Source organism: Myotis nattereri, assembly GCF_964212035.1.
Source record: "Myotis nattereri genome assembly, chromosome: 7".
NCBI lineage: Eukaryota > Metazoa > Chordata > Mammalia > Chiroptera > Vespertilionidae > Myotis > Myotis nattereri.
Genome location: NC_138082.1, coordinates 87421530 through 87493618, shown reverse-complemented (window position 1 = coordinate 87493618; position 72089 = coordinate 87421530).

Here is a 72089-nt window from a genome sequence, read left to right as displayed (position 1 = left end):
TTCTACAAAGAAAATAGAAATCTCAGATGGTTTTGTTCTGTCAATAGAAATCTCAGATGGTTTAGTTCTGTCAAGAGACAAATCCAGTCTTAAGTATTACAAAGAATAAAATTGCTGAAATAGTCTAAAACTTATAAGAAAACAAAATTATAGACCCATCTCACTCATGAACTTCAATGTAAAACTTCAAATTAATGTTAGCAAATTGAATCGAAAATGTATGGAAATGATAATACACTATGCCCTTAGGATGCAGAGTAATTTAACATTAAAAATCAGTTTACATACGTTTGTTATTAACAATCTAACAGAGAATAAGAATTATGTTTGATGAGAAGAAAATTGCACCTATGTTTAAAAAAATAATTCATAACAAACTAAAAAAATAGGTAAATTTATTTTAAATGGTAACATATATCTAAAAAACAGCGTATTTGCCAGACAGTGTACTGATACTTTACATATATTTAATCTCTTTCACCAACCAGGAAGCTACAGAGAATAGGGAGAATAGTTTCATAGAAAGAATATAGGTTTGGGGGAGAGAACCAAGATGGCGGCATAGGTTAACGCCGGAGTTTGCTGCTTTGAACAACTACTTCAAAAGTGAAACCAGAAAACGGAAGGGACATCACCCAGAACCACAGGAACGCTGGCTGAGTGGAAGTCCCACAACTAGGAGGAAAGAGAAACGCATACGGACACTCAGAGGAGGCGCAGTGCTGAAGTCAAATTCTGAGGTGCGGAGTGCACGGAGCAGGCTGGCGGCGGAGAGCCCGGTTGGCGTTTTCAATCGGGAGGGAGTCGCAGACTCTGAGCTCCAGATCCGGGCGAGTCTTTAGGGACCCAGACTCAAACGGGAGAAGCGGGACTGTCTGGCTTCGGTCAGAGCGAGTGCAGCTTTCTCTCCGAGGTTTGCAGCCGTTGCTGGGACTCAGAGAGGCAGAGCCCCTGGGGACAGGACTGAGAGCCGCCATAACTGCTCTCTCCGGCCCACCCTATTGATCCTGTGCGACCCGCCCCGCCCAAGCCCTGCACAGAGGCATTTGCCGGATAGCCTCAGGCAAAGGCTAGATTAGCACCTCCCTAGAGGACAGAAGTTCTCTCACTGCAGACACAGCTGATTCTCATAGCCACTTGGCCTGGAGGTCAAACCCTCCCTGGTATTAGCTACAGCAATCAAGGTTTATAAGACTGCGCACAAAGACCACTAGGGGGTGCACCAAGGAAGCATAACAAAATGTGGAGACAAAGAAACAGGACAAAATTGTCAATGGAAGATATAGAGTTCAGAACCACACTTTTAAGGTCTCTCAAGAACTGTTTAGAAGCCGCCGATAAACTTAATGAGATCTACAAGAAAACTAATGAGACCTTCGATCTTATATTGGGGAACCACCTAGAAATTAAGCATACATGGACTGAAATAACGAATATTATACAGACTCCCGACAGCGACCAGAGGAGCGCAAGAATCAAGTCAATGATTTGAAATGCGAGGAAGCAAAAAACACCCAACTGGAAAAGCAAAATGAAAAAAGAATCCAAAAATGCGAGGATAGTGTAAGGAGCCTCTGGGACAGCTTCAAGCGTACCAACATCAGAATTATAGGGGTGCCAGAAGATGAGAGAGAGCAAGATATTGAAAACCTATTTGAAGAAATAATGACAGAAAACTTCCCCCACCTGGTGAAAGAAATGGACTTACAGGTCCAAGAAGCACGGAGAACCCCAAACAAAAGGAATCCAAAGAGGACCACACCAAGACACATCATAATTAAAATGCCAAGAGCAAAAGATAAAGAGAGAATCTTAAAAACAGCAAGAGAAAGAAACTCAGTTACCTACAAGGGAATACCCATACGACTGTCAGCTGATTTCTCAACAGAAACTTTGCAGGCCAGAAGGGAGTGGCAAGAAATATTCAAAGTGATGAATACCAAGAACCTACAACCAAGATTACTTTATCCAGCAAAGCTATCATTCAGAATTGAAGGTCAGATAAAGTGCTTCACAGATAAGGAAAAGCTAAAGGAGTTCATCACCACCAAACCAGTATTATATGAAATGCTGAAAGGTATCCTTTAAGAAGAGGAAGAGGAAGAAAAAGGTAAAGATACAAATTATGAACAACAAATATGCATCTATCAACAAGTGAATCTAAGAATCAAGTGAATAAATAATCTGATGAACAGAATGAACTGTTGATTATAATAGAATCAGGGACATAGAAAGGGAATGGACTGACTATTCTTGGGGGGGGGGGGGGAAGGGGTGTGGGAGATGCGGGAAGAGACTGGACAAAAATCGTGCACCTATGGATGAGGACAGTGGGTGGGGAGTGAGGGCGGAGGGTGGGGTGGGAACTGGGAGGAGGGAAGTTATGGGGGGGAAAAAAGAGGAACAAATGTAATAATCTGAACAATAAAGATTTAATTAAAAGAACAAAAAAAAAAGAAAGAATATAGGTTTGGGAGTGAGACACCAAGTTTGAATCTCTGCTCTGTCATTTAAGATGACGTAAGCCAGTCATTTAAACACTCAGTACTTGAGAGGTTTTCTTAAATTAAAAAATGGGTAAAGCTGTGAAAGTTAAAGTGATTAATATATTAAAAGAGCCTAGTTGGAGGGGAAAGTAGGGGGTTCAAAGTCTAAAATACTTCACTTCAAACTCAACGCCACCACTTATTAGCTATAAACTTTTAACAAGTTATTTAGTCTGAGGTTTTTTTAAAAAATATATTTTATTGATTTTTTACAAAGAGGAGGGGAGAGGGATAGAGAGTCAGAAACATCAATGAGAGAGAAACATCAATCAGCTGCCTCCTGCACACTCCCTCCTGGGGATGTGCCCACAAAATAAATAAATAAATAAATAAATAAATAAATAAATAAATAAATAAATAACAGCGTAAAATACACATTATACTTAATGGAAAAATTCTAAAACATTTCCTTTATGAACAGGAGAAAGAAGAGTGCCTGTTACCACCATTTCCAATCAACATTTCCTAGTGACTTACCATGCAACAAAAAGAAATAAAAAGTATAAGAACAAGAAAAAAGGAAGAAAGGGAGGGGTGGGGGGAAGGTAAAGATTACTTATAATGTAATTATTAAAGTAGAGAAATTATGAGACTTTAAAAATATATTTAACAAAGTATTATGATTTAAAATATCATTTATATACAACAGCAGCCAATATTTTAAGCTCTAATTAAAGATACTATTTAAATACCCTGAAAACATAAAGTAGCTAGAAACAAATCTAGCACAAGATTTTAAACTTGTTGGGAAGAAAATTATAAAACTATACTAAAAGATATTAAGGAAGATCCAAATAAATGAAGGAATGAGCTTACTATCAGTTATTTCAAAAATGACATACAGTTCAGTGCAAATTTAACCCAAATCCTCAAAGCTATTTTGTGATACTTGAAAAGCAACTTCTGGAAAGCATATGGGAGACCTAAGGAGCGAGAACCACCCAGATATGCATGTTGCAGAAACCAAGTGAGCAGTTCTACTCATCAGACTTATTAGAAGCTACAGTAACTAAGAGCCCATGCCATTGGTGCAGACACTTTAGTAACCCCTCAGGGGAACACAGACCCCACGCACAGACCTTTGCATGTGAGAAACGTGCTGTGTAACAATGGGGAAAGCATGACTTTTGCAATAATCTGTTCTGAAACAATCCTTCACATAAAGAGGGGGAAAAATAAAGAAATTGGAGTACTACCTCACACCACACATAAAAATTAATTCCAAAGATGGCGGCGGTATAGGCAGACGCGTCCCAGGTCGTGTCCCGGAGCAAAAGGAGTGAGCAGCTGAAACTAGTAACATCCACCCCGAATTGGCGAAATTGCTCAGCTGGTGAGACGGTTTGCAGCTGGGAAGAGCAGAACTCCCCTGGAAAGGTAAAGAAAACCAGGGATTTGGGCAGGAAAGTTTGCCAGACCTCTGAACCCAGAGAGTCGGAGGGAGACCACATGGCAGACAGCCGCGTCCCTTGGGACAGGCACAGCCCCTGACAGGGGAAAGGAGAACCGCGGGATTCCTGGCGCCGCCGGGGGAATTGAGAGCTGGGTTCTGTGATCACAGAGGACTGAGCCTAAAGGGGGCAGCCTGAAGAGCTGACCAGACCATGCAGTCCTGGTAAGAGAAGAAACTTACAGAAACCAAGCCTTTCCCGTTTCCGCGTTTGTTTGTTTGTTTGTTTTTACTGAATCCTGTTCATGGGACATTTCGGATACAGACACTCACCTGTGCTGAAGAGAGGGAGAGTGTGCGGAGGAGTGGAATCTGGGGAGAGACTGAGGAGAGAAGGGGGGCCGGGAGAGGTGGCAGCGAATTGAGTGCTGAGACACCCCTGAGCCCAGGACTGGGGCAGCCATTCTCTCCGGAGAGTGAGACTCCTCCCCCCAGCCCCCAGGCAAGGAGCACAGCCAGATTCCACCCTGTAGGAGATCAAGGATTAAAATAACCTGATCAGTCCCTGGGAGTTAACAGGGTCTGGCCTATAGAGGGATTTTCAATCCCAGCAACAACACAGCGCCAGTAACTAACTATTACGCAGCCAGCTCTGGGCAGTGAACTTCCACTGGACAGAGAGGCCCTATAGCCTCAGAGGCCAACCCCAGAACACTGCCACCCAGAGGCTGACCCACAAACTGACTCTTTGCTAAACACAAAATAAGGCAGTCTGGGAAACAAATGCGGCTTGCTTTAAAATAAGGACTGTGGTTTACAACACAGAGGAACAGTGTATCACAGGGAAACTCAACACTCTCCTGAATACCTGGCAGGTCTAAGGCGAGCCACACTGAAGAATAGAAGAACCGAAGGACCTTCACTACTGCAATTTTTTTTTTCTTTTTTCACCTTTTAACTAAGAAACCAATTTTTTTTCTTTTTTTTTTTCTTTTCTTTTTTTTTTCTCTTTCTTCTTTTTTCCATCACCTGATTTTACCCTTTTAATTACTACCTTCTTATTTTTAACCAGTATTATTACTGCTACCATTTTACCATTTTTTTTAAAGTGCCATTTTATTTTCTCTTTATTTTATTTTGGGATTAGTGTTCTCCATTCTATTTTCATCGTTATATTATTGGTTGTTTCTAGTTTGCATTCATCTCCAGGGAGCTGTTGCTGGAATTTGTTGGGATTAATGGCTGTTCTATAGGAGTATTCTCCTCATATAAAATAAATCTCCTCCCCTCTTCCACTTCATTCTCTCTTTTCGCTCTTTTTATTTTCTTTTCTTTTCTCGCTTTTATTTTTCCCCCTCCTTTTTCCCAATTTCATTTTTGCACTCCTTTTTTTGGTCCCTACTTTTCTTTTCTTTTTTCTCTTTTATCTTTTTCTCTTCCTTCTTCCTTATCCCCTAATTCTCTTAATTCAGGTGGTCACCTTTATTTGGGGTTATTAATATCGTGAATATATTTGTGTATAGTGCCTGGTACATGGTGCCTTGTGGTGTTGTATTTTGTGCCTTTAAATCAACGCAGCAGATCCAAGCAACAGCAACCTCCTGAGCACCAACACCCTCTGCTGAGGAACAGCAGCTGTACGTGAAACCTTGCCCCACCAGCCAGAAGAGCCACCACAGCTGTGAACAGCACCCACCAGAGGAGCTGCTGCCAACAGAATAGCAGCTGCTACCGCAACCGCCCGAAGAGCAACCACAGACCAAGGAGTCACTGCCACCAAGGGAGCAACCACTGAACGACTCAACGTCTAGATATGTCAGTGAGATCAAACATGGGTAGACAAAGAAACCCCCAAAGGAAAGAGAAGGAGGACTCTCCAGAAAAGCAGCTAAGTAATACAGAGGCATGCAACATGACAGAAAAAGAATTCAGAATAAGGGTCCTAGAGTGCATAAACCGGATGGAGGAAAAAATCAACAACCTCTGCAAGAAGCTAGAAGAAACAGATGAAAAAATCAACAACTTAAGTAAGACCCAAGAAGAAATGAAGAGTGATATAGCTGCAATGAAAAACTCCATTGAAAGTATCAACAGTAGACTAGGAGAAGCGGAGGACCGAATTAGTGAATTAGAAGACAAGGAAGCAAAACACACCCAAACTGAACTGCAATTGGAGAAAAAAATTAAAAGACAGGAGGAGAGCCTAAGGGAGCTTTGGGACAACATGAAACGAAACAACATACGAATAATAGGGGTACCAGAACAACAGAAGGATGAACAAGGATTAGAAAACCTATTAGAAGAAATAATATCAGAAAACTTCCCTGAGGTGGGGAAGAAAAAAGTCACACAAGCCCAGAGAGTCCCAAACAAGGTGAACCTGAAAAGACCCACACCAAGACACATCATAATTACCATGGCAAACGTTCAGGACAAAGAGAGAATCTTACAGGCTGCAAGAGAGAGACGGAAAGTTACATACAAGGGATCTCCCATTAGATTGTCAAATGATTTCTCAACAGAAACACATCAGGCCAGAAAAGAATGGACAGAAATTTACAAAGTGATGCAAAGCAAAGGACTGAATCCAAGAATACTCTATCCAGCAAGGCTATCATTCAAACTTGAAGGGGAAATAAGAAGCTTCACAGACAAAAAAAAGGCTAAGGGAGTTTATCACCACCAAGCCAGCAATGCAAGGAATGCTAAAGGGACTAGTATAAAAATAAGAAATAAAAAGTTCAGAAAGAAAACAGCCACACAAAAACAGAAATGGCTACAAACAAGTACCTTTCAATAATAACCTTAAACGTAAACAGACTAAATGCTCCAAACAAAAGACATCGAGTGGCTGAATGGATAAAATAACATGACCCATACATCTGCTGTCTACAAGAAAACCACCTCATTAGAAGGGACTCACACAGACTGAAAGTGAAAGGATGGAAAAATATCTTTCAGGCAAATGGAAAGGAAAAGAAAGCTGGGGTAGCAATACTTATATCGGACAAAATAGACCTCAAAGTGAAGGCCATAACAAGAGATAAGGAAGGCCACTTCATAATACTAAAGGGATCAATACAACAAGAAGATATAACTCTGGTAAACATATATGCACCCAATGCAGGAGCACCCAAATTCATAAAAAAACTCCTGGAAGATATCAAAGGAGAGATCGACAACAATACAATCATAGTAGGGGACTTTAATACACCACTGACAACACTGGATAAGCCCTCTAGACAAACAATCAGCAAAGATACAGCAATCCTAAATGACTCACTAGATCAGATGGACTTAATAGACATCTTCAGAACACTTCACCCCAAAGCCAGGGAATATACATTCTACTCAAATGCTCATAAGACATATTCAAAAATAGACCATATATTGGGTCACAAGCAAAGTATCCACAAATTCAAGAAGATTGAAATCATAAAAAGCGTCTTCGCAGACCATGATGGCATAATATTAGAAATAAACTACAATAAAAACAACCCAAAATACTCAAACACCTGGAAGCTGAATAGCATGCTATTAAATATTGATTGGGTTACCAATGAAATCAAAGAAGAAATTCGAAACATCCTGGAAACTAATGACAATGAAAACACAACAATCCAAAACCTATGGGACACAATGAAAGCAGTCCTGAGAGGGAAGTTTATAGCTCTACAGGCCTATCTCAAAAAACGAGAAAAAATGGTAGTAAATCAGCTAACTCTACAACTCAAAGAATTAGAAAGAGAGCAACAAGAAAACCCCAGAGTGAGCAGAAGGAAGGAGATAATAAAGATTAGAGCAGAAATAAATGACATAGAGACCAAAAAAACAATACAGAAAATCAATGAAACCAAGAGCTGGTTCTTTGAAAGGATAAACAAGATTGACAAACCTCTAGCCAGACTCACCAAGAAGCAAAGAGAGTGGACCCAAATAAACAAAATCAGAAAGGATAGGGGCGAAATAACAACAGACCCCACAGAAATACAAATGATTGTTAAAAAATACTATGGACAGCTCTACTCCAACAAACTAGATAACCTGGAGGAAATGGACAAATTCCTAGAAAAATACAACATTCCAAAACTCAATCAGGAAGAATCTAAAAATCTCAACAGGCCAATAACTATGGAAGAAATTGAAGCAGTCATCAAAAAGCTTCCAGCAAACAAAAGCCCAGGACCAGACGGCTTCACAGGGGAGTTTTACCAAACATTCAAGGAAGAACTAAAACCTATCCTCCTCAGACTACTACAAAAAATTCAAGAGGAAGGAACACTTCCAAGCTCATTCTATGAAGCCAGCATCACCCTCATACCAAAACCAGGTAAAGACAACACAATGAAAGAGAATTACAGGCCAATATCCCTCATGAACATAGATGCCAAAATCCTCAACAAAATCTTAGCAAATCGGATCCAGCAGTCCATCAGAAAGATCATACACCATGACCAAGTAGGATTTATCCCAGGGATGCAAGGATGGTACAATATCCGCAAATCAATAAACGTGATACATCACATAAACAAATTGAAAGAAAAAAACCACATGGTCATATCAATTGATGCAGAAAAAGCATTTGACAAAATTCAACACCCATTTTTGATAAAAGCTCTCAGCAAGGTGGGAGTAGAAGGATCATAACTCAACATAATAAAAGCCATATATGACAGGCCCACAGCCAACATCATACTCAATGGACAAAAACTAACACCATTTTCCCTAAGAACAGGAACAAGACAGGGATGCCCCCTCTCACCACTCCTGTTCAACATAGTCCTGGAAGTGTTAGCCATTGCAATTCGGCAAGAAGAAGAAATAAAAGGCATCCAAATTGGAAAAGAGGAAGTAAAACTGTCCTTATTTGCAGACGACATGATATTATACATACAAAACCCTAGAGACTCCATCAAAAAGCTACTAGACTTAATACATGAATTTGGCAATGTAGCAGGATACAAAATTAACCCCAAGAAATCTGAGGCATTTCTATACACCAATAGTGAACTTTCAGAAGGAGAGATTATAAAAACAATCCCGTTTACCATCGCACCAAAAAAATTAAGCTACCTAGGAATAAACTTAGCTAAAGAGGTAAAAGACCTCTACTCAGAAAACTACAGGACGTTGAAAAAAGATATAGAGGAAGACATAAACAGATGGAAGAACATACCGTGTTCATGGATTGGTAGAATCAACATCATTAAAATGTCCATACTACCCAAAGCAATCTATAAATTCAACGCACTTCCCATTAAAATACCAACGGCATACTTCAGAGATCTAGAACGAACTCTCCAAAAATTCATCTGGAATAAAAAAAGACCCCGAATAGCTGCAGCAATCCTGAAAAAGACCAAAGTAGGTGGGATCTCAATACCAGATATCAAGTTGTATTACAAAGCCACTGTTCTCAAAACTGCCTGGTACTGGCACAAGAATAGGCATATAGATCAATGGAATAGAATAGAGAGCCCAGAAATCGGCCCGAACCAATATGCTCAATTAATATTTGACAAAGGAGGCAAGAACATACAATGGAGCCAAGATAGTCTCTTCAATAAATGGTGTTGGGAAAATTGGACAGATATATGCAAGAAAATGAAACTAGACCACCAACTTACACCATACACAAAAATAAACTCAAAATGGATAAAGGACTTAAATGTACGACAGGAAACCATAAAAATTCTAGAAGAATCCAAAGGCAACAAAATTTCAGACATATGCCGAAGCAATTTCTTCACTGATACAGCTCCTAGGGCACTTGAAACTAAAGAGAAAATGAACAAATGGGACTACATCAAAATAAAATCTTCTGCACAGCAAAAGAAACCATCAACAAAACAATGAGAAAACCCACTGTGTGGGAAAACATATTTGCCAATGTCATATCTGATAAGGGCCTAATCTCCAAAATTTATAGGGAACTCATACAACTCAACAAAAGGAAGATAAACAATCCAATCAAAAAATGGGCAAAGGACCTAAATAGACACCTTTCAAAAGAGGACATTCAGAAAGCCAAGAGACATATGAAAACATGCTCAAAGTCACTAATCATCCGAGAGATGCAAATCAAAACAACAATGAGGTACCATCTCACACCTGTCAGACTGGCTTTCATCAACAAATCAACAAACGACAAGTGCTGGAGAGGATGTGGAGAAAAAGGAACACTTGTGCACTGCTGGTGGGAATGCAGACTGGTGCAGCCACTATGGAAGACAGTATGGAGTTTCCTTAAAAAACTGAAAATGGAACTCCCATTTGACCCTGTGATCCCATTTCTAGGAATATATCCCAAGAAACCAGAAACACCAATCAGAAAGGATATATGCACCCCTATGTTCATAGCAGCACAATTCACCATAGCTAAGATCTGGAAACAGCCTAAGTGCCCATCAGTAGATGAATGGATTAGAAAACTGTGGTACACCTACACGATGGAATACTATGCTGCTCTAAAAAGGAAGGAACTCTTACCATTTGCAACGTCATGGATGGAACTGGAGAGCATTATGCTAAGTGAAATAAGCCAGTCAATGAAGGAAAAATACCACATGATCTCACTCATTCATGGATAATAGAGACCATTATAAACTTTTGAACAATAATAGATACAGAGGCAGAGCTGCCTCAAACAGATTGTCAAACTGCAGCGGGAAGGCCGGGGAGGGTTCGGGGGCAGGAGGGAGGGGGGTAAGAAATCAACCAAAGGACTTGTATGCATGCATATAAGCATAACCAGTGGACATAAGACATTGGGGGATAGGGGAGGCTAGGGGACTGTCTAGGGCGGGGGGATAAAATGGACACATATGTAATACCCTTTGTAATACTTTAAGCAATAAATTTTTAAAAAAATTAATTCCAGATGCTTTACATATTTAAATGTGTAACATAAAGTATAAACTCTTTAGAATACCATATGGAAGAATATTTCCATGACTGCAGAATAAGAATGAATTTCTTAAGATTCAAAAAAGGCAAATCAAAAAGGAAAAGTAAATGTAAACATATTAAAACTAAAAACTTCTCGCTGTTATAAGACCCCATTGTGAAAATGAACATAAATCACAAATTGGGAAATCATATTTGCACTGTATATAACTGGCAGAGAATTAGAATATGAAACGCTTAAAGAACTATTATAAATCAATAGGAAAAAATAATTCAAAAGAAAAATGTGCTGGCAAAAACTGAAACCATTTCCCCTGAGAACAGGAACAAGACAGAGATGTCTGCTTTCACCACTCGTATTCAACATAGTACTGGAAGTCCTAGACAAAGTTATCAGACAATAAGAAACATAAAAGGCATCCAAATTGCAAAGGAGGAAGTAAAGTTGTCATTATTCGCAGGTGTCATGATATTGTACATGGAATACCCCAAAGATCCCACCCACCAAAGAACTAATAGGTTTAATAAATGAATTCAGCAATGTAGCAGGATACAAAATTAACACCCAGAAATCATTGGCATTTTTATACACCAATAATGAATTCTCAGAAATAGAAACTAAGAAAACAATCCTATTTACCATTGCAACAAAAAAAATTTAAATACTTAGGAATAAACTTAACCAAGGAGGAAAAAGACCTGTACTTGGAAAACTACAGGACGCTGAAAAAAGAAATAGAGAAAGATACAAACAAGTGGAAGAATATAGAGTGCTCATGGATTGGTAGAATTAACATTATTAAAATGTCCACTCTACCCCAAGCAATCTATAGATTCAATGCAATCCCTATTAAAATACCAATGGCATATTTCACAGATCTAGAGGCATCAATTTCTGGTTGTTAATTTTGGATCTTGTTTCAATACCAAATTCATTTATTACATCCAGCAGTTTTTTGGTGTAGTCCTTAGGATTTTCTATGTCAATATTATGTCATTTGTGAATAATGACAGTTTTACTTCTTCTTTTTCAATTTGGATGCCTTTTATTTCTTCTTCTTGCCTGATCTAAAGAAAACAAACAAAAATTTACTTGGAACCACAATGACCCTGAATAGCCACAGCAATCTTGACAAAGAATAAAGTTGGAGGAATCACAATACCAGATATCAAATTACAAAGCCACCGTAATCAAAACAGCCTGAAAACAGGCATATAGATCAATGGAAAAGATATACTAACTTTTAAAATACTGATGGCATATTTTACAAATCTAGAACAAACACTCCAAAAATGTATATGGAACCAAAAAAGACCCCAAATAGTCACAGCAATCTTGAGCAAGAAGAACAAAGTTGGAGGACTCAAATACCAAATATCAAGTTATACTACAAAGCCACTACACAGCCTGGTACTGGCACAAGAAGAGGCATATAGATCAATGGAACAAAACAGAGACCCCAGAAATTGAAGAATGGCATAGCACTAATAAAGAATATAGTGGAAAGAATACACAGCAGATTAGGGGAAGCCAAGGATTTGGATCAGTGAATTAGAAAATAGGGTAGAAAAATCACAATATCAGAGAACCAAAAAGAAAAAAAAAAAACAAACAGAAGGTCAGCTTAAAGGAGCTGTGGGACAACATGAAACATAACAACATTTCCATCATAGGAGTGTCAGAAAGAGGGAGAACTTGAGCAAGGGCTAGAGAACATGTTTAAAGAAATGACAGGCAACTTCCCTAACATGGAGAAGGAAAAAGGCACATAAGTCCAAGAGGCACAAAGAATACCAAGCAAAAAGAACACAAATAAGCCCACACCCAGATACATCATAATTAAAATGCCAAAAATTAAGGACAAAGAGAGAATTTTAAAGACAGCAAGAGAAGAGCAATTAGGTACCTACAAAGAAGCTCCCATAAGGCTGTCAACTGATTTCTCATCAGAAACTCTACAGGCCAGAATAAATGGTTTTAAGTATTCAAAGTAATGAAAAGCAAGGATCTAAAACCAATATTACTATATCCAGCAAGACTATCTTTCAATGTATATGGTGAAATAAAGAGCTTCCCAGACAAAAATAAGGGAGGGACTGAAAGAGTTTATCACCACCAAACCAGCACTGCAAGAAATGGTAAAAAGACTGCTCTATAAGAGAGAAAGAGAGAAAGAGAAACATAGGCATACATAATTAAAATGGCAATAATTAGGCACCTATCAATAGGTAAATGAATTTAAAATCTCCAATCAAAAGACATAGGGTAGCTGAGTGGATACAAAAACATGACTCAAATATTTGCTGTCTATAATAGACCCACCTCAGAACAAAGTACTCATACAGAATGAGAGAGAAGGGATGGAAAAATATTTTCCATGAAAATGGAAATGAAAAAAAAAAAAAGCTGGGGTGGCAATACTCCTATCTGACAAAATAGACATCAAACCTGCTGATTTCACTAGATAGACCTTCCAGACAAAAACGATTAACAAAGAAATAGTGACTCAAAATGGCACACTGAATCAGATGGATTTAATTGAAATTTAAAGAACATTTTACCCCAAAGCTACAGAATATACATTCTTCAAAGTGCACATGGGACATTCCAAAAAATAGACCACATGTTAGGATATAAAACAAGTCTCTACAAGTTCAAGAAGATTGAAATCGTATGAAGCATCTTTTCAGATCACAGTGGAATGAAATTAGAAATCAACTATAGTTAAAACATTCAAAAACATTCAAACACATAAAGGCTAAATAGCATGCTATTAAAAAATGAATGGGTTACCAATGAGATCAATAAAGAAATCAAAAATTTTCTGGAAACAAATAAAAATGAACACACAACAACACCAAATCTCTGGGACACAGCAAAAGCAGTCCTGAGAGGGAAGTTCATTGCATTCAGAAAACAATAAAAATTAACCCTACAACTTAAAGTATTAGAAAGAGAACAAGAAGAAAAGCCCAGAGTAAGTAGAAGGAAGAAAATAATAAAGATTAGAGCAGAAATAAATGACATAGAGACTAAATAAATAAATAAATAAATAAATAAATAAATAAATCCAAGAGCTGGTCTTTGAAATGATAAACAAGATTGATGAACCTTTGGCCACACTCATCAAGAAACAAAGAGAGAGGGCCCAAATAAATAAAATCAGAAATGAACGCGGAGAAGTAACTCCTGACACCACAGAAATACAAAGAATTGTAAAATAAATAAATAAATAAATAAATAAATAAATAAATAAATACTATGAACAACTATATGCCAACAAGCATGTGGATAAAATGGACACATTCCCAGAAAAATACAATCTCCCAAAACTGAATCAGGAAGAATCAGAAAACCTGAATAGATCAATAACAACTGAGGAAATAGAAGCCATAACCAAAAGTTTGAGAAAACAAAAGCCCTGGTCCGGATGACTTCACAGGGGAGTTTTACCAAACATTCAATGAAGAACGCCTATACTCCACAAACTATTCCAAAACGTCCAAGAGGAAGGGACACTTCCAAACTCTTTTCATGAGGCCAGCATTACCCTAATTCCAAAACCAGATAAGGATACTACAACGAAAGGTAATTACAGGCCAATATTCCTGATGAACATAGATGCTAAAATCCTCAACAAAATATTAGCAAATCAGATCCAGTAATATATTAGAAAGATCAAACACCATAACCAAGTGGGATTTATTCCAGGGAGGCAAAGTTGGTACAATATTTACAAATCAATAAACGTGATACATCACATAAAAACTGAAAGACAAAAAATCACATGATCATGTCAACAGACACAGGAAAAGCATTCAACAAAATCCGACACCCATTTTTGATAAAAACTCCCAGCAAAGTGGGAATAGAAGAATCATAACTCAACATAATAAATGCCACATATGGCAAACCTACAGCCAAAGTCATACTCAATGGGAAAAAATATTAAAACCATTTCCTCTATGAATACAAACATGACAGAGATGTCCACTTTCACCACTCTTATTCATTACAGTACTGGAAGTCCTAGCCACAGTGATAAGACAAGAAGAAAAAACAAAAGGCATCCAAATTGGAAAGAAGGAAGTAAATCTCTCTTTATTTGCAGATGACATGATAGTGTACATAGAAAATGCTAAAGACTCCATCAAAAAAAACCTACTAGATTTAATAAAGGATTTTGGCAATATAGCAGGATACAAAATCAATACCAAAAAAACTATGTCTTTTCTATACAATAATAATGAATTCCCAGAAAGAGAAACTAAACAAACAATCCCATTTACCATTGCAACAAAAAAATTAAGACACAAGGGCAGACATATAGATCAATGGAACAGAACAGAGATCCCAGAAATTGACCTAAGCCATTAGGCTCAATTAATATATGACAAATAAGGCAAGAGTATACAATGGAGTCAAAACAGTCTCTTCAATAAATGTTTTTGTGAAAATTGGACAGATACCTGCAAAAAACTGAAACTAGACATCAATTTATACCATACACAAAAGTAAACTCAAAATGGATAAAAGACTTAAATGTAAGATGTGAAACTATAAAAATCTTAGAAAAAACCATAGGCAGCAAAATCTCAGACATCTTTCATGGCAATATGGTTGCGGATACATCTCCTAGGGCAAAGGAAACTAAGGAGAAAATAAACTACATTAAAAAAAAAAAAGCTTCTGCACAGCAAAATAAACCATCAACAAAATGAAAAAGGAGAGAACATATTTGGCAGTGATACATCTGATAACGTGTTAATATCCAAAATATATAAGGAATATAAGGAACTCATACAACTTAACAAAAGGAAGCAAACAATCAAATTAAATGATGGGCAAAGGACCTAAATAGACACTTCTCCAAAGCAGACATACATATGGCCAAGAGACATAAAACGATGCTCAAAGTCACTGATCATCTGAGAGATGCAAATTAAAATGACAATGCGGTATCACCTCACACCTGTCAGAATGGCTAACATCAACAAATCAACAAATGACAAGTGCTGGCGAGGATGTGGAGAAAAGGGAACCCTAGTACACTGCTGGTGGGAATGCAGACTGGTGCAGCCACTATGGAAGATAGTATGGAGTTTCCTCAAAAAATTAAACTTGGAATTGCCATTTGTCCCAGTGATCCCACTTCTAGGAATATATCCTAAGAAATCCAAAACACCAATCAGAAAGAATGTATGCACCCCTATGTTCATAACAGCACAATTTACAGTAGCTATGATTTGGAAACAGCCTAAGTGCCCATCAGTATATGAGTGCATAAAAAAAAGCCGTGGTACATTTACACCATGGAATACTATGCAGCAGTAAAAAAAAGAAGGATCTCTTATCCTTTGAGACAGCATGGATGGACCTGGAAAGTATCATTCTAAGGGAAATAATCCAGTCAGAGAAAGACAAGTATCACATGATCTCACTCATATGTGGAATCTAATGAACAAAATAAACTGATGAACAAAATAGATCCAGAAGCATAGAACAGACTGAGGTATCTCAGAGGGAAGGCAAGGAGAGTGGGTAGGTGGGAAGTGATCAAACAAAGAACTTGTAGGCATATATGCATAACCCATGGACACAGTTAATAGGGTGGTAGAGGCCTGGGTTGGGGGTTGGGGGCAGGCTAGAAGGGGTCTATGGGGGACAAAGCGGGACATACAAATACTTTCAACAATAATGATTTTTAAAAATATATGATGAAGGAAGCAAGAGCATATAATTGAGTAGATGGTCTCTGCAATAAATGGTGTTGGGGAAACTGGACAGGTACATGCAAAAAAATGAAACTGGACCACGAACTTACAGCATACACAAACTCGAAATGGACAAAAGACCTAAATGTATGACATGAAACCATTAAAATCTTAGAAGAAACCATAGAACCAAGAGAGAGACTGATGAATTTCAGAGGGAAAGTGGGGGTGGGAGTGATGGTTGGGCTGGGGGAGATTAACCGGGGAATTTATACACATACATGCATAGCCCATGGACACAGATACTAATGTAGTGAAGGCTTGGGAGGGGCCAGTGTTGGGAGGAGGGGATCAATGGGTAAAACAACAACAACAAAAAAAGAGAAAGAGCACCTCTGTAATACTTTCAACAATGACGATGATTTTTTTAAAAAGGAAGGAAAAATGTGCCAAAGACTTTAAGGAATACAAAGAAATGCCCATGGCTTGTAAACCTATGCAAAGAAGCTTAATTCATTGTTAATCAGGAAAATTCAAATCCAACCCACAATAGATGCCATGTTACATCCATCAGATGCAGAATTTTCAAAGTCTGACAAAATCACGTTTTGGAAGGATGTTCAGAAAAAGCCACGTACGGCTTGGGAGTAACAATCTGGCGTTATCTCCTGGAACTGATGTTGTGCACTCACTCCCACGCCTCCTCGTTCCTCTCCCAGGCTTGCATGGAAGCCCTGGGCCTTGTGAGCTCCGGGGAATATTTCTAAGTAGTTCCAAGCAGCACTCTTTCAACAGCAAAGCCTCAGAAACAAGCCAAACGCCAAGGACAGGAAAACGCCGAAAGCCTGGGACGTTAGGACTGTGCAATACTGTATGGCAGTGAAATAAATGAACGGTAGCCATGAGCAGATGGCGCCTCCCCCTCAGGAGATAATGTTGAGCCATAGAAAACAAACTGCAGATGAGTACATATGGTGCGATTCCATTTAAATAAAGTTTAAAATTTGCAACACTAAGCACTTTATGCTTTTTTGGGGCCTGCGAGTCAGAGCTGTCCCTACCCTGAGCGCACTCACTGCCGCAGGTGAACCTGGAGGTGTGCAGGGCACACCCTCTGCGCGTTACACCGTGACCCTGCTGCAGCTTGGCCCTCCTTGCCACACTGGGAATAAGGCAAGGAAACAAGCTCGAACTCAGTAGAGTGGGTACCTCTGGGAAAGGATAAGGATGGGATGAGGAAAAGGCACTCCTGGCATTCAAACTGTGGTATTGCTTTGATCTTAAAGCATGTGGAATATATTGGCATTTATTGCATTATGTTTGATTATTACACACATTTTATAAATATTATTTTACGTCTAATTTTTAATTTAAAAAAAAGGACATGTAGGTGTGTCCTTCCTTGTACTCCCTGCTGTTACCATTCCAGCCCTAATGTATTTCCCCCAGAATCCCTGCCGCCTTCTCTCATTCCATCCTGAATGAGCCCTTACCTCCAGGGGTCATGTAAACCAGGGAACCTCAAAGAAAATGTATGGCACAGTGAAACAAACACACGCTGGTCACAGTCAAATCTCCACTGGATTAGTTAATACCTGTGTGGCCTTGGGAAACTTACCTAACCTCTCTGTGGCTCCTCATCTTTATGAGGCACATGGACTCTGGTGGCTCGGTTGGTTGAAGCATCGTCCTGTACACAAAAAGGTTATGAGTCTGATTCCCCATCAGGGCACACAGGTAGGTTGCAAATTCAATCCCTAGTCAGGGTGTGTATGGGAGGCAAGCAACCGATATTTCTCTCTCACATAGATGTTTCTCTCTCACATCAATGTCTCTCTTTATCTCTCTCTCTTTCTCCCCCCCCCCCCCCCCCGCCCCCTTCCCCTCTCTAAAACCAGATCTTTGGGTAAGGATTAAAAATACTGCTCATAGGATTGTGTAACTTGCAATGCTGTGGGGAATTGAACTAGATAGGCAGAGGGAGTATAAATTAGATACAGCATTGTTGGTGGACAAATTTGCAGAAACTATTAAATTATTAAATGTTCCTGTCATTTAAGCAGCAGTTCAATTACTTTGAATCTATCCCAGAAAAAAAATGCTCTCCAAACCTTACATAGGTTTATGGACAAGCTAGCTCATTTTAAAAATTAGGGGAAAAAATGAGAAACCACCATCAATATGAGAATTGTTAAATAGATTATATTACAACAAATACTTGGAAATACATCAAGTAACCTTTAAAATGAATAAGGTTGGATAACGTACCCACACAGGAAATCTCGACGGCATGTGGTTAGGTAAATGAGAACTAATCTCCTGCCCCTGTGCAGGGGGAGCGAGAAGCCCCGCGCAGTCTGAAGACGCCTTGGTTTCCCAGCCGGGGAAGGCAGAGCAGGCCTGCCACCCTCCTAACCTGATTTCCAAGCAGAATGACTCCTGCTCCGGCAGACACACATCCTGAGGAAACCTGCTCCGAGCTGATCCTCCCCCTCCTCAAAGTTCTTCGAGTTATTTATAGGCCCAGCTGTAACCATGGGAACCTGGAATCTAAAGCAGCCACTTGTAAACCCATGCTCTGAGTCAAGGCACCTGTGCCGCCCAGGACCCGGAGGGGAGCTGCCGTGTTTGGGACACAGAGTTCACCCTGATTCACCTGGCCCCCACCTGGCTGTGCGACTATTTTTTTCCTGAAAAAGAAATCTGGATTGGAAGTGTCACATAAAGGCATGTCCAAGGAGCCCCAATGAATAACTTAGTAATTCTTGTTGTTTCATCGGTGCTGAGCCTGCCTCTTACCCTGATCCCTGCCTTTTCCTGTCACAGCTCATATCACACTTGTCTGTCTCCCTGCACACAGTAAAACCCTTACGGGCAGGTTGAAAGAAAGATGAGAAAAGTCCCTGGGAAAAGCAGGTGCTCGGAGGAGCAGAGGGTGAGGGCATGACAGCCCTCCATCCTGGGTCCCAAAGACCAAAGGCCCCTCAGAATTAGGAGGCGACAAGGTTTGAAGCTTTGGTTTTTACTTTTCTGTTTATTTCTTGCAATGGAACGGCCTAGCCATTCAGAAACGGACAGTGCTGTTGCCTGGGAAGTTTCCGCTTGCTAACAGTGCCTCTCCACCTGCAAGTGTCTGTTGTGCACATCTGGACAGCCAGGAGCAGGGGGGCCCGGCTCCTCCATCCAAGCGGGAGACCCACAGGCTTGCAAAACCAGGCACAGCTCGTCCCGGGTGCTCTCACAGCTGCTCGGGGTGGCAGCACATCTGAGTGTCGGAGAGAAGACCTGGCACCAGGCAGGCTCCTGCGGGGCCCTCGGTTGGCCAGCTTGTGGATGGATCGGTTGTTGGTGCAAAGAAAGGACAGGCCTTGGCGGGGAAGCTCAGCCTGCACCAGCTTCCCCGAGACCCGCGTGAGGACACAGGAGGCCGGGCCGTTGGTGTGATGAGCCACGTACTACACCACCTCACAGAATCCACGCCTGCTTACACAGCGTCGGTGTGTGCATCCGGATCTCGCAGACGAGGAGTCTAAGCTCAAAGGTTAGGGAACTGCCGCAGATCTCTCGACGTCCATGTGGCGAGGTTAGAATTTGAACCCGTGCCTGTAGGATTCCCAAACCCAAACCCATGCTTTTCCCACTTGTCCTCGCACAAACATCGCTGTGGTCAGAGCTGGTGGGGCCATCCTGACATAAATCTCACATGCAGCATTTTCTGCAAAGTCCAGCCAAGTTTGAGAGTTTCTGGGATTGAAATCTCATTTTAGGACTCTCCCCTCCTGCCCCCCAAGCCAGAAAGCCCAGCAGGGATTAATCACTGGCAGTTCAGTTCGGTGCCCGGTGCCTGGTGCCCGGTGGGAAGACAGGTTGCTCTTTTACTTCCTCGGTGCTGAGTGCCCACGGGGACCGCCTATGTGGGCAGCTCCCCACCAAACTGTTCCCACTGTCCCAGGACAGCTCCGTGAGGATGTTACCAGGCTTGCTAGTTTTGGAAGAAAAAGAAAAACATTCTTTCAGCAACCCTGTCAGGAAATGTCGGTTCAGCAACTAACAGAGTGCCTGCTGCCACTCAATGAAGTTACATTTGCAACAGGGTCTGGTGCAAAATGAGTACTCAAAATGCTTAGCTTCTCTGTGACAAGAACTTCCTAGGAGCTTGGCATAATTTAAATTCCCAAGGACCCTTCAAGGTAAGCATGGTCATCTCCACTTCACATGTCCTCATGGTGTGTTCAATTCATCCGTCCAACTTGTGCACCTCCGGGGGTCTGAGCCTGAGCTGTGCGTGGATGAAGACCCAAACGTGTACAAAGGAGGCCTTGTTCCACTCCAAGACACGGCAATAAACCAAGGAGGGGGCAACATGCTGTGCAAGAAAAGCAGCAGTTCGAGACAGTGAGCTGCCTGCGTCATGCTCGGATGAAATGCCCTCCTGCTCAGCAACACTGCTTCCAGGAAGCCCTCCTGTGAGCGTTCTGTCTCCACGTTCTATACCCATCCCTGTCCTTGCACAGGGCATCAGCCTCAGAGACAATTTGCCAACTTTACCACTTCCCCACTAGACTGAGCTCGCTGAGGGCAGGCACTGCGCTGGTGCTTTTGTGTTCTCCTAAGAGCTAGCAAACAGCCGGTGCCGGGAGGAAAGTGTTTATTGGTGTGGGATTTGGGTAGTGGGAGCCAGTCTTCCGGGTCTGGCTCAGGCTGGGGGTTCTTTGCCGAGAAAGACAGTGAAAATGGTTAAAACCTCACCTTGTGGGCCTGCGGGTGGGTCTCTCCTCGCCTCTCACTCCTGCTCCCTAGCTTCGTCTGTGTCTGAATGCTAATCCATAGTGGTGTGTGGATACAGTGGATACAGTTCTTATCATCTTTAAAAAGTGCTCCAAAATGATAGGAAGGGGCACCAGGCTGTGCACCAAGGGATCTGAGTGTAAATATTGGTTCTGTCGCTAAAACCATCAGTGACGGGGGGGAGGCTCTGAATCTTCGCTTCCGCGTCCATAAAATAACAGGGTTGATCTAGCTGGACCTGACACCCTCCCAAAGTCAAAATTCTGTTAACTGAGAAAACAGAATGGGGAAGCCAGCCAGCCCAGGAGGCTGGTGGAGGCTGAGTCTACGCCTGGACATCAGGGAAAAGAGGAGCCTTTGATTAATGACTTGACAGGTAGGCACCGGAGCATGCTGAGCCTCCCTCGCCATTCTCCAAGTTATAATTCCACCTCATTGTCACTAGCGCCCTCGTTTCTGCAGTAATTTCATTAAATTTTATGGCCTGGCTCCTCCAGCCTTCCTAGTCAGATAAGCAGGTTTGACAGCGGTGATTTGCAAGGTTGGGAGCATCGTGAAAAGCAGCCAGATCAACAGTGTGGGTGGAGGGTATCGATTTACCTCTAAAGAGAAGGGCCACCCACCTCCTGCAAAACCACCAGGACAGCATGCTGAGGGGGCGGGCTGGGCGGGGGGCGGGGGCAGGGAGTGCCCAGGCCGACCTGCCTATCAGCGTGGGCGCCTAGGCTGTCCCTGGGCACCGCGAAGGACAGGCAGCACATGGTTGTGAACCCAGGAAAGCAAACGCGGAGGTCCCTCGGCGAGGGCCCAGCAATGCCAAGCACAAGAGCGGGAGAGGGCTGAACAGGGAGGCGGGTCACCCATCACTGGCATGTGTGGATGGCGGCAGACACTCCTGGTCCCTCTCCTTTGGGCCCTCACTTTACCTCCCTGAGCCTGCGTTCCCCGGGGGGAGGGGGGACCACAGCTAGCCCATGTGTGTGGGCACGTAGTAAATGGTCAGGGGTGCACTCAACGCCGTCGCAGTGCCTGTCAGATGCATCTTCCTGCCCAGCCATCCTCTGGCCCCAGACTCTCAGGCCCAGATTCTACAAGTGCCATCAGCGGAGGGCCTCCTGCTGGGAGCACTGACACCTGTCTGCTCAGTGAGTCCAGCCTGGCTGGGAGTTTCCTGTGGGCTGACGGGTACGCCTTAGCTTGCCTTGTGTCTCCAGGGTGTAGCAAGGCCTGACCAGGAAGGTGCCTGGGCCCATTTGAAAGGGGCTGAGTGCCCACGGCACCTGGGAAGGCATAGTAAACCTGCCTCCACCGGGGCCTGACATGGAACAGAGGAGCCTGAGGGGAAAGGCCGTGTTCCCTGACTGTCTCCTACATTAGCCATCCCCACCGAGGCTTCGCCGCGATGACGGTCTACCTCTCTCACTCCCCTCAGGCAGGCTTTCTGGTGGGGAAATAACCCGTGTGTCCATTTTACACCCACAGAAAGCCCAACCGGCCAGGTAGGTCTGAAATTCAAATGTGGGGACAAAGGAAAGAGGGTCCTCACAAGGTGCTGTGGAACCCTGGCCATGAGGCCAGGAGGCCAGGAGGCCAGGAAGCCAGGAGGCCAGGAGGCCACTAGGCCAGTAGGCCAGGAAGCCAGGAGGCCAGGAGGCCAGGAAGCCAGGAGGCCAGGAGGCCAGGAGGCCAGGAGGCCAGGAAGCCAGGAGGCCAGGAGGCCAGGGACAGCATTACTAGGCAGAATGGCCATGGCTCCCTGTAAATCCTAAACGCCACCTGGGAATGGGGCTGTGGATCCAGCAAGCGGTCACTGACCCCTGCCTAGCAGGCACTGTTCTAGGCACATTGCATATGTTCACTCCTGTCATCATCACAGCAGCGGTGAGACAGCCGCTCTCGGTGAACCCATGTTACAGACGAAGATGTGAGCCACAGAGAAGACAGACAGCGGGGCCCTGCTCAGGCGTACAGCTGGTGACACAGGGAAGAGACTTACCTTCCAGCTTCTCCACCACAGCGCTCTTGACACTGGGCTGGGGCACTCTTTTCTGTGGGCTTTCTGTGCATTACAGGGCGTAGCCGCACCCCTGGCCCTTTCCCAGCTGTGGCAACCAAAAGTGTCTCCTGACATTGTCCAATGCCCCCTGGGGCAGGATCACCCTGATGGAGAACCGCTGTCCTAGAAAGTAGCAACGGGTGCTTGCAAGGCCCCTTGTGTCACCTGCTGAGATGGAAACTGAAATTCGAGGTGGGCCTCTGAGAGGGCACAAGGAAGGCTGCTGAGCTCAACCTGTGGACCAGGTAGGAGGAGCTGGCCTGAGAATGAGGAGGCATCTGCAAGGACAGGTGGTGAGAGATGTCCCGGACAGAGGGGACAGGATGGCGTGAGGGGGGCTGGTAGCATTCAGGACCATATGAGAGCTTCCCACAGATTCAGTTGTCTGAGGTGCCCTGTGCCCATGCCCACTTTGCCGGAAGCTCCAGGGTAGGGCCTGGACTTTGTGAGTCAGTGTTCCTATCTGTAATGTAAATACCAAAATCTCTATCTCTTGGGCATTTTAAGGGCTCAATTGCATGTGTAAAATAGGATGACATAGTTATCACCGAAGGTTTCCGCTGTCTTCATCCAGCACTAAGCAGCTGTTCAATACACAGCCCCCAAGTTCATGATGCTTCAAGTTCATGTGGATCAAGAGAGATCCCATCAGAGTCTCTGGGAAAGTTTATTAAAAACACATGCCCAGCTTGGAGCCAGCTTCCACTGCCTGGGGCTTTTCCTCCCAAATGTCTTCTAATCCTTGATTTCTGGTGGAACGTGATGGATGAGCCTCGAGCACATCTCTGCTTTGCTGACCCAGACACCCACTCAGGCTCCAGACCCATTTCCAAGCAGGTTGGCCCAGTTTCCCATGCCCTGAAAGCCTTCCTCTGAACCATGGCAGCTCTTACCGCCACCCGCCAATCATTTCTCCAGGCCCTCCATTCGGTCGCTCCTGAGCCCGAGGCTCCCAGCACCACTCTTGCCACCAGGACGATGCCTGTGCCTGGACATTTATCTCCCACCCTCCCCACTTCTGGAAGCCGCGTTCCCCTCAGGAGCTCTGAGCCCTTTCACATTGGGCCCTTTGTTTCACACTCGGCAGCCAGTGGCTTTATACCGGCTTAGTTTTCTCTGCAAGATACCCCAAATCTGCTGGCTGTACCTGAAACCCAATTTTAAATATGCATTTGCTTCTAGGTTAAAAGAAATCAGTGCCTCCTCCCACAAATAAAATCACAGCTTTCAAGTATATTAAATGTTATTTTTTTTAGCTGAGCCTGCAATTTGCGAACAAGTCCATTGAAAATGTAAAGTAAAATGCAGTCTTTGGGGCATCTTTGAAAATGATACCATCATGTTTGCAATTTAAACCCATTTGGGTGAATAACAAGCAGAATCAAGGAGCTGATCCATTGTCTGTTCAAAACCCAGCAAATCTCTCTAAATGGAGGCATGATGGTAGATGGAATTGATCCTGGGGGTCCAGGGGTGGGGGCTGAGGAAGAGGTAGCAACACATCACCCAACATAACACCCAACACATCACCCAGCACATCACCCAACACAACACCCAACACATCACCCAACACAACACCCAACACATCACCCAACACATCACCCAACACATCACCCAACACAACACCCAACACATCACCCAACACATCACCCAACACATCACCCAACACAACACCCAACACAACACCCAACACATCACCCAACACATCACCGCAGATGAGCAGCACTGAGCCAGCACGGCTTGACAACTGAGCGCATGTTGGTTGATGCTGACTGCAGTGCTTCCCAACAGTGATTTCTGTCCCAGGCAACATGTGGCGATGCCTGGAGACATGTGTGGCTGCCACAGTTTGCGGGGAGGGTGCTACTGCATCTAACAGTAGAGACCAGGGATCCTGCTAAACACCCTACACAGGACAGACCCTCTAACAGCAAAGAATGATCAGACCAAAATGCCAATAATGTTAAGATCAAGAAAACCTGACTTACAATGCCTCCTTTTGTTTCCAGATGAGGAAACTGAGGCTCAGTGAGACTAAATCACTCCCCAAAAATCAGCAAGCAAAGGAATCAGGATTCAACTTGGGGTGTAGCTGACCTCCAGAGTCAACGTTAGGTCACTGCTTAGCCACAGGAAGTTCCCTGAATTCACCAGAAAGATGTCTGCAGGGCTTGTCTTTAGCACTTTATCAAGCTATGAAATTAACCACTTACCTGGAGGAAAACACAATGAACACACACACACACACACACACACACACACTCACTCACTCACTCACTATTTAAAGTTAGGAAACACTGATTGCATAGCTTTGTTATCAAATTGCCAAGTGATGTTTATCAAATCACTTAACTTCACTAAACCTCACTTTCCTCATTTAAAGAAAATGAATAGCACAGAGGTTATATTATTGAGAATTACCTACTACTGCCATGCTTGCCTGCGATTCCTCCAGCTGATTAATCAATGTGAAGACTTACCAGTCCAATCTACATTGTTATTTGCACGTTAGCAGGGAGAAATACCTAAATCTAAAGGAATGAACGGTAAATGATGACATTTAAAGAAACGTGGCAAAATGGCAAAGAAGATTGTTGGGGGTGGGGGTGGGGGGCGGGTCGCGTATCCGTTTATCCTGGAACTGCTGCATCCATCATGGGGTCAAGTGGAAAGCAAACAGAGGTCAAAGTTGACGTACTGAGGAAAGCAGAACCTGCCAACACAGGTGCAAACCTCAGCACCTCCTAGAGACCCTGGTCAGTAGCCGGTCAGACCTTACTGCTGTCTCGTGAGGTCTCTGCACCTGCTCTTGGGATAACACTTGTCACAGGGTGCCTTGCTCTGTGGACTCTTCTCCTGCTATGCAGACCATGATACCAAGGCAACGGGTTTGGGCTAAGACAATAGAGCTCTTGTGAGTGGTGGAGTGACATTGCTACTGGTTTTAGAATTAAATGATTTAAAACTTATTTGAGGCAAAGCACATAAACTCTCCCATCCCGGTGATGTAAGGTTCTGAATTACTAGGAGGAGCCTGTCCAAAGGGCACATTTCATTTTCAGAACTTTGTTAGGAGGACATCGGCTGCTTTGGCCATTAGTGAGTTTCCCATCATCGGAGAGATTCAGATAGACTTGGGTGGCTTTTTGCCTCTTATCCACCAGCATCTGCTCTCCCTTCTCGTACACTAACTGCTTTGTAGTTGGAGATACAACCATCAAGCAAGGAACCACTTTTCCCAGGAGCCTTTGTAGTTGGGTGCGGACATATGCACGACTCACCAATGGAACGGGGCTGTTCGCCTTTTCATTGAAGCCACTTCGTGTGTTGGCCCCTTCCTGTAAGTGGGAACATGGCGGTACCTGAGGCCCAGATTACCATGATGATAGAAGAAATGGAATAAAGGAGGAAAATGCATATGGCTGTTTCAATAGGTTCTGGAAACACAAAACTTTAACTTCTATTGCTGAGAAAAACTCAGAAAACTAAATATAAGGCAACCTCTAAACATAATTAAGGAGCACCAAAAACCTACAGCTAACTTCATTGTGAAGGGCTCAGTGGCTTCTACCCAGCTCTCATTACATCACAACATTTCACTCGAGATCCTAGTCAGTGCAATAGGCAGTAAAAAGAAATAAAAACCATATAATTAGAAAGGGAAAAGTAAAAGTGTCCTCATTACAGACGATACAATTGTTTATGTAGAAAAGCTTAACAAAACCACTAAAAAAGCACACAATGAATTTACATGCCTAATAAATGAATTGATCAAGGCTTCAGGATAAAAGGTCAAACACAAAAATAATTTGACTTTTGATAATTAGCAATAAACAAAAAAAGGAATTTTTTAATTCCATTTGAAATAGCAGAAAAATAATAACATACTTAGATATAAAGTTAATGAAGAATGCTTATGACCTCTATACTAAAAATTGCAAACAGTTGTGAGAGATATTAAATAAATGGAGAGCTGTACTATGTTAATGGATTAAAGGGTTGAATAGTTTTAACTTAATTCTTCTGAAAATTATCTAAGATTTAAAGCAATCCAAATAAAAGTCCTAAGACACTTTTTTAAAAACATTAATAAACTGATTCTAAAATGTATATAAAAATGCAAAGGACCTAGAATATCCAAAGAAGTATGGAAAAAATAATAAATCAGAGGATTAACATTCCCTGATGTAAAGACTTTCTATAAATTAAATAAAATACTAATCACAAAAGTGTGATATTTGCATAGGGATTGACAAATAGACTAATGAAAGAAAAAATAAAGGCCCAGACATAGACTCTCATTTATAAGGATATCTGATTTTCTACAACCGTGTCAAAAACCTGTAATATCTTATCAGTGGAAGTGTAAAATGTACAACTAATTTGAAAAAGTTTCAACAATTTCTTACAAAACTGAACATATTCCTACTCTATGACTCACCAATTCCAGTTCTAGGTATAGCAATTCCATCAATTTGGGTAAGAATTTTCACAACAGTGTTATTTCACAACACAAAAACTGGAAATGCTCCACTCATCCACTGATAGAAGAGTAGAAACATGAAATGTGGTATAATCATATAATGTATTATTATGAGTAAAAATGAATTAAGTACTACGACACATAATGACACAAATAAAACTCAAAAGCAGTATGCTGTGTGAAAGAAGCTTTATCTAGTGGTTCTCAACCTGTGGGTCATGACCCCTTTGGCGGTCGAATGACCCTTTCACAGGGGTCGCCTAAGACCTTCCTGCATATCAGATATTTACATTACGATTCATAACAGTAGCAACATTACAGTTATGAAGTAGCAACAAAAATAATTTTATGGTTTGGTCACAACATGAGGAACTGTATTTAAAGGGCCAGAATGTTGAGAACCACTGCTTATACAAAAGAGAAATATTGTATTAGTTTAGTCATCTTAAATTCTAGAATAAAAAGTTTAATAACTGCAGAAAAAAACCAGAAGAGCGGTTTACTCTTAGAGACAGGAGGTGGAGATGAAGTTGGAGGAGCAAACGGAAGCTTTAATGATAATGTCCTGTATCTCAGGTGTTGAAGTTGCACAAGTTAGGTGCGCCTGGCAAAAATCAGTGGGTAGACACTGAGGGTATATGCAGGTATTGTATATGAGTTGTATATAAAAGAAAAATAATTAGAGCACGAGGGGGAAATGGCAGCCCATTAGAGAGAGACTGGAAATACAACTAAATCGGAGAACATGCACCTGGAATTACCAGCTGAGGTCCAGCTGAGGAGGAGACTTATCCAGGAAGGACAGAAAACACCTAGAGACCATAGAAGGGCGAGGTCAGGGGAGGAGCTGACCCAGCTTCCAGGGGGGCAGGTCACAGGTGGAGAGTGAGGGGGAGCGCTGGGCTATGGGAGGGTCTGTTCCCTCAGAAGATAAAGGCCCAGAACCCAGGCTGGGCTCCACAGCCCAGAGCACCAGAGCCAGGACCCCCGGCCCACGTAACCTCCAGCGTGAAAGGCGGCAGGGCTGCTGGCCACGGCCGAGTCTGGAAACGGCAGACCAGAGCCGGTCAGAGAGAAAGCCACAGTTTCCTTTCATCTGTTTTGTTTGTTTTGTTTTTAACCCAGAGGACAGGAGTTTTCATTTGCAGCTGCTCACCATGGCTTTGGGGCTGGGAGGGAGATGTGGACTCGCGGTGCCTGAGGAGAGACTGGGGTGGGAAGCAGTTGCAGGGAGACCTGGAAAGCAGCAGCCAGGAGGGTGTAGTCACAGGCCCCCAAACCGAAATGGCCATTTCTCCTGAGAGGAGCTAGCTGCTCCCAGTAGCCACAGGGCAGGAAAAGGAAAAAAAGTTCCCTAGGTGATAAAGCCCGCCCCACCCTCAGGAGGCCTGCATGCCACACCCTGCGTTTTGAGCTTTTCAGAGGAAACAAAAACAGACGCCAAGCCTGAGGGTCTGAACAGTCTCAGGAGCATCAGGGCCTGGACTGGGGGAGGGGCTGTCCGCCCCACTGTCCTGGGAACCAGGCTGGTGCTTTCCCCACAGGATGGAGGTGATAGAAACTCCAGGTCTCCAGCCACCCCACTGGTCCCCATACAGGATCTGCCCAGCCCAGGGAGAGTGATATTTGGGCCACCTGCAGAGGAGTGGCTCTGGGACAGGGAAACACACCCACCACGTTCCCTGAAAGCTAAACAGCACCTCCCCCGCCTAAGGCCCTTTCAGAAGCAGACTTTTGGTGATTAAGATTGACAGCTGGCTGGCAGGCAAAAAGGGCAGAGGCAGAGCCCAGGGAACCAGAGAAGTTTGCTGACCAGCCCTGGGCCCCATGCTGCTAACAAGCCTACCTTAGAGGGAAGAGTGGTCCCTCCTGCTGGCAGCCAAGGCCTGAGGAGACCCACACAGAAGGTGGACCAGTGGGTCCCTTGGGGTTTCAAGCAGATTGTGACAGCCAAAGGAGGACAGTGCCTGACAGTGGTCAGCATGGAAGTTACTCTCAGGAGACCCAGGAGAGTGGACCCACAGGGAGAAGCCCTGGGTCACGCAACACTCTGAAAGGAACACACTTTCCTTTTCCTTTCCTTTCCCCATTACTCTTTTTTCTCTTTCATTTCTTTTTCCCCTTTTATTTTATTTTTTTAAAATATATTTTATTGATTTTTTACAGAGAGAAAGGGAGAGAGATAGAGAGTTAGAAACATCGATGAGAGAGAAACATCGATCAGCTGCCTCCTGCACATCTCCTACTGGGGATGTGCCCGCAACCTAGGTACATGCCCTTGACCGGAATCGAACCTGGGACCTTTCAGTCCGCAGGCCGACCCTCTATCCACTGAGCCAAACCAGTTTCGGCCCCTTTTAAATATTCTTTATCTATCTGCTTTATTGATTTGTTACTATTCCAGTCTCTGCTGTTTTGTTCATATATCTAATTTTCCTCTTCCCTTTTCCTCCTCAATTTTTTCTCTTTTTTCTGTTTTTCAATACTCATTTTTCCCCCCACTTCACTTTCTCTCCTGCATTCTCAACTTTTTCCTTTTCTTATTGTAGGTCTATCTGCTTTCTCCTCTATTTTCTTTCTGAAAATGTTTTTTTTTTCCTTTCTTTTTTTCCTCCTTTATTTTAAACCATTTCCTTTTCATATTCCCCAATTTCTTTATTATTTTCTTTATTTCTGATCTGCATCTAAATATTTCATTCCCCCCTTTTTTGTTTGTTTGTATTGTTTTGTTTCCAACTAACTTTTTTTTTTTCTTTTTACTATCATACTTGCTCTCTTTTCTCTTTCCTAATTCTCTCTTCTCTGGTGGTTACTTATGTTGGTGCTCTAGGGGTCTTTTGTATGCATTTGTGCTGTTTCTTTTGTTTCATGTTTTGTTGTGTGGGATTTTATTCTTTTAGATCAGCACTTCTACAGCAGCTCTCATGATGTGGTCGAGGGTGAGGCACATAGTCAGACAGCCTGAGAGGAGACTCCATCCACAGAGGGACAATAACATTCAAGATATAACTACAACAGGAGAACCCAAATAAGTCAAGTAAGGGACTTTACTAGAGCACGCAGCTAAGGATATCTAAGAGACTGCATCACGGGGTCCCATAAAACACCTTCTATATAAGCCCACCCCAGGAACTCTGGGGGGCATAGCAGTTTGATCAAATACAGATAAGCAAAAACAAAGGGACAGCAAAAAATGGAAAGACAAAGAACAATCCCAAATGAAATAAAAGGAATTGACAAAAAGGGAACTACATGAAATAGAGGCAAGCAATTTGTCAGATAAAGAATTCAGAGTAATGGCAATAAGGGTACTCAAAAATCAGTGAGAACTACAAACAACTAATGAGAATTATAAGGGACTTAATCAGAGCTATACCAACATGAAAAGAGAGCTTGAAACAATAAATAAGAATCAATTGGAAATGAGGACTGACATAGCTGAAATAAAGAACACCCTGGAAGGATTCAATAGTACACAAGAAGAAGCTGAGGACCAAATCAGCGAATTATAAGTCAAGGTAGGAAAAAACACCCAGTCAGAGCAGAAAATGGAGAAAGAAAAAAAAAAAAAGCAGGAGGAGAGTCTAAGGGAGATTTGGGACAACATGAAATGGAACAACATTTGCATTATAGGGGAACCAGAAGGAGCAGAAACTGAGACAAGGATAGAGAACCTGTTTGAAGAAATAATGGCAGAAAATGTCCCTAACCTGGTGAAGGAAAAAAATCACTCAAGTTCAGGAATAACAGAGAGTCCCAATCAAGAAGAACCCAAATAGACCCATGCCCAGATACATCATAATTAAAAATGCCAGAAATTAAAGACAAAGAGAGAATCATAAAGGCAGCAAGAGAAAAACAAACTGTTACCTACAAAGTAGCTCCTATAAGACTGACACCTGATTTCTCATAAGCCAGAAGGGAATGGCATGAAGTACTCAAGGCAAAAAGTACTCAAGGTAGAAATTAATTTTAGGCATTTTCAAACACTTTACCACATGTTTTATACAATGTGCAGCTCTTTAAGACATGAAAACTAGACTGTTCCAAATAGAGTTTGCTAGTAGCATTTACAAATATATGAATTATATATTATATCATCAATGAATTCCTGCATGACCTAAGGGGAATATGTTTCACATTTTGAAGGAATACATAGGTGAACCTACTTTGTGCGATGGTGATATATTCTGTGAAATATAATATAATGCCATTTACTTGAGGGTCATGCTGGAAAATGGATTACATAGGTAGTAGAAGTTGTATTTAGTAATTATAATTAGTGCTAAACACAGTGTACCAAAATGCTGCTAGGTGGGAATTAATTCTTAGAGTTTAAATATTTCACCATAGGTTTTACACAATGTGCAACTCATTGAACACAAGTGAGCAGTTCTCAAGAGATTTTCTAGCAACCTTTGCTAATGTTTTGTTTATACCTTATGTCAAAGACTAATGCCTTCATTAACTTTTGGGAATGTTTCACTCTTTAAAGAAATACACAAGTTACCTGGTGCGTAAAATGATGGTAACTTCTTTGAAATATTATAACACCATTTACTATTGGAGCATGTTGGAACATTTTTTATGTAGTTGGCAGGAGTTTCACTTAATTATGATAGTGATCAAACACATTTGCTAGCAGTGCTTACAAATGTAGTGATTACATATGGAGAATATATTTTAGAGTTTGAATTAATACATAGGTGAGCCTATTTTGTGCAATGTTGATGTCTTCTGTGAAATGTAATCTAATGCCATTTACTGGGGTAGCATATAGGAACACTCACTACATGGTTAGTACAAGGAGGTTCATTAACTAATTTTAGTCTGCTAAAAAACAAAATTGCCAAAATCACACTTGATATGAATTAATCTGAGTATTCAAACACTTCACTACAGGTTTTACACAATGCACAGGTCATTGTAACACTAAAATTAGAAAATTCTACACAAAGTTAACCAGTAACATTTACAGACATATTGAAGATTGTGTTTTGAAATTTATTTATTATACTAGAGGCCTGGTGCACAAAAATTTGTGCTCGTGGGAGGGTCCCTCAGCCCAGCCTGTGCCCTCTCACAGTCTGGGACCTCTCAAGGGATGACCACCTGCTGGCTTAGGCCCGCTCCCCGGGGAATTGGGTCTAAGCTGGTAGTCAGACATCCCTCTGGCAGCCCAGGAGCCCTCTGGGAATGTCCACTTGCCAGGGGGAGCAGGCCTCAGCTGCAGTCAGACATCCTTAGTGCTGCTGAGGAGGCGGGAGAGGCTCCCACTACCACTGCTGTACTGGCAGCCATCAGCCTGGCTTGTGGCTGAGCAGAGCTTCCCCTGTGGGAGTGCACTGACCACAAGAGGGCAGCTCCTGCATTGAGCGTCTGCCCCCTGGTGGTCAGTGTGTGTCATAGTGACCAGTTATTCCCAGTCGCTCTGCTGTTAGGGTCAATTTGCATATTACCCTTTTATTATATAGGATAGAGGCCTGGTGCATGGGTGAGGGCCAGCTGGTTTGCCCTGAAGGGTGTCCCGGATCAGGGTGGGGGTCCGCTAGGGTGCCTGGCCAGCCTGGATGAGGGGCTGAGGGCCATTTTCAGGCTGGATACACCCCCTTCAGGGTGGGAGGTTCTGCTGGGGTGCCTGGCCAGTCTGGGTGAGGGGCTGATGCCTGTTTGCAGGATGGCTAAGCCCCCCAGCAGGGACCCTCACCCCATGAGGGTTTGGCCAACCTGGGTGAGGGACTGATGGCTGTTTGCAAGCTGGCTACAGCCCCTTCAGGAGGGGATCACCCCTGGGGCGCCTGGCCAGCCTAGGTGAGGGGCTGATGGCTGTTTGCAGGCTGGCCAAGCCCACCAGCAGGGACCCTCACCCCATGAGGGTGTGGCCATCCTGGGTGAGGGGCTGATGGCTGTTTGCAGACTGGCCACAGTCCCCAGCCACCCAAGCTCCCAGTGGAGGCTTGCTGGAAGCAGGTATCTGGATTTATTTTGCTTCTATAATTGAAACTTTGTTGCCTTTTGCAGAGGCCACAGCCAGCCAGAGCAGTTGGGAAGCTTGGCTTCCTCCATCACTGGGACAACCAAGCCTCCTGCTTGCTCCAGCTCTGTGGCTGCTGCCCTCCATCTTGGTTGGGTTAATTTGTATATAGTTGCTCTGATTGGCTGGTGGGTGTGGCTTGGGTGTAGTGAAGGTACGGTCAATTAGCATCCTTGTCTTTTACTAGTGTAGAAGTTATGTAAATTAATACATGCATTAAAATGTGGATATGTAATTCACTCTTTAAAGGAATACATAGGGAACCTAGTATGTAGAATGCTTCTATCTTCTGTGAAATAATATGACACCATTTACTGTGGGAACACGTTGTAACATTCACTCAATAGTTAGTAGGACTTTCATTTAGTTTCATAAGTATAATCTGAGCTAAAAAAAAAAAAAAAAAAAAAAAGTGTGCCCAAATCCTGCCTGTTGACAAATTAATTGCAAGAGTGTTCAAATACTTCACATGTTTCACACAATGCACAGCTCACTACAACATTAAAACTAGCAGATTTAGACAGTGTTCCAGTGGTGTGTACAAGTGTATTGATTACACGTTATGTACTAGACTAATACATTCATTACCTATGGGAATATGTTTTACCCATTGAAGAATTACACAGGTGAAATTAGTATGGGGCAGCTGGTTTCTTCTGTTAAACATTATAATTCCAATTACTGTGAAAGCATTTGGAATCATTCATTATATAATTAGTAGGAGTTTCATTTAGTAATCATATTCAGGGGAAAAAATGTGTTCTGAAACCCACTTCATATGAATTTTTCTAAGTCCATTTAAAAACTTCACTACTGGTTTCATACCATGGACAGCTTATTGAAAAACTAAAACTAAACCTCTCTCAACAGAATTTGTTAGTAGCATTTACAAATGTCTTTTACTAAGGGAACATGTTAGAACAATTCTTTACACACTTAGTAAAATTTTCATTTAGTAACCAGAGTCTTTGCTAAAAACAATTTGCCTAAATCTCTCTTTTTACAAATTAATCCTAAGTGTGATCAAACACTTCACTACAGGTTTTTTTCAATGTTCAGCTCATTGAAACACAGCAACTGGACTGTTCTAAATAGGGTTTGCTAGTAGCATTTACAAATGTGTTGATTATATGTTATTTTATACTCTAACACATGCATTACCTATTTGGAATATGTTTCAGTATTTGATGGAATACAAAGGTTGACCTAGTGTGTGGAATGCTGTTATCTCCTGTGAAATTTTGTAACATAGTGACATTTACTTGGAAGAGCATTTGCAACATTCATTACATAGTTAGTAGGAATTTTATTTAATAACCAGAGGCCCGGTGCATGGATTCTTGCACTGGTGGAGTCCCTTGGCCTGGATATCCAGGACCCCTCAGGGGATGTCAGACTGCTGGTTTCAGCCCTATCCCCACAGGCCAGGCTGAGGGACCCCACCAGTGCACAAATCCATGCGCCGGGCCTCTAGTATGCATATAAGATCTTTGGTTAATCTCTTCCCGCCCTCCCCCTACCTACTTCCCTCTGAGATTCATTAATCTGTTCCATGTTTTCATGCTTGTGCATTGAGTATCTGCCCCCTGGTGGTCAGTGTGCATCATACGTACCGGTAGAACGGTCAGACACTGAGCATATTAGGCTTTTATATATAGAAATGCCCATGTTCCATATAGCAGAATCACCTGAGTATTTCTCCAAATAATGAAACATTCCAAAAATGTAGACAGGACGTATAGTCAATACATTTGCAAATGCTGCTAGTAAACTCTATCTAGGAGACCCCCTTTTAGTGCTTCAATGAGCTGTGCCTTGTGTGAAACTTAGTGAAGGTTTGAACATTCTTAGCATTAACACACCCAAGGGGATTTGGACACTGTTCTTAACACTGGCTATAGGTACTAACTGAAACTCCTACTATGCAATGAATGTTCTGACATGCTTCCCCAGTATTATATTATATTTCACAGAAGATACCAACAATGAATACCCACAGTTCCCCTGCATATTTCTTCAAAGTGTGAAACATTCCAAATAGATAATGGAGAACTGAGACAGCAGAGAAAACAGACATGAGAAACAGAACAAACACAAAAACTTACAAGAAAACAGAACAAAAAGAAAAAATGAGCTTAGAAAGCACAGAGAAACAATGTACAAAAAATAGGTACCCAATAGAAATAATTTGTACCAAATGGGATTTTAGCAAACTCTTTTTAGCACAGGCCATAATTACTCAATGAAATGCCAACCAGCTATGTAATAACCTTTCCTACATGCTCCCCTCATAAATGGCATTCCACACACTACCTTCAAGAGTGTATTCTTTCAAAGAGTGAAACATATTTCCAATAGGTAATACATGCATTAGTTTATGACATAATGTGTAATCAATAAATTTGTAAACATTACTAGAATGCACTGTCTAAATCAGTCTACTTTTAGTGATTTAATACATTTCACATTGGGTGAAACCTGTAGTAAAGTGTTTGAAAACTCTTAGAATTAATTCCTACCCAGTTGGATTTTGGCAAACTGTTTCAAACACAGGCAATAATTACTAAATGACACATCTACTAATTATGTAATGAATGTTCCTACATGCTCCCCAAGTAAATGGCATTGAATTACAGTATCTCACAGAAGTTAACACCACTCCACACACAAGGTTCACCTGTGTATTCTTTCAAAATGTTAACCATATTACAACATATAATCAATGTATTTGCAAATGTTACTAACATACCATGTCTAAAATGGTCTATTATGAGTATTTCAATGAGCTCTGCATTGTGTAAAGTCTGCAGTGAAGTGTTTGATCACTCAGAACTAATTTGTAGCAAGTGGGATTTAGACAATTTTCAGCACAGATTATCATTACTAAAGACAAACCTCCTACTTACTACGTAATGAATGTTCCATATGCTTCCAAAACAGTGCATTATTTCGCAGAAGATACCTGTATTCCACACACCTGGTTCACCTGTGTATTCCTTCAAAGAATGAACATATTTAGAATAGATAATGCATGTATTATTCTCTGTCCTAAGGTATAAACAGTATATTTGCAAAATTACTAGAGAACTCTTCCTAGAACAGTCCAGATATATTATCTCAATGCCCTGCTTATTGTGTAAAACCTATAGCAGTGATTGCACGTGCTAAGAATTAATTTGTATCCAGGCAGAATTTGGCAAACCATTTTTAGCTCAGACTGTAATTAGTTAATGAAACATCTAAAATGCAGTGAATGATCCAAGATGCTTTGCCAGTAAATGGCATTATATGTCACTGAAGATATCAAAATTGCACAAACTAGGTTAAGGTATGTATTACTTCAAATTATAAATTTGTGCACCAGTGGGTTCCCTCGGACTGACCTGTGGGTATTGGGCCAAAATTGGCTCTCCGACATCCCCTGAAGGGTCCCGAATTGCGAGCTGGCAGTTCTGGGGTGACGCACCCCAGAATCAGGCTCCCTCCTCTCTGTTTTCAGATGTGTCACCCAAGAACCACAGCTGCCAAGTCACTGCGAGTCAGCAGCTCCTGCGTTGAGTGTCTGCCCCCTGGTGGTTATTGCACACCACAGCTACCAGCAGGCCAGTAAGCCAGTCAACCAGTCACTTAGGCTTTTATATAGATAGATTATTCCCTATAAGCCATGCAGGTATTATTCTCTGACATAAGGTAGAAATAATACATTTGAAAATACTAATAATATACTCTGTCTAAGAGCAGTCTTATTGTACTGTTCAAATGAGCTGTGCATTGTGTTGTAAAGTTGTAAAGTGTTGGAGTCCGCATAACTAATTCATACCAAGAGGGATTTTGACACGATGTTTTTGGCACAGATTCGTTAATGAAATTACAACTAACAACATAGCGAATGTTACAACATGCTAGCTACCCCCATAAATGGCATTAGATTATATCACAGGAGACATGAACATTGTACAAGAGGATTCACATATTTATTCAAATTCTGAAACACATTCTTCACATGTCATGAATGCACTAGTCTCTGACATAATATAAAATCAATACTTTTGTAAACACTGCTAGCAAAAGTGCTTGATCACTATAATAACTAAATGCAATAACTACTAACTATGTAGAAATGCTCCACCACGCTCCCACAGTAAATTGTTTTATAATATTTCAAAGAAGATTCCAACATTCCACACACTGAGTACATATATTCCTCCAAAGAGGAGACAAATTCTCAAAAGTTAATGCCTGTATCAGTTTTTGACATAATGTATAAACAAGACTTTAGCAAAGGTTACTGGAAAATCTCTTTAGAACTGTCCACTTTTCGTGTTCAATGGCTGCACATTGTGTAAAACCTGTGGAGAATTGTTTAAACACTAATAGTTTGTACCAAGGGGCATTATGGCAAACTGTTTATCACTGACTGTAATTATGAAATAAAACCATGGCCAGTGTGCTCAGTGGTTACAGCATCAGCCCACACACCACATGGTCACGGGTTTCATTCCTGGTCAAGGGCACCTACTTTGGTTGTAGGTTCACTACCCACCCCCAATCAGAGCACATGCGGAAGGCAATGAGTAGATGTGTCTCTTTCACATCAATGTTACTCTCTCCTTTTCTCTGTATCTCTCCCCCTCCCTCCCTTCTACTTTCTCTGAAAAGCAATGGGAAAAATATCCTCAGGTGAGGATTTACAGCAAAACAATTCTACTACCGATGTAATAAATTTTCCAACATGCTCCTCAAGTAATGGGCATTATATTATCATATTTCACAGAAGATATCAACATTGCATAAACTAGGTTCACCTACATATTTCTTCAAAATGTGAAACCTATTTCCCATAGATCAGGCAAGAATGAGTATCCTATATAATAAAAGTCTAATATGCTAAGTGCCTGGTCATCTGGTCGTCCATTCAACCAATCAAAGCATAATATGCTAATGATATGCTAAGGCCACTCAACTGCTTGCTATGATGTGCACTGACCACCAGGGGGCAGACAGCTGACTGGTCAACCAGTCGCTATGACAGGCACTGACCACCAGGAGGCAGATGCTCTGACTGGTAGGTTAGCTTGCTGCTGGGGTCCAGCCAATCAGGACTGAGCAAGATGGGCCAGACACGTCCTGGAGCCCTCCTGCAGTCCCTCTCCAGCTGGCCCACCTCCAGCATTCCTACCCAGCCCTGATTGTGCACCTCTGGGGTCCCTCGGCCTGGCCTGTGCCCTCTCGCAATCCGGGACCCCTCAGGGGATGTCAGAGAGCTGGTTTCAGCCTGATCCCACTCAACACAGGAATTGCACCCTGATGGTCAGTGTGGTCCCACAAGGCGAATGCTGCTCAGCCAGAAGCTGGGCTCATGGCTGGCGAACGCAGCAGTGGGCCTCCATGACAGCGCTAAGGATGTCCGATTGATGGCTTACGCCCGCCCCTAAGTCATCAGTTGGACATCCCTCAAGGGTTCCTGGACTATGAGAGGGTGCAGCCTGGCTGAGGGGCCTCCCCCTCCTCGCCCCACCGAGTGCACAAATTTCATGCACAGGCCTCTGGTATGACATAAGATTTATATCTACATATTTGTAATGCTACTACATAACTCTGTCTGGAACTGTATAGTTTTAATGTATTAATAAACGGCGCATTGTGTAAAACATGTTGTAAAGTTTGAAACTCTAAAATTTAATTCCTACATAGCATGATTTCAACAAACTGCTTCTGGCACTGGCTTTAATTACTAAGTGGCACGTCTACTAATTATGTAATGAATGTTCCAACATGCTCCCCAAATAAATGGCATTGAATTATAGTATCTCACAGAAGTTAACACCATTCTACACACTAGGTTCACCTGTGTATTCCTTCAAAGTATTAACTATATTACAATCGATAATCAATATATTTGTAAACGTTACTAGCAAACTGTGTCTAGAACAGTCTATTATGAGTTTTTCAATGAGCTGTGCATTGTGTAAAGTCTGTAATGAAGTGTTTGATCACTCAGAATTAATTTGTACCAAGTGGTATTTTGACCAACAGTTTTTAGGCACAGATTATAATTATTAAATAACACTCCTACTTACTACATAATGACAGTTCCAATATGCTTTCCCCATTAAATATCACTAAGTCTAACCCTAATCCTATTCTTTTTTAAAAAAATATTTTATTGATTTTTTACAGAGAGGAAGGGAGAGGGATAGAGAGTTAGAAACATCGATGAGAGAGAAACATCAATCAGCTGCCTCCTGCACACTCCCTACTGGGGATGTGCCCACAACCAAGGTACATGCCCTTGACCGGAATTGAACCTGGGACCCTTGAGTCAGCAGGTTGATGCTCTATCCACTGAGCCAAACCAGTTAGGGCCCTAATCCTATTCTTAACACTAAGCCTAACCCTGATTCTAACCACTAACTCTAACCCTAACCACCAACCCCAAACCTACCCCTAACACTAACCCCTAAATCTAACCCTAACCCTGACCCTAATCATAGCTCCACACAGTGTTATCCTTAGCCCTCACATGAATCCTTGCCTGATCTCTAAAATTTACCACAACCTTAACCCTAACTCTAAACTTGAACCAAAGCCAAGCCCTAAGTAAAGCCCTATCTCCCAGTTTTATAGGTAACCCTAATCGTAGCCCTAGGCTTTGTACTAGCCATAGTTCTCATCCTAGGCCTTGCCACAGCTCTAAATTTTGCCAACCTTAAGCCTAACCCTAAAAACAACAATAATAAAAAAAAAAATTTAAGAAAAGAAGGGGAAAAAAAAGCCTAACCCTAACCCTATTCCCTAATTGTCTTAACCTTAACCCTAAGCACAGCGTTAGCTCAAGTTTTACCATTAATGTTATAACTAACCCTAATCATAACCCTAGAGCAGTGGTCGGCAAACTGCAGCTTACGAGTCACATGCAGTTCTTTGGCCCCTTGAGTGTGGCTCTTCCACAAAATACCACGTGCGGGCGCGCACATACAGTGCGATGGAAACTTCATGGTCCCTGCGCAGAAGTCCATATTTTGTGGAAGAGCCACACTCAAGGGGCCAAAGAGTACATGTGGCTCATGAGCCGCAGTTTGCCGACCACTGCCCTAGAGTAAATCCTAGTCTTAGAACTCTCCTTAGCCCTTTCCAACACTCTAAATTTTACTCCAAACTTAAGCCCAATACTAACCTAACCCTAGCTCCCCAAATAGCCCTATATTATCAGTATCCATAGCCTTAACCTGAGCTTTAACAGTGATATTTTAGATAAACCTAGGTTTAATCCTAGCCTTAGACCTTGCCCTAAATGATGACCTAGATCAGATGGAATTAATTGACATTTTCAAAAGATTTCACACCCAAGCTACAGAATATACATTCTTCTCAAGTGTGCATGGGACATTTTCAAAGATAGACCACATGTTAGGAAACAAACTAAGTCTCTACAATTTCAAGAAGATTAAAATCATATCAAGCATCTTCTCAGATCACAATGGCATGACATTATAAATCAACTACAATAAAAACACTCAAAGCCATTCAAACATATGGAGGCTAAACAGCATGTTATTGAGCAATGAATGGGTTACCAAAGAGATGAAGGAAGAAGAAAAAAAATCATGAAAATGAACACACAACAACTCAAAATCTATGGGACACAGTGAAAGCAGTCCTGAGAGTGAAGTTCATAGAATTACAGGCCTACTTTAAAACAACAACAAAAAAACTTTTAACAAGCTATCTAACCCTAAAACTTAAAGAATTAGAAAGAGAACAAGAAAAGCCCAGAATAAGTAGAAAGAATGAAAAATTAAAGATCAGAGCTGAAATAACTCACATAGAGACTGAAAAAACAATACAAAAGATCAATAAAACCAAGAGCTGGATATTTAAAAAGACAAACCAGATTGGTGAACCTCTAGCAAGATGCATCAAGAAACAAAGAGAGAGGACCCAAATAAACAAAATCAGAAATGAAAGAGGTGAAGTAACAATTGACCTCCCCAGAAATAAAACAGATTGTAAAAAAATACTACGAATGACTATATTCCAACAAACAGGACAACCTTGATGAAATGTCTAGGGGGGAGATGCTTTCACTCAATAATCTGTTCACATGCAATGAAAACTATTCTCTTTGAATAGTGCCAGTTATGATGCTATCGTTTCTAAAGAATGGGAAAACCCAACTAAAAGCTTATTGACTGAAGAAGCATTGGCTTATAAAACAAGAAGTCAACTGATAGCATAAGCTGCAGGGTTAATTAGTCATCTCAGTAGCCAAATTTTCCTCATCATTCTGTTCTCTATTCTTGACTTTGTCATTAGGCTGGGTCGCCTTCATGACTGCAAGATGGCCGTAGTGGTCCTGGCATTTAGTGTTTTTCCCTCCTCTGTCTCCTCTTGAGTCCTCAGCTTCAGTATCCCTTTCTGCATCCAGGTTCTCTCTGCTGCCCGTGTTGCCTAATGGAATGTGGTGGTATGGCATGTGTAGTCTCCATATTAAAAGTTCAGCATGGCCTATTTTCTTATGGGCCCAACACTGCATTCCCTAAAGAAAAAAACTCTAGTTGGGATAGCTTAAATGTTATGACTAAGGCTGAGAAGGAAATTGTGAGCTTGAAGATATGTCAAAGAAACTTTTCAAATTTCTTGCAAAAATAAAAAACAAATAAAATATCCAAGAACAGTGAGACAAAAACAAAAACAAAAAGTGACATAAGTGTAATAGGGATACCAGAAGCAAAAGAAACAGAGAAAGCAGCAGAAGAAATTTTTGAAGTAATCTTAGCAGAGAATTTTCCAAAATTAATAATAGATAGGGGACCACATATCTAGAAACCTCAGAAAATATCAAGCAGAATAAATTTTAAAACAAACAAACATATACTAGCCATCATGTTTCAACTTCAGAGAACCAAAACACAGAAAATCTTAAAAGAAGCCAGGGGCAGGGGCTTTGCAGTCAAACACATTACTTTTAGAGGACCAAGAATACAGTTACATCAGAAACCACGCAAGAAGAGAATGCAATAAAATATTCAAAGTGTTGGGGGAGGGGGAAACTATCCACCTAGAATTCTGAATCCAGTAAAATGAGCCTTCAGCTGTGAAGAAGAAATAACCATTTTCTCAGAAAAACAAAACTGAGACGATATGTCACCAGTAGCTCTGCCTTGCAAGAAATGTTCAAAGTTCTTCAGCGAGAAGGAAAGGCGTGTAGGTCAGAATGTGGATATATATATAGAGAGAAAATGTTAGAAAAGGAATAAAGGTAAATAAATTCTTTTCTTATTCTTAAATTATCTAAAGGATAACTTTGTTCAAAGTAGCAACAATGTATTGGGTGACTATAACTTATGAATAAGTAACGTTAATGACAGCGTTGTTATGAGGGGAGGGAGGGAGGAATTGGGTATACTTTGTTATATGTTACCTATGCTAACCATAAAGCAGTATAGTGTTATTTAAAAGTGGACTTGGATTAGTGGTAAGTCTAATTATAAACTGACATTTTCTAAGAAGTATAATTGATATGGCAAGAGAATTAAAAAATGGAATAACAGGAAATGTTAAATTAAAACCAGACAAGGTAGGAAAATAGAGGATAACAAAAATCAAAACAAAGAACAAGGGCAGTTAATAGAAAATGGTTACAAACACGGTAGATGGTAGATTTGTCTCCAAATACAGCAATTATTACTTTAAATATAAATGGCTAAATACATAAATTAAAAGACAGTTTCAGAGAGAGTTTCTTTAAAACAACTAAACTATAGATTGTCTAAAAAAAACACACTTTAATATATTTTATTGATTTTTTACAGACAGGAAGGGAGAGGGATAGAAAGTTAGAAACATCGATGAGAGAGAAACATCAATCAGCTGCCTCCTGCACACCCCCCCCCACTGGGGATATGCCTGCAACCAAAGTATATGCCCTTGACTGGAATCGAACCCGGGACCCTTGAGTCTGCAGGCCGACTCTCTATCCACTGAGGCAAACTGGTCAGGGCAAAAAAACACACATTAAATATAAAGACACTAGAGGCCCAGTGCACGAAATTCGTGCACAGGTGGGGTACCTAGACCTTGCCAGCAATTAGGGCCGATCGGGGCATTCCTTCTAGCTGCCAGCTGGGGGCTTCCTTCCTGCTGCTCACCAGGGCCTGCTGGACAGAGGGAGGGACTGTGGGAGGTTGGCCAGCCACAGGAGGTTGGCTGTAGGAGTGCACTGACCACCAGGGGGCAGCTCCTGCATTGAGCGTCTGCCCCTTTGTGGTCAGTGCGCATCATAGAACCGGTTGTTCTGGTAGTTCTGGCATTCCAGTCACTTAGGTTTTTATATGTAGAGATAGCTAGATTAAAAGTAAAGGGAGGGAGACAAATGTACCAAACACGAATTTTTAAAAAGCTAGATTCTTAAGTGAAACCCAAGATGGCGCTGTAGGTAAATACTTGTACTCACTGCCTCCCACAACCACATCAAAATTACAACTAAATACATAACAGCCATCATTTGGAACCCCCTGAAAGCTAGCTGAATGAAAGTCCTACAACTAGAGAAGTAAAGAAGAAAGCACATTGAGACTGTCCCTAGAGTCAGTGCACCCAGTAGACAGCTTCAAACCATATCAGATTACAACTCTACACATCCACAGCAACACACTCAAGAGGCAGACCCAGTGAGCACCAAAGCCCCACTGAAGCAAGTCCTGCTCCATAGGGGTGTCTCCTGCTCAGCAGCTCTTCCACTGTAGTTGCAGCTGGTCCTCACAGCCCATTGGCCTGGGGGTCAATTCCTCTCAGTGACACCAACAGCAATCAAGGCTCAACTACAAGATTGTTCACACAGCCACACAGGGGCACACTTAGAGTGCCCAGCTCAGGTAACTGGAGAGGCTGAGCCACTGGTACATACAGGACACCTACTACACAAGGCCACTCTATCAACTCAAGGAGACATAGCAGCTCTATCTCACACACAGAAATAAACATACGGAAGCAAACAAAAGGCAGAGACAAGGAAACATGTCACACATGAAAGAAAGAGAAGTAAACAAACTACTGGATATGGAGTTCAAAACAATGGTTATAAGGTTACTCAGGGATCTTACTGAGACCTTCAGGGGAATTAATGAGAGCATCAAGGGACTTAGTGAGACTTTCCAGGATCTTAGAATGTCAAAGACATGAAGAAGGACCAGTCAGAAATTAAGCATACACTAACTGAAATAAAGAATAATTTTCAGGGATTCGATAGTAGAGGAGAGGATTCTGATAATCAAACCAACAATTTGGAATATGAGGAGGCAAAAAACACCCAATCAGAAGAGCAAAAAGAAAAAAGTACCCCAAAATATGAAGACAATATAAGGAGCCTCTGGGATAACTTCAAGTGTACCAATATTCATGTTATGGGGGTGCCAGAAGGAGGAGAGAGAGAACAAGATATTGAAAACCTATTTGTAGAAATAATGACAGTCCCTGTTTGGGGGCAACATCCCAGAGGCGGCGTGGAGACGGGGATGGGAGTCATGAGGGCCACCTAAGTGGGCGCTGGGTGTGGGGTTCAGTCATCGATGGGTCTCCCAACCATGGCCACTAGGTCATCCTCACGGGGTCCCTAGGGAAGCCCCTCTACGAGAATGGCTTGCTGCACAGCTTCACCTTCCAGGTCCTGGCTCCGGAGCCCTGGGCACAGCCCGGCAGGATTCAGTGATTGTGGAAAAAGTGCAATAAAATGTCAAATATGGGCCCGGCAAAAAAAAAAAAAAAGAAAAAGAAAAGAAATAATGACAGAAAACTTCCCCTACCTGGTGAAAGAAATAGACCTACAATTCCAAGAAGTGCAAAGACTCCCAAACAAGAGGAACCCAAAGAGACCCACACCCAGACACATCATAATTAAAATGCCAAGGGTTAAAGACAAAGAGAGAATCTTAAAAGCAGCAAGAGAAAAGCAGTTAGTTACCTACAAGGGAGGGCCCATATGACTGTCAGCTGATTTCTCAACAGAAAGTTTGCAGGCCAGAAGGGAGTGGCAAGAAATATTCAAAATGATGAATAGCAGGGACCTATAACCAAGATTACTCTACCCAGAAAAGCTATCATTTAGAATTGAGAGTCAGATAAAGAGCTTCACAGAAGAGAAAAAGCTAAAAAAAATTCATCAACATCAATCCAGCATTATAGGAAATGTTGAAGGATATTCTTTATGAGGAAAAAGGAGAGATAAAAAATATGAACAATAAAATAGCAACAAATACATATCTATCCACAATTGAATCTAAAAATCAAAATAAGTGAATATTTATTCACTTATTTGAACAAATGAACAAATAAAATAAAGTCTAATGAACAAATAAAATAAAATTAGATTCATGAAAGCATGTAAAAGGCTGACGAATCTCAGAGGGAAGGGGGGGGGAGGGGAGGGGGGCGGGGGCAGGTAGACATTAACCAAAGATCTTACCTATGGACAAAGACAATAGGGTGGTGAAGGCCTGGGGCAGGGCAGGAATCGGGTGGAGGGAGGCAATGGGAGGGGAAAAGGAGGAACATTTGTAATACTCTCAACAATAAAGAATTTTTTTTAAAGCTATATTAATTTTAGACAAAGAAGACTTCAGGATAGAAAGGTATATGGATAAAGAAAAGCATTACTTAATGATAAAAAGGTTATTTCTCCAAGAATGCATAACAATTCTTAAGAGTTATACACTTGGCTACACAGAATCAAAATATGTAAGGGAAAATAAAATTAATAAGTCTCTAACCAGGCTATGAGAAAAGAAAAAACACACAAATTAGTACAGAAATTAAAGAGGGACTATCACTACTGATTCTATAGACATTAAAAGAATACTAAAGGAATATTATGAACAACTTTTAACCACAAATGTCATAATGGGAATGAAATGACCAAATCCTTGTAAGATATAACCTAGCCATACTCACTGAAGAAAAGATATGCAGTCTGAATATGCTTATATCTATTAAAGAAAATAAATCAATGACTAATAAACTTTTAAACAAGAAAGTCCCAGACCCAAATGTTTCACTGGTGAATTCTACCAAACATTTAAGAGGAAAGAATTTTACAAATTCTCTACAATATCTTCCAGAAAATAGAAGTTATGAGGTCATTAACACCCTAATGCTGAAACCAAATAGAAACTTAACAAGAAAGAAAAACAATATGCCAGTATCTCTTATAAACATACTACAAAACATCCTCAACAAAATATTAGCAAATCAAATTTTAAAATATATAAACAAAATTATATGCCACTACCAAGTGAGATTTATTATATGTATGGAAAGATCATTCAAACTTTGAAATATAAATGAATGTAATCCATCACATCAAAAGGCTAAAAAAATTATGTAATCATATCGATAGAAGCAGAAGTATTTTAAAATTTTTAAAAATTTAACACCCCTCATGATAAAAAAACAAAATCCCCTCCACATACTAAGAATAGAGGAAACTTCTTCAACTTACTTGATCAAGAACATTTACAAATAGCCAACTCATAACATCATACTTAATTGTGAGAAACTAAATACTTTGTCCCTAAACCTGGGAACAATACAAGGATATCCCCCTCTCACCACTTCCATTAAATATTTTACTGGAAGCTAATGCGATAAGACAAGAAAAAATAAAAGGTATACAAATTGAAAGGGAAAAGATAAGAATATCTTTATTTGCAGGTGATATCATTAGTTATGTAGAAAATCTCAAAAGTCAATTAAAAACTCCTAAATTTTTTGTTGTTGTTGTTAATCCTCAACTGAGGATATTTTTCCCATTAGTTTTTAGAGAGAGCAAAAGGGAAGGAGGAAGAGAGAGACAGACAGACAGACAGAGAGAAACATGTATGTGAGACACATCAATTGGTTGCCTTCCACATTTGTTCTGAACAGGGCTGAAATCAAAACTGCAACCCAGGTACATGCCCTTGACCCGGAATCAAACCCATGACTGAAGCTCTAACCACTGAGCAACACAAGCCAGATAAAACTCCTGAAACTGATAAGTGAATTTAGCAAGTTTGCAGGATACATGGTTAATGTATAAAAGTAAACTTTCCTATATGTCACTATTGAACAATTAATATCTAAAATTAAAAACAATACCATTTGTATAAGCCCCCCAAAACAAAATATTTAGGTATGTATCTAAAAGAGTATCTACAGAATCTAAAAACTACAAAACTCTGTGAAAAAAATCAAATCTACATAAATGGAGAGATATTTTATGTTCATGGGTAGAAAGACTTGTATTGTGAAGATGCTAATTCTTCCCAACTTGATCTATAAATATAATGCATGCCGAATAACTTCCCAGCGAGTTAAGTTACTTTGTGGATATTGACTACCTAATTTGTAAGTTTATATGGAAAGACAAAAGACTAACTAATCAACACAATACTTAATGAAGGAGAAGAACAAAGTTGGAAAACTGAAAAATCTCAACTCCAAGGCTTACAATAAAACTACAGTAAACAAACAGCGTGTATTGCTGAAGAAGAGATAAATAGATCCATGGAACAGAATGGAAAGTGCAGAAATAGAGCCATACAAATATAGTCAACTGATCTTTGACAAAGAAACAAAGACAATTTAACATAGAAAGGATAGTCTGTTCAATAAATGGTGCTGAAACAATTGATCATCCATATTAAAAATAAAATCTAGATCAACGTTTTATACCTTTCACAAAAATTAACTCAAAATGTATCATAGACCTTATTTAAAATTCAAAACCATAAAACTTATAGAAGATAACAAAGGAGAAATTCAAAATGCCGTTGGTTTGGCAATGAGTTTCAGATACAGCACAAAAGTCATGTCTCATAAAAGAAAAAATTGCAAACTTTGACTTGATTAAAATCGAAAACTGCTGCCCTATGAAAGACACTATTAAAAGAATAAAAAGGTAAGCCAAAAACCTGGGAGAAAGTTTTTGCAAAACGTATCTGATGAAGACCTTGTAATTCAAAATACAAAGAACTCTTAAAACTCAATGATAACAAAAAACAAAAACTAGGCAAATAATCTGGGCAGATCTCTCACCAAAGAAAGCATGCAGATAGCAGATATGCAAATGAAAGCTCAGCATCTGTCATCAGTGAATTGTTAGTAAAACAACAATGAAATACCACTGCACAGCTATTAGTATTGCTAAAATCCAAAATAGTAATAACAGTACCAAATGCTAGCAAAAATATAGGTTAAAGGAACTCTCATTTATTGCTCCAGGGAATGCAAAATCATAAAGCCAGTCTGAAGGACATTTGGCAGTTTCTTACAAAACTAAACATAGAGTTATAATCAAGATGGCAAAGTAGTGGACACTGTGCTCACCTCCTCCCAGGACCACATGAAAATTACAACTAAATTGTAAAACAATCAACTGGATGACCATATGAGGACTAGCTGAACAGAAGTCCTCCAATTAAGGACAAAAAAAAAAAAAAGCCATGTTGAGTCTCGTAAGAGAGATGGAGATGTGAAACAGGCTAGCCCCACACACGAATATGGCAGTTAAAAATCCAAAGGGATATCTCAGCTGCAGAGATCCCCCCCAAAGAGTGAGGGGGCTCAGCCCCACACCGAGCTCCCCAACATAGAATACCAGTGCCAGGAGGGGGAGCCCTAGCTGACTGTAAAAAGCAGTGGGAATTCCATCTTTCCAGGTGAGACAGAAGGGTGCTGCTAACTCAGGCATCCTCTTAAAGAGCCTGTACACAAACTCTGGATTGCAGGCACTCACCTTGGGCTCCAGTTAAAATACAGTGACTCAGGGGTGCCAGAGACATATAGGGAGAAACTGTGTGGTGTGGCTTCAAGACAAGGGCTGGAGGGACTGCCACCATTGTCCCTCTAGTGAGCCCTTCTCTGTGCATCCGGCAAACACTATCTCCCACCCAACAGCCAAATCCGAATCTACATTAGCCAGGTGAATTCCTCTAGCTCCACCACATGACTGCCTGAGACTCAGCCCCATTCAACTTGTCCACAGCCTGAAGCTCTTTGGGGGGCAATCAGGCAGGACCCTCATTGCACTGCTTCTCTAAAATCTCCAGTGAAGTTTGGAGGTTGCAAGTGCCATACAGAGAGAAACTGAGTCGTGTGGATTCAAGGAGGAGGCTGGAGAGATGGCCATCATTGTCTTGGTGTTGAGCCTTCCTGCCAAAAGGCCAAACCTGATTCTGTGAACCCCATTAGCTGCACCATAACTACTCCCTGAGACCCACCCCATCACAAAGGCCTCAGAACAGGGGGTGACTGACCTCAGTGTATCCTGAGATTTTTGCTGAATGACCTCATGTTCACCCCTGGTGACAAATCTAAATCTATTAACCTGCTGAACAACACTCTCCCCACCGTGGTGACTCCCTGAGACCATGCCTGAACCTACTCAAGTCCTGCACAACTGAGCCTTACAGGATGTGGCAGAGGGTAGCAGGTCTCCAGGGACCTTGGGCCTTTTGCTGACCTTCCCCAGGCCTGGTCTGGTGCCAGCCAACCCCAATTTGCAGTGTGGCCTTTCCCACATGCATCTGGGTACACCACAAACAGCTACCAACCATGGGTCACTTGATAACTTCTAATAGATATCCCTGGGCTGATCACGGGAAGTATCTGGCATCATCCTGCACCATAGCCCCCCTCCCAAGAGGTCCCATAACCAACACCCCAATGGGTGGCTTCAGACCACAAAGAATACCACCTACTTAGTTCCACAGGTGGCACATCCAAAGTGTCATCTTTGGCAGGCACCAGACTCCACTGGAGCAACTCCCAACCCATGTGGTCAGCCAGCAGAGAACACCTTCTAATGCTGTAGTCATGACCAGTCTCCACAGCCAGTCAGCCTGAGGATTCATCCTACCCACTGATGTGCCAAGAGCAAACAAGGCTCAACCACAACAGGTGGCCACACACAACCCACACCAGGAACACTGCTGGAGTACCCAGGACAGATGATTAGGGAGATTGAGCCACTGGGCCCCACAGGATACCTACCGCATAAGGCCACCCTGGCAAGACTGGAAAATATAGCAGATCTACCTAATATATAGCAACAAATAGAGGCAACCAAAATAGGGAGATGAAAAAAAAAGCACGTCCAAATGAAAGAACAGGATAAATCTACATAAAAATAACTAAATGAAACGGAGGTAAGAAGTCTACTAGGTACAGAATTCAAAACACTGGTTATAAGGATGCTCAAGGAACTTAGTGAGAATTTTAACTAAGAGATAGTAAGCATAAAAAGGACAGAAGCCATAAAAAAGCCACCAGAAATGAATAATACAGTAGCCAAAATAAAGAATACACTAAAGAAAGCAGCTGCACAATATATTATATGAAGCAGAAGATAAAATCAGCAATTTAGAAGACAAAGTAGCAAAAAGCAGCCATTTAAAAGAGAAAAAAGAATAAAAAATGAGGATAGTTTAAGGGAACTCTGGGACATCAAACATAACATTTTCATCTTAGGAGTACCAGAAGGAGAAGAGATAGAGCAAGGAACTGAGAACCTATTTGAAGAAATAATGGCTGAAAATGTATCTAACTTAACAAAGGAAATAGAACTAAAAGTCCAACTAGTACACAAACTCCCAAATAGGATGACTCAAAGAGGCCCACACCAAGACACATCATAATTAAAATGGCAAAGGTTAAATACAAAGAGAACATCTTAAAAGCAGCACTGTAAGATAGTTACCTACAAGAGAGCTCTCATAATACTGTCAGCTGCTTTCTCAAAAAAAAAACAAGGGCCTACAACCAAGACTACCCTATCCAGTAAGGCTATTATTTAAAATTGAAGAAGAGATAAAGAGCATCTAAAATAAGAAAAAGCTAAAAGAGTTTATCACCATCAAACCAGTATTATAATATATGTTAAAGGGATTCTTTTAAGAAGAAGGAGGAAAAAGAAACATAAATATAAATAATAAAATAACTATATCAATAATCATTTTAACTATAAATAGATTACATTCTCTAATAAAAAAAACATAGGGTAGTTAAATGGATTTTTAAAAAGACACATACATATGCTGTCTACAAGAGACCCAATTCAGATCTAAAGACACATACAGATTGAAAATAAATGATGGAAAAATGTATTTCATGCAAATGGAAACAAAAATTAAAAGCTGGCATAGCAGTACTTATGTCAGACAAAATAGACTTTAATACAAAGGCTATAACAAAGACAGGGACAGACATTACATAAAGGGATCAACCCAAGAGAATATAAAACATTTGTGCGCCCAATGTAGGAGCATCTAAATATATAAAGCAAATATTGATAAACATAAAGGGAGAGATCAACAAACATTAATACCTCATTGATATCAATGGATAGGTCATCAAGGCAAAAAATCAACAAGGAAACAGCAGCCTTAAATAATACATTACATCACATGGATTTAATTGATATTTTTAGAGCATTTCACACCAAAATAGCATACTATACATTCTTTTCAAGTATTAATAAAACATTTCCCAGGATAAACCAAATGTTAGGCCACAAAACTAGTCTCAATAAAAGACTGAAATAGTATCAAGCACCTTCTCTGGCCACAGTAATACAAAACTAAAAATCAGTTACAAAAATACAGCGGGGCCTTGACTTACGAGTGTCCCGACTAACAAGTTTTTCGAGATACAAGCCGTCTCTCAGCCGATTTTTTGCTTTGAGTTGCGAGCTAAAATTTGGGTTACGAGCCAGCTTCAGATACCCCACCGCTAGTTGGCACAGCGAATGTCACAGTGAACGCCACATCAGCCCAGCATCACGTGTCATTGTAATGGTGAAAATTGATATGACATATGAGTAATTTGAGTTATGAGCTCCGTCATGGAACAAATTAAACTCGTAAGTCAAGGCCCCACTGTAATGAAAAGCACAAACATGTGGAGGCTATATAGCATGCTACTAAACAATGAATGGGTTAACAATGAAATCAAAGAGACCTTGAGACAAATGAAATGGAAAAAAAAGACTCAAAACCAAGAAAAAAAGAGGACCTAAATATATATATGGCTAATATGCTAAGTGTCCATCTGACCAGTAGCTGTGATGCACACACTGACCACCAGGGGGCAGACGCTCAACATAGGAGCGGCCAGCTGCAGTGACTTGGCAGCAGTGGTTCTTAGGTGTCACACCCCAAAACCAGGCAAGAGGGAGCCCAATTCCTTACGGGGCCACACGATTCCACCTTCCGTGGTGGGTTATGTTGTTGCTGGGCAACTGTCAGCCCCGAACCTGGTTTACTGCACACTTGCATTTGCGGTCCACACCCTGTATGACAGCAGCTTTCCAGAATGCCCTCTCGCACGCAGGACCCCTCAGGGTTTGCGGGAGAGCTGGTTCTGGCCTGATCCCCACAGGCCAGGCCGAGGGACCCCACCTGCTGGAGGAACCCTACTCACTCCGCAGATGCCCTTCGAGCCACAGTGCTACCCCAGGTGTGGCCAGCCCGGGAAGGTCTGCGAGAGGTTGGCTCCAGGGTGTGTTCAGCCGTCTCGCCCAGGCCCACCCTGCCAGCCACCTTCTAATTAATTTCCTTTCAATGTGCACAAACCCATGCACCACATCACTAGTCAATAAAATAAAAAATGAAAGAAGAGACAGCTGACATTATAGAAATACGAAAAATTATTAAAAAATACTATGGCCCTGGCCAGCATGGCCCAGTGATTAGAGTATCGACCTGGGCACCTAGGGGTCCTGGGTTAGATTCTCAATTAAAGGCATGTACCTGGGTTGCAGGTTCCATCATCAGCCCCAGTCAGGACTTGTGCAGGAGCCAACCAAGAGATGTGTCTCTCTCACATCAATGTTTCTCTCTCTCTTTCTCTCTCTTTCTCCATCTCTCCCTCTCTCCCTTCCTTTAGCTTTCTCAAAATATCAATGGAAAAAATATCCTGAGGTTAGGATTTTTTTTAAAAAAAAAATACTACTAACAATTATATACCACCAAATGGGACAATCTGAACAAATGGATAAGTTCCTAGAAATATACAATTTTCCTAGACTGAATCCAAGAGGATATCTGAACGGATTAATTACTACCAATGAAATCAAATCAGTAATCAAAAAAACTCACAATAAACATAAGTCCTGGACCAATTGACTCCACAGGTTTATTTTACTAAACATTCAGAGAACTAATATGCATCTTTCTCAAACTATTCAAAAATTTTTTTCACGAGAAAGCAAGGCTCCCAAGCTCATTTTACAAGGCCAGCATTACTCTGGTTCCAAAAACAGACAAAAACATTTTTTTTAAAGTATAGGCCAATATCCCTGATGAAGATAGATGCAAAAATCCTCAACGAAATATTAGCAAATCATATCCAGGAATACATTAAAAAGATCTTACACCCTGATCAAAAGGGGTTTATTCCTGCTATGCAAGATTGGTTCAATATTTGTAATAACGTGATATTATTACATAAACAAAATGAAGGATAAAAATCATATGATCATATCAATAGATGCAGATAACGCATTTGACAAAATCCAGCATTAATCTACATTATAAAAGGCAGGGGCCGTCACAACCTAAAAAACCAGACAGACAGACGACTGGTCACCAAGAAGTGCATGGAGCACCTCTAGGTCCTTCCCCTGTGGCCCACAGGTTCCTATCATAGCAAGGCTGGTGGCCAGCAGGTGAGTGGGGCAGCGGAGGGTGGGCAGGGCGAGGCGGGCACAGTGAGGTCATTAGCCTCCAGCCCGGGGTTCCGCCAAAGGCCTAACGACCTGGCCCAGAGAGAGAAGCAGGGCTGATCTGCAGCTGCCAGGCCCAGAGAGAGAGAGAGAGAGGCAAGGCCTGATCAGCAGCTGCTGCAGAGGCTGTGGATCAGGCCCAGAGATAGGCCTGGAGACACTGACTGGCACAGAAACAGACCAATCAGAACCAAACCTGGGTGAACTGTGAGGAGACAATGGCTGCCTAGGATGTGGAGCTTTTGACACTGACTGGCAAGAAACTGACCAATCAGAACCCAATCTGGGTGAACTGCAAAGGCAGAACCTAAGGTGGGGGCTGAGGAGTCGGTTTTAAGGGCAACAGCTGTTTGGTGTAAGGTGGAAGAAAATGGTTCAATTTTTTAATGACCAGTTTGGCAGTATAATGCATATGGCTGGCTATCAGTCCAGATATAGGGGTTATGTATTTTTGTCTGACAAGAGCATCTCCTCCTGCTTAAAAAGGCTGTCCCCCCCTCCCCGCCCCAATTTAAGCAATCCTATCCTATATAATCTATCTATACTAATGATAGGGTAATAGGCTCATTAGACTGGGTCAACCGGCCATCTTCTGGACATCTGACTTCCTTCTGGACAAAGCCATGGTGGTGGGGGCCAAGGCAGAGGCAGTTAGGGGCAATCAGGCTGGCAGGAGAAGGCAGTTGGGGGCAAGATCAGGCCAGCAGGGGAGGGCAGTTGGGGGCAACCAGGCCAGCAGGGGAGGGTAGTTGGGGGTGAACTGGCCACTGGGTAAGGCAGTTGGGGGTGAAATCAGGCTTGCAGGGGAGGGCAGTTGGGAGCCAGATCCGGCCATCAGGGGAAGGCCACTGGGGGTGACCAGGCTGGCAGGGGAGAGCAGTTGGGGGTAATCAGGCCAGCAGGGGAGCAGTTAGGGATGATCGGCAGACAGGGGAGCATTTAGGGATGATCAAGCAGACAGGCAGGTGAGTAGTTAGGAGCCAGCGGCCCCAGATTGTGAGAGGGATGTCCAATTGGAGAGGGCGTACTCTGGGCTGAGGGAACCCCCTCTCCCCCCCCCCCCCCCGTGCACCAATTTCATGCACTGGGCCTCTAGTTTATAATAAAAACTCTCAGCAAAGTGGGACAGAGGGAACATACTTCAACCTAATAAATAACACATATGACAAACCCACAGCCAATATCATACACAATGGGGAAAATCTAAAAGCATTTTCTTTAAGACCAGAAATAAGATAAGGTTGTCCACTCTCACCACTATTATTCAACCCAGTATTGGAAGTCCTAGCCACAGCTATCAGACAAGAGAAAAAAATAAAAGGTATCCAAATGGAAAAGAAAGAAGCAAAATTGTTATTTGAAGATGACATAGTACTGTCTACAGAAAACCCTAAAGATTTCTCATAAAAAAACAAACTACTAGAACTAATAAATGAATTAAATAGAATAGCATAATACATAATTAATAATCAGAAATTGGTAGCATTTTATATACCAATAATAAGCTTTCAGAAAGAGTAATTTAAAAATATTCCCATTTACAATTGTATCAATAAAAATGAAATACCTAGGAATAAACTTGACCAAAGAGGTAAAAGACCTGTACCTGGAAAATTATAAGACATTGAATAAGATACAAATGAAATGAAGCATTTACTCTGCTCACAGATAAAAAGAGTTAGTATCATTAACTGTCCATACTATCCAAAGCAATCTATAGATTCAATGCAATCCCTACAAAATAACAAAGGCATTTTTCACAGAACTAGAACAAGTAGTCCTGAAATTTATGTGGAACCAAATAACAACAATCTTGAGAAAGAAGAACAAAATGAAGGTATCATGCTACCTGATATCAAAATATACTACAAGGCTATGGTAATCAGGCAGCATATATTGACATTAAAAAAACAGGAATATAGACCAATGAAATAAAATAGAGAATCTAGAAATAAACCCACACCTATATGGTCAATTAATGTATTACAAAGGAGGTAAGAATATACAATGGGATAAAAACATTCTATTCAATAAGTGGTGCTGGGAAATTTGGACAGAATCATGCAAAAAAATGAAACTAAACCACCTTTTTACACAATATATAAGAATAAACTGAAAATGGATTAAAGACTTAAGCATCTCTGGTTTTAAGCATCGAACAGACTGCCCAACCTATGAGGTAAGGTGTGGAGTTACGGGGTAAGAGATCAACCAAAGGACTTGTATGCATGCATATAAGCATAACCAATGGACACAGACAGTAGGGGGGTGAGGGCATGTGCTGGAGGATGGGGGTGGCAGGGGAGAGGTCAATGGGGAGAAAAGGAGACTCATGTAATACTTTAAACAATAAAGAATTGAAATTTTTAAAAAAGACTTAAATGTAAGACTGCATACCATAAAACTTGTAGAGGAAGACACAGGCAGTAAACTCTCTGACATTGATTTTAGTAATATTTTTTCTGATATATCTCCTAGGGCAAGGGAAACAAAAGAAAAAATAAACAAGTGGGACTACATCAAACTAAAATGGTTTTGCACAGCAAAGGAAACAATCAACAAAATAAAAGGGCAACCTACTAAATGGGGGAAGATATTTACCAAATGTTACAGCCAATAAGTGATCAATATTCAAAATTTATAAAGAACTCATACAACTCAACACACACAAAAAAACACAAACAATTCCATTTTAAAAAATAGGCAGAAGACCAGAATAGATATTTCTCCAAAGAGGACATACAGTCAGCAGACATATTAAAATATGCTTAGCATCATTAATCATGGGTAATTTGCAGAGAAATGCAAATTAAACCACCATGCTCTATCACCTCACACCTGTCAGAAAGGCTATCATAAATAGATCAATGAACAAGTGTGCCTAGTGGGTACTAGAGTCATTAAGGGTACCATTTCATAAATTATATAATTGCCTAACCAATATGCTGTGCACTTGAAATAAATATAAAATAATGTTGAATGTCAATGGTAATTGAAAAGTAAAAAAGATTTTTAAAACTAAACATTGTCTTACCATATAATACAGCTCTCTTACATGTTTACCATTGGATTTGAAAAACCCACAATACCCAGACTGTTAGGTTGCCAAAGAAGGAACGCATGAGGCCAGAATGGTGAGGGATTAAGAATTTATTCGGTCATCCACACACCAGGTGGCTGAGCCTAGATGGCTCCAGCCCCCAGTGACGGGAGTTGGCGGTTTTTAAAGGACTTTGGGCGGCTTTTTCTGGGTGGAGAATTTTCTGTGCAAGTCAGGAAGGGAGAGATAATGGAATGTGGTCTCAGCAAGTAAAGTGTGGTCTTAGCTAAAGGGAATGTCCATAGTTAAATGGCCTGAATAGGCAGTTCTGGTGTTGGGGTGTCCATTCAGTTACTTGATCAGACCTAAACACAGACAAATTCTGGACAAATGTTCATAGCAACTTTACCCTTAATTGCCAAAAACTGGGAATAAGATATTCTTTAATAGGTGAATGAACAAATGCTGGTACATTCAAATGATGGAATAGTTTCTAATCTAATAAAAGAGAAACATGCAAATTGACCATACCTTCGCTACACCCCAAGACACGCCCACCAGCCAATCAGAGCGACTATATGGAAATTAACCCAACCAAGATGGCGGCCGGCAGCCATGGAGCTGGAGCAAGCAGAAGGCTTGGTTGCCCCTGCAATGGAGGAAGCCAAGCTTCCCGCCTGCCCTGGCCGGCTGTGGCCTCCGCTCAAGGCAACAAAGTTTCAATTATAGAAGATAAATAAATCCCAGATACCTGCTTCCAGCCAGCCTCCACTGGGAACTTGGGTGGCTGGGGGCTGTGGCCAGCCTGCAAACAGCTATCAGCCCCTCACCCAGACTGACCAGGCACCCCAGCAGGACCCCCCCACCCTGAAGGGGGTATGGCCAGCCTGAAAACGGCCCTCAGCCCCTCACTCAGGCTAGCCAGGCACCCTAGCGGACCCCCACCCTGATCCGGGACACCCTTCAGGGCAAACCAGCTGACCCCCACCCATGCACCAGGCCTCTATCCTATATAATAAAAGGGTAATATGCAAATTGACCCTAAAAGCAGAACAACTGGGAATGACTGGTCACTATGGCACACACTGACCACCAGGGGGCAGATGCTCAATGCAGGAGCGGCCCCCTGGTGGTCAGTGCACTCCCACAGGGGGAGCTCTGCTCAGCCACAAGCCAGGCGATGGCTACCAGTACAGCAGTGGTGGCGGGAGCCTCTCCCACCTCCTCAGCAGCACTAAGGATGTCCGACTGCAGCTTAGGTCTGGTTCCTGCTGGCAAGTGGATATCCCCTGAGGGCTCCTGGGTTGCCAGAGGGATGTCTGACTGCCAGCTTGGGCCCATTCCCCCCAGGGAGCGGGCCTAAGCCAGCAGGTAGACATCCCCCGAGGGGTCCCAGACTGCGAGAGGGCACAGGCCAGGCTGAGGGCACCCCCCCCCCCCACCATGAGTGCACAAATTTTTGTGCACCAGGCCTGTAGTTCAAAAATAAAAATAAATGAGTTATCAAGCCATGAAAAGACATGGTTGAAGCTTATGTTCTTAGTGCTAAGCAAAAAAGCCTACCTGAGAAGGCTACATACTGTATGAATCCAACTATATGACATTTTGAAAAAGGCAGACCTCCAGAGAAAAACAAATCCATGCTTGTCAGAGTTCAGGGATAATAAATAGGTAGACCACAGGGAACTTTTAGGGCAGTGAGACTATTCTGTATGATCATGCAGTGGTGCATACACATTATTCATTTGTCAACACCCATAGACTATACAACACAAACTTTTATGTAAACTATGGACTTTAGTTAATAATGTATCAATATTGATTCATCAGTTAGAACAAATTACCACACTAATGCAAAATGGTAATAACAGGGAAAAGTGTGCCTGCAGGGGGAAGGTGTATAAAGAACTCACTGCTCAATTTTTCTGTAAATCTATAACTCCTCTACAAATAAAGTCTATTAATTTTTTAAATCATTTTTCTCATCTCACACTTTATAATGTATTAGAGGCCTGGTGCACAAAATTTGTGCATGGGGCAGGGTCCTCTCAGCCCAGCCTGAACCATCTCCAATCTGGGACCCCTCAGGGGATGTCCAACTGCCAGTTTAGGACCAATCCTGCTTAAACTGGCAGTCAGACATCCCTCTCACCATCCTGGATCTCTGGCTTATAATTGCTCACCTGATCGCCCCTCACTGCCTCTGTATGCCAGCCTAATCGCTCCCAACTCCCCCCACCCACCCGCTGGCCTGGTCACCCCCAACTGCACACACACACACCGCTGGCCTGGTCGTTCCTAACTGCCCCCCACTGGCCTGGTTGCCCCTAACTGCCCCCCCTGCTGGCCTGGTCACCCCCAACTGCCTCCCCTGCTGGCCTGGTCACACCACACAGCCTGCTTGTTCAGTCATTTGGTTATCCCTAACTAAGCCCCCTGCTGGCCTGATCGCCCCATGCAGCCTGCTTGTTCAGTTGTTTGGTCGTCCCTCACTAACCCCATGCCAGCCTGGTCATAGGCAACCATCTTTGTGAGGGCATGATGGTCAATTTGCATATTATCTCTTTATTATATAGGATATGTGCAAGTAAGCTTCTTTCCCTGTAAAATAGTTGTTCTTGTCGCTTGACCCTCATTCTAGTAGTGCTCACAGGATGTTCTTTGATCCTCCTGGCACTGGCATGTCTCCTGGGAGAGGCTGTGACTTTGAAGAGCACCTGCCAGTTTACCTAAACCAAAACTAACAAATAGCATGGCTGATTATATATATATATAAGGCTGATTTTATGTGGCCTATAAATTTAATCCACAGACAATTTGCCATATTGAAATGAAATGGAAAATTATTTCAAAGACTGGCCACATCTCTGGAATATAGTTGTAGTCTCTATATCTGAACTTTTCCCTAAATAGAAATAACTTTATATTATTTTTCTGATTATCATTTAAAATGTATACAGGAGAAGGAAATCCAGTTTCATCCCATTGCCAAAATAAAAGTCAGTTTTCAGTAATCACTGCTCCTTTGAAAGTGAAACGTACTCTCTCTAGCTGCCTTTAGGATTTTTGTTCTTTTTATCTTACCTGATCTAATCCTGTGTTCAGACATAGGTTATTTGTAGCATTAATTTTGCTTTAGGTTTATTATAGCACTTCTTGAAACTGACATGATGTATTTTGTCATTTGGGGAAAGTTATTGACAGTGATTTTCAAGTTTCCCTTCTACCCAATGGAAGCCTCCTCTCCCTCTGGGAGTCTTATTATGACTCTTTGTTATTTGTTTTCACCAGGCTCCAAATGTCTCATATTCTGTCACTGTATTTTGCATCTTTTTCTCCCCATGCTTCGGTCTATTCATTTCTACCTACCTGATTTCCAGTTAATGAATTCTGTTATAAGTTTGTCCAATCAGCTATGATTTTATTATTTTATTTCTAGAATGTTTAGAATCTTTGTAATCATTTCCTGATAAAATTCTCCTTTTTTTTTCAGCTAACTCCTTGAACATATTATTATGGAGTTCATGCCAAATAAATCCAATGCCTCTATTTTCTAGAGGTCTGTTTATGTTGTTTGATTATCTGTTTTTAAAATGCTTAACATAAAGTGCATAAATGTTGTCTATACAACTCAATGGGTGTATAGCTATAACAGTGACTAATAATATATAAAGTTGTAACAAATTAATAAGAATAGAAAGAATCGCCACAACAGAACATGGGCAAAGAATATAGACATGCAATTCAAAAAAAAAACAACCCACAAACGTGCTATACAAAAACGGATCTGATAGATGTGCAGGCCCACATTTAATCATGAAAAATGCAAATTAAAATAGCAATAAGATGCTATTTTTATATATTGCATTAAAAATTACAAATTAATAATACATCATTGATCTATGATGGTGAAACAGACTTTCATAACCTATAGAAGTAGAAATGAAAAATTTTAATTGGCAGGTATCTCTCTGTATTTCCAATTTATGTAGTCTTTGATTCAGCAATTCCATTGTAGGACTGTCATTCAAAAATTTTCATAAAAGCAAAGATATACTAGCTAATAATAACACTAACATTTGTTGACAACTTATTATTGGCTGATACTGTTCTTAGTGCTTTACATGTATGAACTCAAATAATTTTCAAAATAACATTGACTCAATAAATATAGCCCAGTCTGAGTGGTAGTTGAAGTTGGAAACTAAAGATTAAATGGTAAATAGTGCTTGTTTTTGCCTCAAACACTAGGTAAAATAGGCTTTAAAAAAAAAAAGGCTAAATGGAGGAGACCAGCCATAGATCAGAAGGTGTTGCCCAGGTAGGTCAAGGGGCTGCGACATGGAACCAAGTGGAAAAAGCCACGGGTCTAGGCAGGCCTGGCTCCTACAATTTGATAACCATGGGGAGAAGATTTTGCTTCCTTCATAACATTATTTTCAGTCACCTGCCATCTCTGTGTGCACTCCGCTGTGCCTACTGCTGTGGGCTGGGGGAGAACTACAAGGCCTAGACTTGGTCTCTGTCTCTCAGAGACATGGGTAGGAATGCTGTGCACTCTGCTCCAGCTGCCCAGAAAGGGAGCCCTGCCCAAACATCGAGGCAGCACCTACAGCACTATACAGGGAGTTCCTGTCCAGTGTTCCTCTCCATGGCTATGAAATAAATTAAATATTGGATCCATGGATGGATAAATGAAGGTAAGTGCATGGTGGATGGGAGGAAAAGTGAATATCTCATATGTAGGGCTAAAACTTTCCTATATAGATTAGGGGCCCAGTGCACAAATTCGTGCACCTTGAAAGGAACTGTGGACCATGAGGCTGCAGTGGGCCTATCCTACATGCCCCCACCCAGCCCCTCCTTGTCGTGGCCCCCCAGTCCCCTGTCTGCTGGCAGCCCCGCTCCTGCTGGCACCACTTGCAACTGCTGACAGTGCAGAGCCATTGGGGCTGGTACCATCAGTGGCTGCAAGCAGGGCCAGCACTGTCAGCAGGTGTGAGTGGTGGCTGCCAGCCCTGATTGCCCCTCAGGAGCAGGGGGAGGTGGAGAAGCCCTCAGGGATGATCAGGGCTGGCAGTCACCGCTCATACCCACTGACAGTGTCGAGCAATTGGGATTGGTGCTGGGCACAGGCAGCGGGTACAAGCGAGACCAGCACTGGCAACAGGTGTGAGCACCAGGCGTGACCGCTGCGCATGGGAGCAAAGAATATTCAGTAACCACAAAAGCTTCACCCCAATGGCAGCGACCAGTGCCCTGCCTTGGTCTGGCACCTCCGCTCACCTGCTCCACCATCCCACTGCAGCCGATGCCCTCCATGTTTCATGCTCTGCCACCTGCTGCTAACACGTACCATGTTCCACATGTGCCCCCTCATGGTCAGCGCACATCATAGCAACCAGTTGTTTGGTTGTTCAGTTGTTCCGCCGTTTGGTCTATTTGCATATTAATGTTTCATATATATAGATAAGGGGGCTGCATTAGAGAATGTCTGAAGTGTACTGTCCTGCAACAGTTTCTATATTCTGATGTAGCTATTTTCTATCCTTTAAGATTTCAGTTTTGTGGAATTCATTTCTACTCTTTAAGCTTCACCAGTACAAAGAAAGCTATAATTAAAATGGTAATGTTTTCTTTAGCTGCTTTTTCTCCCTTCAAAACAGAAAGACCTTTTGTACTTACTGTTTCATGTTTCTGAGAAAGCAAACACTAACAGACTCCGGGATGAATACAGATTATCTGTTCCCTGTCCTATTACATCTTATCTGAAAATAAAATCTATTTTATGTTTATCATTTAGTATTGTTGCCATATTCAACGAAATCATGATATGTTTCAGACTGTCATTGCCAGCAATTTTTAACACTCAATCAAAGCTTCGAGGTGGAACAGTGAGAGCCAATGAAGCGCCCAGCAGTGTTGATCCCTGGAGCATGTTCTCCCCACAGTGGAGGGCTGGAGGCCAAGAAGCCAAGCCAAACCATGAAAACACATTCCAAGCCTCTGCTGAGGTGGGGCTAAGGTCATGTCCACTCACATTCCACTGGCCAAAACAAATCTCATGGCCAAGTCCTGTCCACAGAGCAGTGTCCTCCTGGGGAAGAGAAGAGTAAGCATTTGTTGGATGATAATGCAAGTTATCACAGCGGGTCATTCTAAGTCAATCCTCAGAAGTTAATCCCTGATGGGTAATGAAATAATAAAATGAGTCATCACTTATTGAGTTCCTCCTATGTCCTGGTCACTACTATTTTTTTTAATGTATCTTTATTGTTGAAAGTATCACAGGAACCAGAACATGGCAGCAGGAAGGTCTGGAGTGAGGGTGAGTGTGTGTGGGTGTGAGAATGGGAAGGCATCTGTAGGAGCAGGTGCCGTAGCTGACCAACAGACCCTGAGTGACAGATGAACAGATAATTCCAACACAGGTTTCTGTAAAAGAGAGGGCTAAGGAACTCTTCTACTTCAGTCGTAAAAGCAGTCCTGTTCGCCTGACTCATTGGCTTTTTATTATAACAACAACTTGAACTCAAATTAACCTCTAGATACAATCAGCAGGGTAAGTATCCTTGAGAAAGTATATGCTTCTACAAGGTCAGGTCTTTAAAGACTAAACATAGAGATTCTAGCAAAACACCAGGCGATTGGACTTGTTTGGAAAAGTCAAGGTAGGGGCTGCTGTCTTTAGCAAGGTCCCCTCAGAGGCCCCGACCTTTCAAAGAATCCTCCTTACAGACTTTCCAACCAAGTCCTGTGCTTCCCCACAAGCAGGAGCCTGCGGGGGTGGGGTGGCTGGGGTGCTCCAGATGGAGGAACTGCTACTGCCCAGTGCTGCTCAGCTGGGCACTTCTCTCCGTGACAGGGGAGAGCGCACCATTATGAGGGAGCTGCAGGGTCCTCCGTGGGAGGAGGCTATGGGAAGCAATCCTGCCCCAGCACCCCTAGGCCACTGATGGACACTCACAGCCCCACGGCTGAGACCCAAAGTCCCCAGACACACAGACCAGTCATACCGGCCCAATTAGCCTGAACTGTGCTCCTTGGAAGACCTGCTCGCTGACTTGACTGGCAACGCACAGGGTCTGCCCTGATATGTTGGTGAACAGGACACCTGTTTGGCCCTGCCTCCTCCATAGGGAAGTGACAAGCTGCCTCCTCCCATTTTGGTTAACAGGGCACCTGACCGGACACCTCCTCAGCAGCAGAGTGCCCAGCTAGCCCTAATACTTCAGTGAGCACAGTCAGTAACTGACTGGCTCTGCCTCCTCCACAGGGAAGAAACAGGTATTCCTGCCTCATCAGCAGCAAGTACTCAGTCTGCCCCAACAGGGACCTGTTGCCCCAAAGCAGCACTCCTGACTGAGTGCTCCTGGACAACTGGTCCCACTGCCTTGATGTGGTGTGCCTAACTCTGCCACTATGAACTGATGCCCCCAGATGCATGGACCTGTCATCATGGCCCACTGTGTCTTACCCAGCAACCCTGGACAAATGGCCCCACTGCCTGACACTGCCCAGGAAATGTGACCTGATGCACCCCAACACATGGATCTTCCAGAGACTGGATGTGCTTAACCCAGTACCAGAAGGTTAGGTGCACTGCTGTGACCCAGTGGCACCAGTCACCTCTGAACACACAGACCCGCCACCATGAATCCACCCATCTCACCTGACTCTTCAGACTACCTGACTGCTAAAATGGGAAGACAAAGAAACAACCCCCAAATGAAAGAAAAGAAGGAATCACCAGAAAAGAAACTAAGCAAAATGGAGGCAATTAATTCATCAGATAAAGAATTCAAAGTAATGGTTATAAGGATGCTCAAACATCTGAGTGAGAATAACAAGTAACTTAATGAGAATTCTAAGAAGCTAACTGAGAAATACACCAACATGAATAAAAATCACATGGAAATAAAGAATGACACAGCTGTAATAAAGAACAACCTGGAAGGATTCAACAGTACACTAGAAGAAGCTGAGGACTGAATCAGTGAGTTAGAACTCAAGGAGAAAAAAGCACCCAGTCAGAACAGCAACTGGGAAAAAATTAATAAGCAGGAGGAGAGTTTAAGGGAGATTTTGGACAAAATGAAAGGAAACAACATTCACATAACAAGGGTGCCAGAAGGAGAAGAAGCTGAGTAAGGAAGAGAAAACCTGTTTGAAGAAATAATGATAGAAAACTTCCTTGACTTGGTGAAGAAAAAAGTCACACAAATCCAGAAGAACAGAGAGTCTCTATCAAGATGAACCAAAAAGGACCCCCACCAAGAAACATCATAATTAAAATGGCAAATGTTAAAGACAAAGAATCTTAAAAGCTGCAAGAAAGAGACAGAAAGTTATCTACAAAGGAACTCCCATTAGATCAGCTGTGGGCAAACTACAGCCAGCGGGCCGGATCCAGCCCGTTTGAAATGAATAAAACTAAAAAAAAAAAGACCATACCCTTTTATGTAATGATGTTTACTTTGAATTTATATTAGTTCACACAAGCACTCCATCCATGCTTTTGTTCCGGCCCTCCGGTCCAGTTTAAGAACCCATTGTGGCCCTCAAGTCAAAAAGTTTGCCCACCCCTGCTAGACTATCAACTGAATTCCAACAGAAACATTTCAGGCCAGAAAGGAGTGGTATGAAGTATACAAAGTAATGAACTCCAAGGGAGTTCAAAAACTGAATCCAAGACTACTCTACCCAAAAAGAATACCATTTAAAATTAAAGGTGACAAAAGAAAAAGGCTAAAGGAGTTTATTACCACCAAACAATTGATGCAAAAAATGCTACAGGGACTGTTGTAAGAAGAAATAAAAAGAAAGGGAGTAACACAGGCATAAAGAATAAGAATGGCAATAAATAAGTACCTATCAAAAATAACCTTAATAAAAATGTATTAAATGCTCCAATCAAAAGATATAGGGTAGCTGAATGGATAAGAATTGGGATTTATTCCAGGGATGCAAGCTGGTATAATATTCACAAATCAATAAATGTGATGCACCACATAAACAAACTGAAAGTAAAAAACCACATGATCAATAGATTCAGAAAAAGCATTTGACAAAATCAAACATACTTTTTTGATAAAAACTCTCAGCAAAGTGGGAATAGAGGGATCATATATCAACATAGTAAAGGCCAACTTACAGCCAACATCATACTCAATGGGCAAAAACTAAAATCATTTCCTCTAAGAACAGAAACAAGCGGTCTGCATTCACCACTCTTATTCAACATAACACTGGAAGTCCTAGCCACAGTGATCAGAAAAGAGGAAAACATAAAAGGCATCCAAATTGGAAAAGAAGTTGTAAAACTCTAAATATTCACAAGTGACATGATATTGTACATAGAAAATGCCAAAGATTCCACCATAAAAACCTACTAGATTTGATAAATGAATATGGCAATGTAGCAGAATACAAAATCAACACCCAGAAATCATTGCATTCTTATACACCAATAATGAACTCTCAAGAAGAGAAACTAAAAAAGTAATGCCATTTACCATATATATATGATATTTAGGAATAAGTTTAACCAAGGAGGTAAAAGACCTTTACTCAGAAAACTATAGAACATTGAAAAAAGAGATAGAAGGGGATATAAACAAGTGGAAGAACATAGCGTGTTAATGATTTGGTAAAAATAACATCATTAAAATGTCCATACCAAAAGAGGCAAAAACATGCAATGGAGTAAAGACAGTCTCTTCAATAAACAGTGTTGGAAAAACTGGACAGACACATGCAAAACGATGAAACTAGACCACCAACTTACACTACACACAAGAATAAACTCAAATGGATAAGATATTTAATTGTAAGTAATGAAACCATAAAAATCTTAGAGGAGAATATAGACAGTAAAATCTCAGACATCTCACATAGCAATATGTTTATGGATACATCTCCTAGGGCAAAGGAAACAAAGGAGAAGATAAATAAATGGGGCTACATCTAAATAAAAAAGTTTCTGAACAGCAAAAGAACCCATCAAGAAAATGAAAAGGAAACCCACTGCATGGGAGAACATATTTGCCAATGATACATCTGATACAGGGATAATAGCCATATATATATATATATATATATATATATATATATATATATATATATATATATATTACTCATACAAGTCAAAAAAAAAAACGGAAAACAAATAACCCAAAGAAACAATGGGCAGAAGACCTGAATAGACATTTCTCTATAATGGACATAGAGATAGTCAAGAGACATGAGAAAATGCTCGCCATCACTAATTATCAGAGAGATACAAATTAAAATGACAATGGAATAACACCTCACACCTGCCAGAAAGGCTGCCATCAATAAATTAACAAACAACAAGTGCAGGTGAGGATGTGGAGAAAAGGAAACACTGCTGGTGGGAATGCAGACTGGTGCAGACACTATGGAATTCAGTATAGAGTCTCCTCCAAAAATTTAAAATGGAACTGCCATTTGACCCGGTTTTTCTACTTCTAGGAATATATCCTGAGAAGTCTTTAACACAAATCAGAAAGAAAATATGCACACCTATGTTCATAGCAGTGTGATTTACAATAGCTAAGATTTGGAAATAGCCCAAGTTCCCATCAATACATGAATGGATAAAAAAGCTGTGGGAGCCCTGACTGGTTTGGCTCAGTGGATAGAGCGTCGGCCTGCAGACTGAAGGGTCCCTGGTTTGATTCTGGTCAAAGGCATGTACCATGTTGCGGGCACATTCCCAGTGGGGGGTGTGCAGGAGGCAGCTGATCGATGTTTCTCTCTCATCGATGTTTCTAACTCTCTATCCCTCTCCCTTCCTCTCTGTAAAAAGTCAATAAAATATATATTTTTTAAAAAAGCTGTGGGAAACTTACACTTTGAAATACTATTCAGCTTTTAAAAAGGTCCATCCTTTGGGACAGCATGGATGGACCTGGAAAATATTATGCTAAGTGAAATAAGCTAATCTGAGAAAGACAAATATCACATGATCTCACTTGCTTGTGGAATCTAATGAGTAGAATGAATTCACTAACAAAATAAGACAGAAGCATGGACACATGGAACAGATTAACATACCTTGATGTGGGGTTGGGGTGATGAGAAGAGATAAACCAAAGATCTTATATACTTGTAGGCATAGCCCATGGACATGGGCAATAGGGAAGTGAAGACATGGGGTGATGGGTAGGGGCTGGAAAGATGGAGGTAAAGAGGGGGGGAAAGGAGAGATATCTGTAATACTAATATATATATATATATATATATATATATATATATATATATATATAGTATATATCCTATCTAATAAAAGAGAAACATGGTAATTAACTGTAACTTTGCTACCCTTCCCATTGGCTCATCAGCGAGATATACAACTTAACTGCCAACCAAGATGGCGGCCAGCAGCCAGGCAGCTGAAGCGAACAGGAGGCTTGCTTGCTCCAGTGAAGGAGGAAGCCAAGGTTCCCCGCCTGCCGCTGCTGCTGGGCTCTGAGCTGCAGTCTAAGAAACAATGTTGCAAATATAGATGCTAAACAATCCCCAGAAACCTACTTTCAGCCAGACGGCCTCGGAGTGGGAGCTGAAACAGTGTTTCAATTATAGAATCCAAACAAACCCAGATCAGCAGCCGAGGTCTCAGAGCTGGAGCCAAGACTCAGAGCTAAAGCTGGCTCTCAGTTCCAGTGATAGCCATAGAAGGTAAATAAATCCCAGAATTAAAAAAAAAAAAAAAGGAGGTTGGGAGCTTCAGTCACCTGCCAGCCTGAAAACGGCCCTCAGCCCCTCACCCAGACTGGCCAGGCACCCCAATGGGGACCCCACCCCGAAGAGGGTGTGACCAACTGCAAACAGCCATCATCCCCTCATCCAGGCTGGCCAGGCACTCAAGCGAGACCCCCACCCTGATCCGGGACACCCTTCAGGGCAAACCAGCCGGCCCCCACCCGTGCACCAGGCCTCTATCCTATATAGTAAAAAGGCAATATGCCTCCCAGCACCGGGATCAGTGGAGCTGCCAGGCCTCACTGCCCCAGTGTCAAGCGGAGCCGCGAGGCCTCCCAGCACTGGGATCAGCAGAGCCACGAGGCCTCCAGGCCCCTGGAGCAGCGTGACAGGGGGCAGCGCCCAAACCCCCTCATTGCCCTGTGACTCTGTGTGTGACAGGGGGCGGGGCCAAAACCTCCCTATCCGCCCTGCTCTGTTCATGACAAGGGAAGGTGCCCCAACCCCCTCATGGACCCTGCTCTGTGCCTGATAGGGGGGAGCTCCCCAACCCCCTGATCGGCCCTGCTCTGTGTGTGACAGGGTGTGGCACCCCAACCCCCCCATGGGCCCTGCTCTGTGTGTGAAGAGGTGGAGCCGCAACCTCTCCATTGGCCCTGCCCTGAGTGTGACAGGGGGGAGTGCCCCAAACCCCTAATCAGCCCTGCTCTGTGGGTGATAGGGGGTGGCACCCCAACCCCCTGATCCGCCCTGCTCTGTGTGCAACAGGAGGGAGCTCCCCAATCCCCTGATGGGCCCTGCTCTGTGGGTGACAGGGGGGAGCTCCCCAACCCCCTGATTGGCCCTGCTCTGTGCGTGACAGGAGGTGGCGCCGCAACTTCCCCATCGACCCTGCCTTGAGTGTGACAGGGGGCAGTGCCCCAACCCCCCCATTGGCCCTACCCTGAGCATGACTGGTGGTGGCATCGCAACCTCCCGATCCACCCTTCTCTGTGCATGACAGGGGGTGGCACCCCAACTCCCCAATTGGCACTGCTCTGAGCCAGACCAGGGGCTGCACCTAGGGATTGGGCCTGCCCTCTGCCACCCAGGAGCAGGCCTAAGCCAGAGGGTCGTTATCTCCCAAGGGGTCCCAGACTGTGAGAGGGCACAAATGGGGCTGAGGGACACCACCACCACCCCCCCGCCAGTGCACAGATTTTTGTGCACCGGGCCTCTAATATATATTATATATATAATAAAAGGCTAATTTGCAAATAAACCGAACTGCAGAACCAGTTGCTATGACATGCACTGACCACCAGGGGGAAGATGTTCAACACAGGAACTGCCCTTTGGTGGTCAGTGCACTCCCACTGGGGGAGCGCTGCTCAGCAGCCAGAAGCCAGGGTCACAGCTGGTGAGTGCAGCTACGGTGGCAGGAGCCTCTCCCACCTCTGTGGCAGCTCTGGGGAGCGGGCCTAACCTGGCAGTCAGACATCCCCTGAGGGCTCCTGGACTGCGAGAGGGCACAGGCCCAGCTGAGGGACCCCGCTCCGAGTGCACAAATTCTGTGCACCTGGCCTCTAATACATATATATATATGCCTAAGCAACTGAAGGACTGGTCGAACGGTTGCTATGATGTGCACTAACCACCAGGGGGAAGATGGTCAACTCAGGAGCTGCCCCTGGTGGTCAGTGTGCTCCCACAGCGAGAGTGCCTCTCAGTTGAGCAACCCCTCCTGGTGACCTACTAGCCCAGGCAGACACTTCCTCAGTAGTCCTGCAGATCCAATCTCCAGAGAATGGGCCAGGCACCAACAGACTGGTTCCACCAGCACAATCCCGACAATACTGCCAGCCTAAAAAGCGACTGCCAGGTGCCTCCCAACAACTGGTACAAACATCAGTGGGCAGCAAGTGTTGCTACGGTGGCGTGAGACTCTCCTGATCAGGACTGACTGAGCATGAGCTGACGTCAGGCACAGTGGAACCAGGATGAGTGGGAGCAGAAGGCAGGAGCAGCAGGTGGCGTTGGACTGTGGTTTCAGCCTGATACCCTCAGGCCATGCTGAGGAAACCCACCCATGTATGAATTCATGCACCAGGCCTCTAGTCTATATAATAAAAGGCCAATGGTCATAACAATCAAAATGACCAAACGAATAGTCACCAGTAAGTGCATGGAGCACCTCTCGGTCCCTGCCCCATGGCTCACAGGCTCCTATCACAGCAAGGCTGGTGGCTGGTGGGCAGGCGGACGGTGGGTGGGTGGGTGGGGCAAGACGGTGTGGCAAGAGAGGCTGAGTCTGATCAGCAGCTGCTACGGAGGCTGCAGATCAGGCCCGGAGATAGGCCCGGAGGGAGAGGTGGGGCCTGGTCCACAGCTGCTGTGGAGGCTGTGGAACAGGCCCAGAGATAGGCTGGGAGAGAGAGAAAGCTGTCAGCAGGCCATTCTGGATTTCCCAGAAGAGGCAACGGCTGCCTAGGATGTAGAGCTTTTGTTGCTGAGTGGCATAGAAACCAAACAATCAGAATCTAATCTGGGTGAACTACGAAGGCAGAACCTAAGGTAGGGGCTGAGGAGGGGATTTAATAGCAATAGCTGTTTGGTGTAAGGTGTAAGAAAGCAGTTCAATTTTTTAATGACTAGTTTGGCAGTATA